Raw genomic sequence first — 72089 nt, 5'->3', positions numbered from 1 at the left:
AGCCACACCTCTTCCCATGGGCCAAGGAATTCCAAGAGTACGTGTCTCCCCTCACCACCCCACCCTCACCTCCTTCAGACTAGGTTCCAGCCACCTACAAGCCCGAAATTCTTTGACAAATAGCCAGAAGCCCACTCCCAGGCCCATGCAGTTGTAGACTGCAGGGTAAGTATGCACACACTTAGGCCTCAGGAGTGGTCAAAGGACAGCTTTTGGGGATGGTGGAACTTGATCAAGCCTGTTGGAGTGTCCACACACATATGCAAGTGCCTCTGGTAGGATGGAGAAAGATGAGAACAGGCCATGGGCTGGATACCCCTGTTTGTCCTCTTGCTCATGGCCACTCAAATATTAGGGGTAGGCCTGCCACCTATATTAAATCTAGTTTCTCCACATATTTAATATCATTTAAACCAGCACTAAGTGAACGCCGGTATTATGCCAGACACTGTGCTGGGTATTTTCAAATGCGTTACCTCATTTAAATGTTATTCTTCCATAAGAATGCTCAGAACTTACCCAATTTACCTAAGGGCAAGCAACTGAGAAGTTAAATGCATAACCCATATCCTCAGGAAGTAAGTACAGTACCAAAATACTGGTGTGTGTGTGTGTGTGTGTGTGTGTGTGTGTGTGTGTATGGTATGTGTGTGTATACATACATATATATACATACTTTTTCTTGATTAAATAATGTATCTGATAAAAACATGCAAACAATTTACAAGGATATAAGTAAATAGTAAATCTCCCATGCCAGGCCTTGAGTCAGAGACAACCGGTTAATATTTTTTTTTAATTAAAAATACCCACATATTTTAAAATTTATCATCAATAATTTTTAAACTTTTTTATTCGGGAAACTTCAGATATATGATATACATAAGCATAGGGAAAAGTATAAATAACCCCTAAGTACCCCTCACTCAACTTCACCAGTTACAGCATTCTGTCACTCTTGTTTAATATACTTCCCCAACTTTTATGATGTTTTCTCTGCTGGGGGTTTTTAAAGGAAATACCAGATATCATGTCATATTATTAAATTATATTAAAATATTAGATAATTTATAAAGGTTTTGATGTAAAGATGGAAAATATTTTGAATTTTCCATGAAGACCTCTTAATTTAAAAAATGCCACATAAGATTATATATGCCATATAACATTTTACCAATGTTATTTAAATTTATTTATTTATTTGTTTAGAGATGGAGTCTCGCACTGTTGCCCAGGCTGGAGTGCAGTGGCGCAATCTTGGCTCACTGCAACCTCTGCCAAGTTCAAGCAATTCTCTTGTCTCAGCCTCCCAAGTAGCTGGGACTACAGGCGCACACCACCACACCTGGCTACTTTTTGCGTTTTTAGTAGAGACAGGGTTTTGCCATGTTGGTCAGGCTGCTCTCGAATTCCTGATCTCAGGTGATCCACCTGCCTCAACCTCCCAAAGTGCTGCGATTACAGGCATAAGCCACCATGCCCAGCCCTAATTTTTAAATATTTAATATTTCCTCCTTTGTTCCAAAGGACTCAGGTGGGAGTTAGGCAATAAATAATAATTTTGTGACTATAAATTAAACTTAAACGTGTGCATTCCATCTCATGCCATGCAGTTTTCTTTGCAGAATTCTGTGAGACTGTGTCTCTTTTTATTTTATAGTCCGTCCACTTTTTATCTTTCCCTTCTTTTGGAAGAGCTGTTGAAAATGGTAAGCAAATAAATGCCTTTTTTTCCTCACTTCTCTGAGTGATAAAACCTGAAAATGATGAATATATAAGAGCAGACTATGATTTAATGTAGTGCCTTTTCTAATTCAAATGACAACTAACTTTTCTGAGCTAAAGTGTGCCCACATCGTGATAATAATATTTAGAGGATGAGTAGGTTATAATATATCATGGCATACAGAGAAGTCTATACATTAGTTCCAGGAATGTCGCTAGGAAATATAAAAAAAAATGTTCCTAGATGCAAGGAAATATAAACAATCCCCACCAACTAGGGCAAAGCCTAGGTATTTATTTCTTTATTGACAGCAACTATTTTTTTCTTAACTACCTATTTTCTAGATAACATTTAAATCTGCACTGCATTTTAATAAAATTTTCACTTTTTTGCACAGTGTTGACGACCTGAAAGTTCCTTCTCCTATTATTAATGGGGAGTATATGATGTCTTCAGGAAATTCTGAAGTAATAAAGCCCTTCTATTCTTCCGTGTTCCGTGCCCCTCTTTTAGACAGAATCCCATCAGGAAAATCTTTGGAACAGTACTGTCTGGAGCACCGTACTTGGGGGGGGTGCCAGGTGAATCTCTGTGTTTGAGGAGCTGAGAGGCAACACTCTGGGTGGAAAGAAGGCTCAGAGACTTGTTTGGAAGCTGCCTTTGCAGAGTAAAGCACTTTTTCATGTATGCATCTAGTGTGGCCTGGAGCAATGCTGATAGAGATTGTGAGGTAGGAAGAACCGAGGTGGGTAAAGTCCCTCCAAGCCGCCTTTGGTACTGCCATTGCTCTAGACCTGTGTTGTCCAATATGAGGACTTGAAATGTAGTTGGTCCAAATTAAGATAATGCTGTAAGTGGAAAATGCACACTGGTTTTGGAAGATTCATTATGGAAAAAAGAATGTCAAATATCTCGTTAATAATGTTTTATATTAATTGCGTGTTGAAATGATAATATATGATATATTTTTATTTTTATAGTTTTTAAGGCATAGACTTTATTTTTAGAGCAGTTTTAGGCTCACAGCAAAATCAAGCAGTTTTTTGTTAGAAAATTTACAACTTATCTTACTTTACATTTATATGTGATTACTATATTAATATTATTTCTAAAAACTAATTGTAATAGGAGTTCATTCTATTATATTCTGATTTATTCCTTCTTTATGTTAGATCTGTTTATCTCAGACATTCTAAATGGGAGCAATATTGCCCCTAAATGGACAGAACTTGGTTCTTAGATTGTTAAAAGAATCCTACTTAAAAAAAAATTTTTTTTATTTTAGATGGGGGGTTACTCTGTCACTCAGGCTGGAGTGCAGTGGCACAATTATAGCTCATTGCAGCCTTGAACTCCTGGGCTCAAGCAATTCTCCTGCCTCAGCCTCCCAAGTAGCTGGGACTACAGGTGCACACCGCTATCCCCAGCTCTTTCTCTTTCAGTGTACAAAGCACAGATATATATGTAGTACAAAACCAGAGATAGATATATAGATGATAGATAGATAGATAGACAGATAGATAGATAGATGATAGATAGATAGATAGATTAAAGTTTCCTGAGGGGCGATTAGGAAAAAACAAGTCTAAAATTGTTCCTTAGGGGGTTGGTCATGAAAGGCTAACACTGGTTTATCTACACTAGATATTCTTAGAGTGTGTGCACATAACAATGGAACTTTTTAATGAACTATCAATCTCCAAAGTTTCCTAAGAAGGGAGAAAAGTATAAAATAGATGAAAGATATAGAAAGATTTACATTTACAGATTAGTGGGAAGGAAGTATCTGAAGAGTGTTAGAAATCTCTATCACCGGCCGTGTGCAGTGGCTCACGCCTGTAATCCCAGCATTTTGGGAGGCTGAGGTGGGAGGATCACCTGAGGTCAGGAGTATGAGACTAGCCTGGCCAACATGGTGAAACCCTGTCTCTACTGATAACACAAAAATCAGCCGGGTGTGGTGGCATGCACCTGTAATCCCAGCTACTCGGGAGACTGAGGCAGGAGAATCGCTTGAACCCAGGAGGTGGAGGTTGCAGTGAGCCAAGATCGTGCCATCGCACTCCAGCCTGGGCAACAAGAGTGAAACTCTTTCTCCAAAAAAAAAAAAAAGAAAGAAAAAGAAAAAAAAAAAGAAATCTCTACCACCAACTAATCACCAGATGTTAACCTTTTTGCCAATTCATTTCTCTCTCTCTCTCTCTCTCTCTCTCTGTGTGTGTGTGTGTGTACGCATGTGTGTGTATGTGTGTGTATTATCTAGGTGAAGCAAACATAAATGTTCTTTGCATTTATCTTTTCAAATGTTTTCTAGGTGTGAAATTTTTCCAAATAATAGTTGGGGAAAGGCCAGGCACGGTGGCTCACGCCTGTAATCCCAGCATTTTGGGAGGCTGAGGTGGGATCACAAGGTCAGGAGTTTGAGACCAGCCTGGCCAACATGGTGAAACCCTGTCTCTACTAAAAATACAAAAATTAGGTGAGCGTGGTAGCGGGTGCCTGTAATCCCAGCTACTCAGGGGGCCGAGGTGAGAGAATTGCTTGAACCCGGGAGGTGGAGGTTGCGGTGAGCCAAGATCGCACCACTGCACTCCAGCCTGGGTGACAGGGCGAGACTCTGTCTCAAAAAAAAAAAAAAAAAAAAAAAAAGGGAAAATGCCATACTTCCCCACACCCTCTCTCTACCCATTCCTGTACTCCAGTTCTATCTGGGGTCCTATGGAACCACAGTTTCTTGGTAACATGTTTTCTCTCACTTCTAGATATTTGCGTATATTTCTCCCTCTGCAGGGAACATATTGTCTGGCCTCCCACTTCGTCCTTCACACACAGCCTTTGCTTAGATAACTCCCAGGGGTCTTTTAAAGTTTCACTCCCTCCAGGAAGCCTTTCATGATCACCTAACCCCACTAAAGTCTACGTTAAGACTCTCATATATATTTCCTTTATTGTAATTGTTCTTATTATTGTCCTTGTCATACAATATTATACGTGTACATTAAACTTGTCTGTTTTCACTGCACTATGAGTTCCTTAAAAGCAAGGATTATGATTTATTTTATTCATTCTTTGTCCTCTGAAACTATGACAGGGCATCTCACAATATTTATTAAAGTAATAATTGATTTTTCAATAAAATGCATAGTTGCTTTATATAACCCCATTCAAAAGGAAGAAAAAAAAAACAAGAAAAAGGGGGGAAAAAGAAAACTTTGATGTTTTATTTGGTTCGTAAAGCTTTACTGATGACAACAGCATAATTTCAGGTTAGACTTTTATAAAATATTGAAAATAGCTCCTAGATCCCACTAGCCATGTAAAACTCTGGGTGAAATATCCCTGACAGTCCTAGAAAAAATTGGTTGGTTGTTTCTCTCAGCTCCAACAGAGCTGTTTCTGCCTCTATCTTACTCTGCAGGAGGTGCGGTGGGAGGTGGGAAGTCGGGGAGAGTGGGGATGGTACAAAGATGAAAAATAAGGGAATGGTTTTTCAGGAATTTGGAGTTTAGCAAGAGAAACAGACTCATGAGTGATACTAACAGTTCTACCTTACATATGTATCATGTTTTTTGTTTGTTTTTTTGCAGTTTACAGTGCAATTTCCCATCATTTATTCCTCAAAAAGCCCTTTAAAGTAGGCATTATTAGCCCCATTTTAAGGGTGATTTTAATATAAGCCAGGATGTGCCATGAAAGTAAGATGTTCTTTTTTTGTTCGTTTTCTAGAATCCAGGCATTTCCCCTGTATCTAGTGTCCATCATCTAAAATCTACCACTCCTTACCATATTCTACACCTTTCCTTTTGTATAAAAGTGTGTAGGTATAACGCAGGCTGCAACTTCAGCCTTCAACAGCAGGAACTATTGTCTAATGAAAGATGTACTCCAGATGGAAAATTTCTCAAGTGAAATGGATGGGATTGGTAAATCCATTGTTTTCTAAATTAGCAAATATTTGGGTATGTAATAATACACATTTATTCAAGACAAAGGCTATGATCACAGCTTTTCAAAATATGTGTGCAAATGGATGAGGACTAAAGCATACACATTCTGATCATTATTAGGGAGGTGGATTTAGGAGTAATTATTTTCTCCATAAATTAAAAATCGTCAATAATTTTTAGCTTATGTACATACCCAAGTTCTTTTGCATATTAATTAAAGAAAGCTGAGAATCACCTGTTTTCAGTCCTAAAGGATTCTTGGCTTATTTAACCCACTAGGTGAGTGGCCATTTTCCCTCTGTCTTCCCAGCTCCAATCAAGACAATCTTCCCATCTTCTCTCAAGAATATGCATAGGACTTGGCCAGAATTATTGGATCAAACCACCGCACCACGACACCTTGACCTGGGAAAGAATTGTTTGTCTATTTCTCAACTTCGTCACTCTTCTGTTTTGAACCTGCAGGCATAATGAATGCTTGCTCTCCCCTTCCTGAAGCAAATTACTTGTATTTGTATTATCCCTTAAAGGGGTGGTTCTTGGGCCAGGGGTGGTGGCTCATGCCTGTAATCCCAGCACTTTGGGAGGCTGAGGCAGGCGGATCACCTGAGGTCAGGAGTTTGAGACCAGCCTGGCCAACATGGTGAAACCCCATCTCTACTAAAAATACAAAAAATTAGCCAGGCGTGGTGGCATATGCTGTAATCCCAGCTACTGGGGAGGCTGAGGCAGGAGAATCGCTTGAACCTAGGAGGCAGAGGTTGCAGTGAGCCGAGATCGCGCCATTGCACCCCAGCATGGGCAACAAGAGCGAAACTCCATCTCAAAGAAAAAAAAGGGCGGTGGGGTAGGGGGTAGTTCTTTGATCACAAATTGAAAATATGAAGGCAGGAAGACTAATCGAGAGTCTGGGGCAATTGTCCACTTGAGTGATAATGCAAATCTGGGCAGAGTCCTGCAGGCCTCTTCTTCCCATACCTGGCAGGGAGCTGGCAATGTGCACATGTGGCCACACCCATGTGGTCACCCTTTGTGCTGCAGTTTCAGCTGATCAATAGTTCAATGACATTTGTATGTAGGGAGGATTGCCTGACCCTCCTACAATGGCTGTTCGGGAGGTCTGATTATTCCTTTTCTTTATCTGAGCAGATATACATCTGAAAGGTCCTGGAAGTCCTTGGAAGAACAACCTAATAACAGCTCCTGAGCATTGGGGGTTCCAATTTCCAACAGGGCTATTTCTTCAACTGAGGGCTTGCATAGCATCATGGTTGCCTACTTTTCCTGCAAATATAATATAGACCATTACTGTGGGGAAGGGTCACTCTCTACTAGAACACTTGAACCTGATGAGTCCAGTACAGCTATACCCAGCCTAAGTGCTATAAGGGCCCAGAGGATTACCCTGCTCCTTGAAATCTGACTGTGTTTCCCCAGAAAAGCCCTCTTTTATGTTTACACTACGTAGCTCTAGAAGTAAACGTGTCTGTATCCCTTTTGCCTGACTGGCCAGCACACAGGTGTTTTCAGTCTTCAAAGACTACAAAAAGTTAAGGGTGAAGGAAAGAAAACACACACACACACACACACACACACACACACACACACACACACGCCGGTTTCTATCCTGAGAGTCCCAGGACAGAAAAGATTGTAATCTACCTCTAGCCTAAAAACATCCCTAGCAGTCAGCAATTTAGTTTAGTCAGATGGAGACAAACTGCCCCTTTATCACTCAATTCTCCTTCTTTGAAGATTGGACCCACACTGGTTTATTTTTTATCTTTTCATGATCTGTGGTCTTTTGTAACATTTAAAATAGTAACCTGTGGTTTGGGGAGGCCATTAGCCAATTCTCTTCCCTTAACAGCATCTACCTGCTGAGCCATTGTGCTCTAGTTTTTAAGTGTCTTCTGACCTGGTTTGCTATCAGTAGCTATTTGGACAAGACTTTCTGTTGTGCCCCAGCTGTTCAAGCACTAAACATCTATTCTTGGTCAAATGGAGGGAAAAGAAGCAAAGTTCATGTCTTTCCTTTTGTGGTTCCTTGATAGTCATTCGCTCTGACCACCACACATACTTAATAATAGCTAATTTTGATTAGTTCCTTCATATATGCCCATGTTATGGACGGAACTGTGCCCCCGCCCTACTCGGCCCCAGATTTATATGTTAAATTCCTGACCTCCAGGATACCTCAGAACATGACTCTATTTGAAGATACAGCCTTTAAAAAGGCAATTAGGGTCAAATGAGGTCATTTGGGTGGGCCCAAATCCAGTATGATGGGTGTCCTCATAAGGGGAACTCCATGTGCCCTCCCCTCCCAACCTCCTTTCGCCATCTCTCCATGCTGCCATAATGGAATGCATGAACGCCCTGGCTGATGCTCTCAAGAACATCAACACTGGAAAAGGAGGCAAATGCCAGGTTCTTAATAGGCTATGCTCCAAAGTCATCATCTGGTTTCTAACTGTGTTGATGAAGCATGGTTACGTTGGCAAATTTGAAATCGCTGATGATCACAGAGCTGGGAAAACTGCTGTGAACCTCACAGGCAGGTTAAACAAGTGTGGAGTGATCAGGCCCAGATTTGATGTGCAACTCAAAGATCTAGAAAAATGGCAGACAAATCTGCTCCCATCTCGCCAGTTTGGTGTCCTTGTACTGACACTCTAAGCTGGCATCATGGACCACAAAGAAGTAAGACAAAAACACACAGGAGGGAAAATCCTGGGATCCTTTTTCTAAGGATGTGATACATATTTACAAATAAAATGCCTCAGTGGAAAAAAAGAAAAAGAAAAGGGAGTGACATCAGGAGTGCACACACACAGAGAAAATGCTGTGAGCACACAGCAAGAAGGTGGCTGTCTACAAGACAGAGAGGCCTCAGGAGAAGCCAAATCTTCTGACACCTGATCCTAGAATTCCAGGCTCCAGAACTGTGAGAAATAAATGTCTATTGTTTAAGCCACCCAATCTGTGATATTTTGTGATGGTAGCCCTAGCGGACTAATACAGGCAGGCAATGTAATAACTGCTTTTTATGAATTATCTCATTTAATTGTCACAGTTACTAGATGAAGTCGGTACTATTTAGACAGGCACTCCTGATATAAATTTTGCCCACAGCAGGAACTCTGTTCAGAGTATACTCAGGCTTGACCCTGAAAGTAGGTAAGTAAAATACTCTGGCTCATAAATGGATGAGGTGGGGAGAGAAGTTTAATGGACACAAGAATTCCCTGACACTTGTGTATCTTTATCCAGATTGTATCTAACCGTTTGCTTCTTGTTCATTAAAGGAGAATGGTAATACCCTAATTTACACCAGGAAGACTTCTTACAAGGGTTTATTTATTAAACTGATAAGTCCTCTTTGATTATTCACTAATAATTTCTAATTTTTTCCTCTATTTTGTTCTTTCTTACCCATCTCCAGGGAATGGCTGGGTGAATGTATGTGCACATAACATTTTCCTTTCTGTATATGCTGGCTAAAACTGTAGGTCTCAAAGGTTATCAAAAGTTCAGAAACAGACACAAGTATATGTAAGAAAAATACATATAATAAAATATTTTAAAAAGTCAGTGAGGGTAAGGATAAATTAACAAATAGTATTATAAAATCACTTGAAAAAATAATAGCTAATTCATCTCATAGAATATACAAAAATTAATTTCAGATTGGATTAAATATTTAAATGTTAAAAATAAAACATGGAAGCATTAAAATGTAAAGATTAATTTTTTGTATAATTGAGGGCTACAGAAGGCATAAGTACTAAAGGAAGTACTTAAATATAAAGACAGAAACCAAAATAGAAATTACTGATAGATTTGACTATATAAAAGCAGTGTGGTGGGTCATGGCAAGGAGGCTAGAACCATACGTAATCTATTCTCAACATTAGTGGACTCAGGAGGATTTAATAATTAAATCTGTTATTTCCAGGTATACTTGAGGCCAACAACAAGGAACACATAATCTGGTCTCAGGAAACATTTTGCATCATCTGGTAAAGATTTCTGCCTCATCAGATTACAGACTACATGTGAAGCCTTGAAGATACCTCCAAGGAGCTGCATGAGCACAAGGCAGTGTCCTCACAGTGAGCTAGGAAGGGGCTTGCACTGTCACTGCCAGCTCCTTTGTGCATCAGAGAAGGCCTGAGCGTAATTAAGCAGTCATTGCTGTCTCCTCCAGGCAGAGGAGCCATCCTCCTCACAGATGGCTGACGATCTTATGAAGCTGAACCTCCCAACAAATCCTCATAGTTTGATACAAATAAGAATATGATTGTCAATATTCATACAATGTTTTAAACCTTACGTAGCAATTTTGCACATTCTTGTACTCTTTCAGAAATAGTGTGGGTTGTGATGATAGATTTGGGTTTGAATTCTGGTTAACCTGTTGGCTATGTGATCCTGGGTGAGTTACGTAACCTCTCAGAACATATTTTCTGCTCTATAAAATGGTGATGGTGATGGTGCTAGGGTCAAAATGATACCACCTTATGGGATAAGGATTGGATGAGAGAAATGCCTAGTTTGACCCATAGGAGGCACTCCATTTCCTTCCCTTTTATAAAGGTGGTTATTTGCATCAGTAGACCTCAGATTGCCGCAATAGTTACATGTTTATATAGGTGATGTGTTCTCTTCAAACATGTCTCATGTTACATGGTGATTTTTTTTTCAAGAGATAGGGTCTCACCCTGTCACCTAGGCTGGAGTGCAGCAGCATGATCCTAGCTCACTGCAGCCTTGAACTCCTGGGTTTAAAATATCCTGCTGCCTTAGCCTCCTGAGTAGCTGGGACTACAGGTGCTTGCCACCACACTTGGTTAATTAAAAAAAATTTTTTTTTGTAAGGACAGGGTCTTGCTATGTTGCCCAGTCTGGTCTTGAACTCCTGGCCTCAAGCGATCCTCCTGGCTTGGCATCCCAAAGCACTGGGATTACAGGCATAAGCCACCACACCTGGCCTCACAGTGATTCTTAACTCAGCAATGGGGCATGGAGGCGTTAATATCTGTATTGCTAAAAAGCACCCCTGAGCCTCCACACTGAGAATTGTCAGTTTACAGTATGATATCCCAAGTATCTCCCACGAGTTTGATATTTTTGTGATACCTTATTCTTCACTCTTAGTAGCTTTATTTCAACAAAGTAAGGCTTTGCTTATATGGGAGGGCAGTGCATTAAGCTAATGCAAATTATAGTTGATAAACTACCTTCTCATGTATAGCTGAATGCCAGGGAGCATTTTTGTTGGGGGCAGTGCTGGCGGGAGTTTTGATGGAAATAATAGTAGAGAGATGGAGAGTACAAAAGACCTAGAGGAGGGTTGATTGAACCATGAGGAAAAACAGATAAAAGGGAAGGTGAGAGGAATTGAAGACAATTATCATTTTTCTCATAGAGCCTCATTTAGCAGGCTGAGACTTGGCTGTTTCGGGAGTACTTGCTGCCTCTCACTAGAAACTGCCATCTTTATGCTATCACCCTGTCTCCCATCCAGTCTTACCTACCCGAGGTATAAGACCTGGACTCACCACTTGAGTTATACATGCCTACCTGATCCATCTCATCAAAGTCATATTAAATACTATAAGATTCTCAGATTTAATCTGTCAAAACCTGAATAGTTCTCCCTGTAATGATACATGAACGGCTACAAATAAAGTTTGGAAACTGCAAATATAGAAAACTAGAGAGAAAGGAAGTGGTCCCAGTCTACCATGAGCAGCTCATAGGCTAGATGAACTGAACATAGCTTTCAGTTTGTTCTAAGGAAAGGATATAAGACCAAAGTGTCCATAAAGTTCTTATTTAAAGTAACTTTTAGAGTTTGGGGTAAGAGATCTTTCAATTGAAACTACTAAGAATACTTCTTAGGCCAGGCAATTTGAACTGAAGAGATAAGATAAAGCTGAAGGTCAAAGTTATGACTTTGAGAAGAGTCAAGGCAATGTCATCATAAAGGGAACCAATCTTCCAGTAGACAGGGGCTCCTGGAGTGATAACTACAGACCTGCTGTTTCCAGGCTGCAAATTAATTGCATTGGCCCAGCAGACACCATCAGTAAACAAGCCTGCCAGGGAATATCTACTTGATCCTCTTTCATGGAGCAAACTTCCAAGGGCTGCCTGGGTCCCATCCTTATTTTGTTATCATCTTCAAGTGAGTCCAAGTGCACAGCAATGAAAAAAATGCATGTGTAGACTAAAGAAAAGAGTAACATAATGGTGCGTTGGACCATGAAGTGATAGATAGCTTCATGAGGAAAGAAGAATTTTGGAGGGACCTGGATGATGGGTAAAATTTAAAGAAAGATGGGAGACAGCAAATGTATCCATACTTCTGTAATGTTTTAGCTTTTGGCACTTAGGTTTGAGCATCCCCAGATGTCTGTGGTGTACCTCATAATCTGGTCCTTGCAGTTGGGCTGATGTGATAACATCTGTTATCTAAGGTATCTACTGTGTGCTCATGGACAAGGCATCTGTTTCTGTGACTCTGTTTATTTTCGTTGATGACTCCCATATTGCAACTCCTGGGAATGATTCCATGAAAGATGAAATAAGCCAAGGTTCGAAGGAGCAAACAGTTCAAACACATAGTAATATAGTGGGAATTAGAGCACCCTGATGGATGTATGGAGACTTCACCAGCTGGAAGCAGACTGGGAATTAGAAGTTTCATCAACAGAACCAAAGCACATGACATATGCCACAGGGCAGAATCCTTATTATGTAATAATGACCCCTGCACACTTCTCTCCCCCAGTTAACAATGCACAGATTGAGGTCATTGTGTATTTACAACCTGGAGATAGCTGACAGCCCACACTTCACCTTGAAGTTTGACTTGTCTGTTCCCTCAAATGTGTCAACACTTCTGAAACGTTTCTGCCTTCGGCACATCGGTTTGAACATCCCCATATGTCTATGGTGTACCTCAAAATCTGGTCCTTGCAGTCGGGCTGATATGACACATTTTTTGTCTAATGTACCTACTGTGTGCTCACGGACAAAGCCAAATAATTAATCTGGGCCGGGATTGTTTATGTTTTCACAGTTTGCTTTCTCAGTTTGGTTCGGCATTGATCTCTTCTTGCAGAAGCCCTATATTGGGACCAAACTGGGAATGCAACAGGGCAAAGTTGGTCTAAAAATCCTCTGGGAACTTGCCATTTGGCAATTAAATTTTCTGTAGATTACATCTCTCTACCAATTACCAGTGTGGCTTTTAGAATGTTATAAAATCTGAGCATAGCCAGTTACATTTCTTTTACCCTGAGTCTCTGGGTCTTTATCTGAAAAATTAAAGGACTAGAAAAGATGACTGAGTTTTTTACAGCTCTAATATTTGAGAATTTAATAATTGCTCAGTAGTGAAAGTCAGATTTCTTGACACTAGAGCAATTAGTTTGTCCACCTATATGTATTCTCCTACATGTATCTGCCTGAAGCCCATTGCTACTAGCATCTCCCGAGATGGAAATGTGCCAGGCTGGTATAAGCCCAGTGGAATTTCACTAAGAAACTAGACCCAGCCACCCAGCCCATACTCACAGTCTTATCTTTCCTCCCATTCATTTACCCATTCACTCAACAAACATTTATTGAAGGCCTGTTAAGTGTTCGGTACTAATCTTTAGAACCTGCTCTATGGCTTTTTAGTCCATCTTCCCTTCACTCACTTTTTTTGACGAACCAGGCAGACAATGGTGTAGGAAATGTATATTTAATCATTCTCTTGAACAATCAGAACTCTAAAATCAGTTCTCTATAACAACATGTAATACAGTCACCGTGGCTCCAAGGTCCAGGAAGGCAGTGGTTAACACATGAAAAGTGTGGGAAGGGGGCTGGAAACAAAGTATTCTTTCCCATCAAAGCTTCATTCCTCAAGGCCTCAATTCAAGCAGTCATTGTCCTTGCTTTCAAAAGTCTGTGTGTGCTTCATGGAAGGTATATGTTTGTTGCCTTAATTTGAATCGTGGCCAGGCAGGGTCTGGATATCTAAATTCAGAGTAAGAAAACCTGAGCTATAACTCAGGCATTTCTCTTACAGAACTTGGCTTGCAGGGTAGAATGAAGGGAAAGAAACTCAGACGCTCAACAAGCTGAAGATAATCCCATCAGGCATTTCCCACAGGCCTTGTCAACTCTGTTCGCTTAGAGATGTTATCCTGGTGCCCGATAGAGTTCTGGCTCTCTGTGCTGAGGCAGCAGCCAAAGAGACAGAATGCTTATTTGCCAATGACTAATGTGAGGAAGCAGACAGATTTGTTGGCTCCCCTCTTTCCAGGCCCTTTTCTACTCGAAACCAGTGTTTCTTAGCCCTGACACAGTTGACCCTTCGGATTGGGTAATTGTAATGGGGAGACGTCCTGTACATGGTAGGAGGTTGAGCAAGCATCCCTGGCCTCTATCCACTAGTTGGTAGTAGCACTGTATCCTCCTCCACTCCCTCATTGTGGTAACCAAAATTGTCTTCAGACATTCCTCCAGGGATGGGGGGCTAAATCACCCCAGCTGAGTCCCACTGCTCTGGATGCTATTGAAAACTGAGGTCATAGCTGTCCACGCAGGATGGAAAGGAGAAGCCTCAGAGCTTGTGATGACATAATGCCATATAGTCAAGGTGAAAGGTCCTTCCCTGGACCATTCACGGATGAATATCACCTGAGAAATAAACCCGCATGTTTGTTTAAAAAGAAGGTGCTCAGTTCATTTATAAAATCGGTGTCGCCGACTGCTCTGTTTATGCTAAAATTATGATCATTTTTCTCAACTTTGGCATTTGTCAGTTGGGAAGAGAAGTCGAGGCACCTTTGGAAGCATCATAAAAAGTGAATCATTTGACCCATTACTAAAATGCAGCCGCCTCTGAGTTGCGAAGTGGCAGTCAATTAGCAGCATCTTAGGGTACATACTACAGCTTAATTTGTGGAATATAAGATGTGGATATATTGGGATAGACTTTCCAGGGGCTTCCTCAGAGCAACATTACAGCACATATAACTAAACATTCAGAGACAAAGAACGTGCACTATCCTATCCTCTCACTCCCCGGGTGACAGGCAGGGGGAGGTCCCTGAGATCTGGGGATGCACTTGTCTCCATGTGCATTTTACTTATCACTCTTAACACACTTGTCTAGTTCACATGAATTATTTTCCCAACTTCTAATATGTCTTTGAAGATAGATTTATCGTGTTCATATTGGAGCCTTCTGCTTTTGGCTTCTTTTTGTTTCTTGCTCTTGTTTGTTCACTCCAGACTTCTAGATATGAATTCATTTCCTCCCAGAAATATAAAACTAGGTCATATCTGGTGGTGAAATAGTTCTGTAGATCCCTGGGACTGTGGAAATAACAGCAATAAGATACCATTATAGCCATTCACAAAACAATTATCGAGAACTGAGAGCTTCCCTGCCACTGCGTGGTGTATCTCTTGTTTAGAAAGGGGCTTATTTTTCGGTATTTTGATGTTGTTCTATTGAGCCCACATGGTCCCATGCGTTGCTGGGGAAAAAGAGATGGCTTGAATCTCTCTTTAAGGGGGTATCATCCCAGTGGCAGTCTCAAGGAAGAGAAGAGATGGGTCCTCATAGTAAATGAGAACTGAGAGGAGTCTGGGCAGGCTCCTGAATAGAGTTGGAAAGGTGGTTTCTGCCTCAATTCCTAACCAGGGAGTGTGTGTGGCCTAAAATGCCATGACCTATTATAATGTGTATCTCAAATAATGTTCTATTCATTTACTTTTATTACTATTTTTTTGAGACGGGGTCTCACTCTGTTGCCCAGGCTGGAGTGCAGTGGTGCAAACATGGCTCACTGCAGCCTAAACCTCCTGGGCTCATGAAATCCTTCCACCTCAGCCTCCTGAGTAGCTGGGACCACAGGTGGACCTCCACGCCGGGCTAATTTTTAAATTTTTTTGTAGAGATGGGGGGTCTCACCATATTGCCCAGGTTGGTCTTAAACTCCTGGGCTCAAGCAGTCCTCCCATCTTGGCCTCTCAAAGTGCTGGGGTTACAGGTGTGAGCCACCGTGCCCAGCCTTATTCATTTACTTTAAAAAAACTACTTGATTTATGGTTATTCCTCTATGGTGCCAGGGAGAAAGAGGTGGACTGCAGCTAACTGGGTAATTGTATATAAGCCTACGTGTGCTGCATGTGAACATTATCCATTAGATGTATGTCATGGATTTTTTTTTAAGCTGTAAATTATTACTCTAAGGGAATACAAGGTAAAGATGAGTCAGCTATGTTATATAGGACATATTATTTAGTTGTACGTTATTAAACACTCATTTGCAGTGTTGTGGGGAATCAAGGAAAGAAAAAAGTGCTTTTCCCTCTACTGGTGAGATTCCCAAGGGACAGTTTCCTTAGGGAAATCTCTGCTGACAACTGTGGAGGATTGGAAATGATGAAAACTGGTGGGTTTCCTTACAAAGGATCTCCTTTGTTCACTGCACTATAGTGAAATCTTGGAGAACAAGAGAAAGAATGAAAAGAAGCAGATCAACAGATCTTTACCTGACTCTGAGGACTTAGCAATGTAGGCAAGGAATACATGTGCCCTGGAGAGTGTAAGATGTAAATCATACATGCATGCCAAGAGGATGTAAAGTACAACCACCCTTGGGAAGGTGGGAGATAAGCTAGGAAGCATTTTCCTAAAATGGATAAAGGAAGTAGTGGGTATAAATTGCCATAGAGTAGAGAAGATTTCCAGGAAAAGACAGTGAGGGAGGGAGCAAGACCAGAAAGTAATGGTAGGTAGCAGCTAGTGGTAGGCAGCAGTAGTGGTAGGTAGTAATGGTGGGTAGGTATGCGTCTGTGACTTTGACTTTGATATAGTTATGTCCAGAGAGTCACTTTAGGGTCTGGAGCAAAGGAAGGCTATGATGAAATCGTGTTTCAGAATACTTTGATTCTGGCACCGTGTTTCCTATCAGCTAAAACAGGGAAAGGAAGGAGCAGGTACAGTGTTTCAAAACCAGTCTGGGTGTGAGATGATGAAGGCTGGACTGGGGTCAATCTGAGAGGCAACACAGGGGAAAATGTGATAGGTAGGGGTTGATAAGAAATTGACATGAGGGACAGAGGGGAGACAAAAATAGCTCTGAGGCTGTAAACCTGGAAGCTTGGTGGGGATGCCACTGAGTAATATGGGAGTATCGACTGGAACTTCATGATCTCAGCTTTATAAACATTTCATGTGCAGAAGAATATTCAAAAGGAAATATCCCAACAATAATTGGAGCCAGAGGACTGAAGTGAGAAGGAAATCTCAGCAGGAGGGCTAGTTGGTGAGTCATCTGCCAACTGTCCACAGGGGCCGGCTGGAGGGGCAGGGAGGGGTTTTATGTGAATGATGATATGCTTTATAAATAACAGTGAAATCCAGGGTAATTAGTCAGGGCTAAATATCTCTTTCTCTTCAATAAGTTATTTTGCCTTCATTGATGACTGAGTAACTTAAAAGGTATTTGAATTTACATAAATGAATTGTATGTTATTTTTCCTATGGGTCTGTCAATGAAGTCTACGTTGTTTGCTGACCTAACAAATGATTACCTTTCCCAGTACTAGTGGAAATAATGTCACAGCCCTGGTGTCATTAAATGTTTCTTTCTGTGGCTGATGCTGAAGGCTATCTGACTCTCATTAGGAGCACAAGCACCCACAGAACCAATCTCCCACACTATTTGTGATTAATCTTACCTGTTGTAACAATGACTTTGCATGCTTTTTTGTGGCCGAGGCACATTATTTTAGCATCAGGTAAGGGGTGAGAGGCAGAAGTGCCCAGCTGATGGCAAAGAAAGAAGAGACACACAGAGAAGCCTTTGAGTTTAGCAGCTGTAGGTGACTCCGCCTTTTGATCTCAGATTCTGTGAAGTAAGAGAAAAAGTTTAGGGTCATATAGGAGAAGCTGGATGTCTTCTTCACATGACTGGTTAGCAAAGAAAAGTACCTGAAAAACAGAACAAGTTGTTCCTAATTCAGCCAATTTTTTACCCCTTTGCCCACCACTCCGTAACTGGCTTAAAAATAGAGCTTTCTCTTTCTTCAAAGAAAATTCCATTCTGTGGTCCATTCCAGTGAACACTCAGCCGAATGAAAAACTGTACCAATAGAGAGATTGTTATTGGTTACCAAATAAAGAATAGGCTAAACAAACAGCCATGGCCAGTTCTTGGCTTGAGACACATTTTCCCTCCAGGCAGTGATCTTTACAGGATCCATGTCATTACATTAGCTTTCATCATACCACTATAAAGTGTCTAGGAAGTATTGTTCTCATTCTGAAGTAGAGAATGGTAGACGTAAAGAAATGAAATAATACTTCTTTTGCTCTATTTCCTCCCTAAACAATCCTATCTCTTTTATTTCATTTCAGCTCTGTCACTTACCAGCTGTGTGACTTTAGGCAAGTTACTCAATGTATGTGCCCCAGTTTCTTCATCTATAAATAGGGCTAAAATACTAATAACCTACTTCATAGGGTTCTTATGAGGATTAATGAGTTAATGCATGCAAAGCACTTAGAATAGTGTCTGGCCCATAATAAGCACTCCATAAGTATTGGCTGTAAAAACGACAATAAAGCCAACATCACTCAAGCCTAATAAATATCACTTTCATGCTGGTCATTTCCAAGTCTACCTCCTTAGTTTGAACTCTGTCCTGAGTTCCACATCTAGATTTCCAGTTGCTGCTAGATATGTCATTTAAAAACATAATTATTCAGTAAATATTTCTGAGTACCTACTATTGGGGTTCAAAGGAGTCCAATAAATAACAGCCTCTTCCCCAGCTTAGCTCTGAACCAATTAAAGAGAAGGACAAAAAAAATAAGGCAACTGGAAGATCAAAATATCACCTTTAGTGCCGAAAATCTGTTAACAGAGAATGAGGCTTTGTAGCTAGGCAAGTGGGCTACAGCCTAGACTCCCCACTGTCAGACAGAACCAGACTGGTGCAAGTCTCCTGCAGGAGCAGATTCTACCCCTGAACAACTGACAGCCTGCAGGAGCACAGCAGAATGTACACGGGTTTCCTGAGAGTTAGCAAAAACAAAGAGAAAAAGAAGGAGCTGAGCTACTTATGTCCAGCTGCTCCTAATATACTCATCAATCAGATAAATTAATTCCTTGTTCTCTGGGGAAGACTGAAAGAGGGAGGAAGAGAGAGGCTAAAAAGATTACACTGGTGGGGATCCCTTCTCATAAAAGGAAATATATTGGGTAAGGGTGAAGTGTTCTCCCCAAAACCTATCACATGCTAGGTATTGTGCTAAGCACTGGGCATCTCTACCTGGGTACACTATGGACATTTAAAACTCAACATCTCTAAAACCCTTATCTACTCCCCACACATATTGCTGTTATGTTTTGGGGTGGGTTTTTTTTTTTGGTAGCATCACCAACCTTCTAAGTATCCTGGGTAGAAATATCAAACCCATCTTGACTTGTGATTTCTCTTGACTTTCACATTTGCATCACCAAGGACTGTACATTATTTTGTTTATGCAACTTTTGATTCTTCCCCTTTTCTTTCCCATTGCCCCTGCCCCAGTTAATACTCTCATAATTTCTTCCCCAGACCATTACTGTAAGCTCCTGACTTCATGTCTTCCCATTTTATCCAAACCATTTTTTTTCTTCTTCAAAACCCAGCCTGAACCCTGCCTTATCTATGGATCCACTTCAGTCATAATTAACAACTCTTTCCCACAGGTACCAAATCTACACTGTGATTAACTTCTCTTTCGATACTTACGCTATTCATTTCAGTATCTCAGGGGGCTTAAAAAAGTACTCTGAACATACTTGGCACACAATAGATATTTGTTAAATGAATGACCTAAATTAGCAGTATAGGCAGACAACACAGGATGTAAATCCCATGGCCCTACTTGTTGAAAAACATGTATGGAGCACCTACTTTGTGTATAACAATAAAAAATTCTGCTATTTTCTTAATTTTGAGCTACCAAAAGTTGTATTTCATCCTAGCCTGACACTTCGAACACTTGTTTTGATGCATCCAACAAACATGTAAAGAAGACAGATCTATTAATTGAATAAAAGGTGTGCTCAATGTCTATGTCTTGTTCAGTTATGGCCCTTGCTACTATAAGACATTATTTACACAGCTTGGAGCTTTTTACTGGGAACTGGACTGAGATACTGTTGTCAGCACCCATTGTTTTAAATGACCAATACTTCAGTCCCTCCTCTTCTGGTAAGGCCTTTCATCAGATACTGCTTCATTGGCCTAGGTATGGGCAGCTGACCCAAGTTGAGTCAAAGTCCTTCTTGGGAATGTAGAATGAGACTGATGAATTGAGGTTCAGTCTCACTACTCTCTTGGGTAAGAGATTTTTAAATATAGGGATGCTTGGCAATCATGTCTTGCCATATGGACTAAAACAAGAGAGTAAAGAGAGAATTAAGTAGAAATGAGAGACAAAGAATCTCAGTGGGATTTAAGTTCCTGGTTCCAGTTGATCCTGAAGTCAACTGAACTTCCTGTCTTTGGTTCCACAACATTCTAATACACTTTCTACATTTCCCTTTCAGCCTAGATTTATTTATATTGGTTTTCTGTTACAGGCAACTAATAATTCTAACCAGGATAGTTGCCAATTTGTTCCTCAAGATGGTGCAAGAGCTCTCGCTCTCATATATAATTTTTAAATTACTTTTAAAAAATTGCTATAAAAACACAACAAAATTTACCATCTTAACCATTTTTAAGTGTGCAGTTCAGTCGTGTTAAGTATATCCACATTGCTATAAGACAAATCATTAGAACTTTTTCATTTTGCAAATCTGAAACTCTATACTCATTAAACAAAAGCCTCTTTCTCCTTCAACTCCTCCACCCTGCCCTCTGCTAACCATCATTCTACTTTCTGTGAATTTGACTGCTTTAGATGCTTTGTTTAAATCATACAGTATTTGTCTTTTTGTGACTGGCTTATTTCACATAGATAATGTCCTGAAAGTTCATTCATGTCATAGCATATAATAGGATTTCCTTCACTTTTGAGCCTGAATGGTATTCTATTGTATGTGTATACCATATTTTGTTTATCTAGTCATCTACTGATGGACATTTTGGGTTGATTTTATCTCTTGACTTTTGTGAATAGTGGTACTGTAACCACGGGTGTGCAAATATCTCATTCAGACTCTGAATCCTTTTGGAGGCATACCCAGAAGCAGGACTGTTAGATCATATGATAGTGTGTCCGGAATTGGTTCCTTCTGGTGGGTTCTTGGTCTCCCTGACTTCAAGAAGGAAGCCGCAGACCCTCATGGTGAATGTTACATTTTTGTTTTTTTTTTTTTTGAGACGGAGTCTTGGTCTGTTGCCCAGGCTGGAGTGCAGTGGCGCAATCTTGGCTCACTGCAAGCTCCGCCTCCCGGATTCACGCCATTCTCCTGCCTCAGCCTCCCGAGTAGCTGGGACTACAGGTACCCTCCCTTACACCCGGCTAATTTTTTGTATTTTTTTTTTTTTAAGTTGAGAGGGGGTTTCACCATGTTAGCCAGGATGGTCTCAACCTCCTGACCTCATGAACCGCCTGCCTCAGCCTCCCAAAGTGCTGGGATTACAACTGTGAGCCACCGCGCCTGGCCTGAGTGTTACAGTTCTTAAAGATGGTGTGTCCAGAGTTGGTTCCTTCAGATGTTGAGATATGGCGCGTCTGGAGTTGTTTGTTCCTCCCGGTGGGTTCGCGGTCTCGCTGACTTCAGGAATGAAGCCGCAGACCTTCGCAGTGGGTGTTACAGCTCTTAAAGCTAGTGCAGACCCAAAGAGTGTGCAGCAGCAAGATTTATTGTGAACAGCAAAAGAACAAAGCTTCCATACCCTGAAAGGCAACCCAGGTTGCTGCTGCTGGCTCAGTGGCCAGCTTTTATTCCCTTATTTGGTCCCGCCCACGTCCTGCTGATTGGTCCATTTTACAGAGTGCCGATTGGTCCATTTTACAGAGTGCTGATTGGTTCATTTTTACAGAGTGCTGATTGGTGCATTTACAATCCTTTAGCTAGACACAGAGTGCTGATTGGTGCATTTGCAATCCTCTAGCTAGACAGAAAAGTTCTCCAAGTCCCCACTCGACCCACAAAGTCCAGCGGGCTGCATCTCTCAGTAGTTCTTATTTTTAATTGTTTTGATGACACTTTATACTATTTTCGATAGAAGTTGCACCATTTTACAGTCCCACCAACAGTGCACGGGGGTTCCAATTTTTCCGCATCCTCACCAACATGTTATTTCCTGTTTTTGCCTTATTTTGTTTTGATTTTAGAGTAGCTACCCTAACGGGCATTAGGTGATATCTCATTGTGGTTTTGACTTGCATTTCTCCACTGATTAGTGATGTTGAGCATCTTTTCATTTGCTTTCTAGCTATTTTTATATCATCTTGGGACGAATGTCTCTTCAAGTACTTTGCCCATTTTAAAATGAGGTTATTTGATTTTTGTTGTTGTTGAGTTGTAGGAGTTCTTAATATATTCTGGATTGAAACCCCTTATTTAGATAAACAATTTAGAAATATTTTCTCTCATTCCGTAGGTTACTTTTGTGTGTGTGTGTGTAATTTATTTTTTAAATTGATATATCAGAGTTGTAGATAATTTTGGGTTCATATGTATAATTTCAAATTAAAAAATCAGAATATGATTTATTCAGTTAGATTCAGCAAACATTTATAGGGTACTTATAATGTGTAAGGTATTTTGTGCCTAGTGCTAGGCTTGATTTAAACAGCAGCCTCCTGACATACTCCTTTCATTACAGTTTGAATCCAATTTAGCCCCAGGAAGGATGGTCTTAAAAGTCAGAATTCAGTCTATGCATTTTCTTGATACTAGCTCAACCTAAGGTTTTGTATGCACTAAAGCACTGCAGGGAGACTAGGGTGCTGGGTCTTCTCAGCCAGTTCTCAGCTAGGGTGCTGGGAGACCGGTTCCATCTAGGGGTTTCGGATTAATCCTGAGCCAATATTAGTGGGATCATGAGTCAGTCCCATGAGGGATGAATAAAACTAAGTCAGACTCTAGACTTTTAGTCTTCAGATTCACAGCCTTCTCAAAGGCAGGGTGGAACCAAACCTTGGTTTCTAGCCTAAGTTTTGGAGGGCTTGAAGTCCAGCTGAACATATCAAAGATGTCAAGTAATTAATTATCATTTCCCCACTGCTGTAGCAAGGTAGTCCTACTGAGTTATACAAAGCCTCAGAATCCTAAACACTGTTCTCCAGACAATCAGTCAATGAGAAAGCATACAAGATGAAACCTAATTGCCATCTTTGACCTATATGCCATACATATTGTTTTGTGTTGGGCTTTCTCTTATGTAATACAATCTCAACTGGAATTGAGTGATCAAATTCTTAGTGAAGAGGACTCTAAAGATTTTTGTGCCTTGGTATATATCTATTAATGAAATTAAATTTTAATTTAGATTTTACTGTTTCCCCAGTAAATCCATACAAAAGCATGGAGGAACCCACCTGTCACTTTGATATCCCCTGTTGCTTTGGCAATGTCGTTTTCAATCATACAGGAGTATGTGTTGTTGATCGTAACATTGTAGAGCACAGACACAACCTTCATGGTCACATTCTCAGAGTTCAGCTCAAAACTGGTATTGGAGACTTCTGAGAAGTTGGCTCCCTGGTCAACTTGGGATGCCCAGACCACTGTGGGCTGGGGGAACCATCGGGGAGCCTCACACCGCAAGGTCTCTGAGCTGGCATTATAGTCCACATTCACTTCCGGCATGCTGAAGGCTGCAGGGCCAAAAGTCAAAAAGGGCAGATGCCAAAGTCAGACACATAAGACAATATAGCCTTTGAAGTGCTAGGTCTTAAAAATGCAGTCTTTTTTTTTTTTTTTTTTTTATCATTGAAGCTACTCAGTACTTCCTCAGAGGTCCATCTGTGTATGGCCTATTGTATTATAGGTGCAAATAATTATTTGCTCATAGTATTGCTATACATCACAACCCTTTGGCCAATCACAAACCCCAAGGACCTAAATTCTAGGTATATTATTGTTACAATAGATAATTTTCTCCAAGTAAGAGAAACTTCAGTGGTCATAAAAAAGCTTATCCCTTAGGGAAATTAGGCATTTTCCTAGGGATCGGTGAAGCTTCTGGATTTTATGTATTTTTCTCCCTGGAGGATAAAGTTAGGGTGAGTAGGGACAAGGAGAAAGAAGAAACAAACAGCATTCATCTATCACCCACAGAAATTCCATCCACAAGCTTTGTCATCACAGGGATTTGGAGTTTGCTTGGGTAGAGATTGTCCAGCTCTGGTATCCAGGGATAGAAACAGACATTTGTTTTCCTCCGGGTAATTCTCCTCACAGGAGCGTTAACTGCATTTTGAAATTAAGATTTAGCTTCCCCCTGTATCCAGGCAGAGAGACAGTTGTGGAAAAATGTTTAAGCCTGGACTTTTTATTGGGGTAAAATATAATTTATTAATTTATTTGGCGGCTTCCTTTACCCGGGACTGAGCTGGTGCTGAGTAAGTCGTAAAAGGAAAGCCCTTGCCTAACCCTTAAGGAGTCTGTTCTCTAGCAGGGGAGACAAGACTCATGCTTGGAGCAGGCAGGGAAGACGCTCTTGGGCGATGATGTGGGAAACTAAGTTTACATGACAATGAATCACCATTCATTGAGGGTATATTCTGTGCCAGTACTGTATTCCAGACCTTATTTCATTTGATCCTCACAACACTCCTGTGAATACTATCATCCCCATTAAAAAAAAATTAACTTTTAATTTTGAAATAATTTCACATGTACAGAAAAGTTGCATAGAAGGTATAGAGTTCTGGCATAGGCCTCATCCAGTTTCCTCTAATGTCAACATCTTAACCAATATGCATTCGTCAAAACTGAGAAACTGGAGGCCAGGCTCGGTGGCTCATGCCTGTAATCCCAGCACTTTGGGAGGCTGAGGTGGGCAGATCACCTGAGGTCAGGAGTTTGAGACCAGCCTGATCAACATGAAGAAACCCAGTCTCTACTAAAAATACAAAATTAGCCAGCTGTGGAGGTGCATGCCTGTAATCCCAGCTACTTGGGAGGCTGCTGAGGCAGGAGAATCACTTGAACCCGGGAGGCGCAGGTTGCTGTGAGCCGAGATCGTGCCGTTGTACTCCAGCCTGGGCAACAAGAGTGAAACTCCATCTCAAAAAAAAAAAGAAAAAAAAGAAAAAACAGAGAAACCGGCAATGGTACATTACTATCAACTAAATTCCAGATTTGATTTGTATTTCAACAGTTTTTCCACTAATGTTCTTTTTCTGTTCCAGGATTCCATCCAGAATACCACCATGCTTTTAGTCATCATGTTGCCTGAGTTTCTTCCAGTCTGTCATGTTTTCCCAATTTTCTGTATATTCCATGACCTTGACAGTTTTGAGGAGTACTGGTTAGGTATTTTGTAGGTTGCCTCTCTGTTGGAATTCATCTGATGTTTTCTCCTGATTAAACTGAGGTTACAGGTTTTAGAGAGGAAGAGCACAGGAGGTAAAGTGCCCTTCTCATCACATTATATCAGAAGGTACATGCTGTTGACATGACTTATTAATGATGTTAACCTGGATCACCTGGCTAAAGCAGTGTTTGCCGGATTTCTTTGGAAGCTGGACTTCACTAAGTCCAATATACCCTGAGTGGGGCAGGGAAGGTTTCAAGCTCCACTTTTTGGAGGGAAGAGATCTAAATAAATTATTTGGAATTCATCTGTAAGGGGAATTTGTTTCATATCCCTCATTTATTTAAATAAGTATGAAGTCATATGTATTTATTCTGTACCTTTGAGTTATAATTCAATACTATGTTATTTATTTTGTTGCTTAAATTGTTCCAGCTTTGCCATTGGAAGCTCTTTCAGTTGGCTCCAGTATCCCTTTGACATGACCCCATTTTAAGATGAAGAAACTGAGGCTCAGAGAGATTGCTTTGCCCAGGCCACTGTACTTACACAGGTCTGATTCTAGATCTGAGCTTCGAATCATTGCATATACATGTTATGAGGTGTGCAAGAAAGGCCTGTGCATACTAGTTTAGGCTGGAAAGGCCCGGTTTCTGCCTGTCCTTCAAGGCTCGCCTCAAATGCCAGCTTCTCCAGGGGGCTTTCCCATCCCTTCCCTCCTATGCATTTGAACGGGATCTCTCTCTTCCTCTCAATCACTCTATTTATATTTCTCTTAAAGCATTTGATACACTTTACTAATTATTATTATTTACAGACTTTTATTATCTCTGTCCTGACCCCTAACTCTGTGAGATCTATACTATGAGCTCTGCAAGGGTAGGGGAAATCTGTTTAATCATCTTTGTACTCCTCACAGTACCTGAGTCCTTTGTATATAAATTCCGAAAACATATGTTAAATTGGGTTGGCAACAAAGGGTGGGTTTCATTGTTGCAGGGGAAGGGGAATTAATGAGTTTGTAGGACAATGTTGTTTTCGTTTTGGTTAGTTCCCTTTGAACTTCTAAAATGCACCCACTGTCATGAGTCTCTGAAGATACTGATTTCAGGATTGGGCTTGGGTCTACTTAGCATGGAAATATCCCAGGCTAGGCTGCACTTATTAGCTGTACCAGGGGCTACCACAAAAGAGACTACATTTATTTTGTTGACTAGAGAACACACCTGGAAATTCTGAAGCAGCGAGAACCCAGAACAAAAGATTTTTAAGGCCTCTCTTATGGTTGGCTACTTTTGGGGTTGGTGTGGGTCTTGGCCATAAAATGGTAAAAACAGCTGTTAGCAGAATTGGGAGTGTCATTCTCTGATATTGGTCACAACATGATATTTCATAAGCAACTCATAATCTTTAGCCTTAAATACTTTTGGTGCTTTAAAAAATCTCTCTCCAAAAGTAACTCACCTCCAGTTTTATACTCAAGGTTAGCATTCCCCTTGCCTTTAGAAGTGATGATATAACATTTGTAGGTGCCAGCATCTGTGAGTTGCACGTTTTTCAGCCGCAAAGAGGCATTGCCAACTATCACTTGATCAGCAAACACTGCTGTCCGGCCTCTGAACATTTCATCCTGCTCTGACAGCTCATCTTTGCCTTCTTTGAACTCATGGACCAAGCCTAAAACACCTTCCTTCAGCCATTGTATCACAATATCAGAAAGTTTGATGTCAGGTTCAAAGGTGCAGCTCAGGATTCCATCCTCCCCAATGTTCCCAGCTGAGGCGACAGTAGTGACTGTGATGGAGTGTCTCCCTGCAGTTCAGGAAGCAAAGATCAATGCCAAGGGAAGCCTTGGAACTTCTACAACCAAACCCTTCATTATTGAAAGCCAGACAGAGACTTCTGTGATAAATTAAAAATATAGAAGAACATGAGAGGCAGTAAGAAGACAAGAAGAGAAAGAGCAGGAAGACAATCATTTATATATATATATATATATAGCAGATCTGTCATATATAATGGCTTATGTAAGACCAAGTAACCCAAACCTTGAGAACACATTGGACTTGGGGTTTGAAGATAAAAATTCAAGTCTTGGCTTTGTCACTTAATAGCCATGTAACCTTCAATAAGTCACGTAACCTCCTTGGATCTTAGAAAATTGGAGGTAACAGTGTCTGTCTTACCTACTATATTAGTCCATTTTCATGCTGCTGATAAAGACACACCTGAGACTGGGAAGAAAAAGAGGTTTAATTGGACTTACAGTTCTACACGGCTGGGGAGGCCTCAGAATCATGGAGGGAGGCAAAAGGCACTTCTTACATGGGGGCGGCAAGAGAAAAATGAGAAAGATGCAAAATTGGAAACCCCTGATAAACCCATCAGATCTCATCAGACTTACTCACTACCACAAGAACAGTATAGGGAAACTGCCCCCGTGATTCAAATTATCTCCCACTGGGTCCCTCCCACAACACATGGGAAATATGAGAGTATAATTCAAGATGAGATTTGGGTAGGGACACAGCCAAACCATATCATTCCATCCCTGGCCCCTCCAAATCTCATGTTCTCACATTTCAAAACCAATCATGCCTTCCCAACAGTCCCCCAAAGTCTTAACTCATTTCAGCATTAACTCAAAAGTCCACAGTCCAAAGTCACATCTGAGGCAAGGCAAGTCCCTTTCACCTATAATCCTGTAAAATCGAAATCAAGCTAGTTATTTCCTAGATACAATGGGGGTACAGGTATTGGGTAAATACAGTCATTCCAAATGGGAGAAATTGGCCAAAACAAAGTAGTTACAGGGCCTATGCCAGTCCAAAATTTTAAAGTTCCAAAATGATCTCCTTTGACTCCAGGTCTCACATCCAGGTCATGCTGATGCAAGAGGTGCGTTCCCATGGTCTTGGGCAGCTCCACCCCTGTGGCTTTGCAGGGTGCAGCCTCCCTCCCAGCTGCTTTCATAGGCTGGCATTGAGTGTCTGTTGCTTTTCCAGAAGAACAGTGCAAGCTGTCAGTGGATCTACCATTCTGTGGTCTGGAGGACAGTGGCTGTCTTCTCACAGCTCCATTAAGTGGTGCCCCAGGGGGGACTTTGTGTTGGGGCTCCGACCCCATATTTTCCTTCTGCACTGCCCTAGCAGAAGTTCTCCATGAGAGCCCCACTCCTGCAGCAATCTTCTGCCTGGGCATCCAGGCATTTCCAGACATCTTCTGAAATCTAGGTGGAGGTTCGCAAACCCCAATTATTGACTTCTGTGCACTCACAGGCTCAACACCACATAGAAGCTGCCAAGACTTGGGGTTTGCACCCTCTGAAGCCATGGCCCAAGACCCTTTTGGGCACAGCTGGAGCAGCTGGGATACAGGGAACCAAGTCCCTAGGCTGCACACAGCATGGGGACCCTGGGCTCCGCCCACAAACTATTTTCTCCTAGGCCCCCAGGCCTGTGATGGGAGGGGCAGCCATGAAGACCTCTGACATACCCTGGAGACATTTTCCCCATTGTCTTGAGGATTAACATTCAGCTCCTCATTACTTACGCAAATTTCTGCAGCTAGCTTGAATTTCTCCTCAGAAAATGGGTTTTTCTTTTCTTTCACATTGTCAGGCTGCAAATTTTCTGAACTTTTATGCTCTGCTTCCCTTATAAAACTGAATACCTTTAACAGCACCCAAGTTACCTCTTGAATGCTTTGCTGCTTAGAAATTTCTTCCACCAGATACCCCAAATCATCTCTTTCAAGTTCAAAGTTCCACAAATCTCGAGGGCAGGGGCAAAACATCACCAGTCTCTTTGTTAAAACATAACAAGAGTCACCTTTGCTCCAGTTCTCAACAGGTTCCTCATCTCCATCTGAGACCACTTCAGTCTGGACCTTATTGTCCATATCACTATCAGGCTTTTGGTCAAAGCCATTCAACAAGTCTCTAGGAAGTTCCAAAATTTCCCACATTTTCCTGTCTTCTTCTGAGCTCTCTAAACTGTTCCAACCTCTGCCTGTTACCCAGTTCCAAAGTTGCTTCCACATTTTTGGGTATCTTTTCAGCAGTGCCCCACTCTACTGGTACCAATTTACTGCATTAGTCCATTTTCACACTGCTGATAAAGAAGTACCCGAGACTTGGAAGAAAAAGAGGTTTAATTGAACTTAACAGTTTCACATGGCTGGGGAGGCCTCAGAGTCATAGTGGGAGGTGAAAGGCACTTCTTACATGGCAGTGGCAAGAGAAAATGAGAAAGATGCAAAAGCAGAAACCCCTGATAAAACCATAAGATCTTGTGAGATGTATTTACTACCATGAGAGTATGGGGGGAACCACCCCCATGATTCAAATTATCTCCCACCAGGTCCCTCCCACAACACATGGGAATTATAGGAGTATAATTTGAGATGAGATTTGGGTGGGGACACAGAGCCAAACTATATCACCTACTTTAAAGGTTTCTTGTGAGGATCAAATCAAATGGATATTAACCTGATTTGCAAACTGTAATTACACATATAAGGTATTGCTATTCTCAGTTAACCAGAAGTGGCACAGAAGTGAAATCTCATGTTAGCTAAATGTGGCTAGTCATTCTGAAGAATGCTGAATTCTAAAGTGCTGTAACTTTTATTTCTGTTTGAATGATGAAGAAACTAAGGCATTGCAAAAGTGATTTGATCAAGTTTACAGTGCTAGCTATAGCATAATGAAGAACTGTATTTAATTCAGCTGATTTCTGGTTTAAAATGAAAGCCACCCTCTCCTCTCCAGACATACCACCAGTAGAAATATTAATTATGTGCCAGCTGTATCCAACTGCTTCTTCCTCACTTGGCCAGCCTACAGCCTACCCAGTCAAGGAAGGATCAATCAGCTGTTCATTGTACACTGGGGGCTGCTGACTGAGGACACCTATTGGGGTGATTTAATTAACTGAATCTTCTTGAGAGGCTCTTTCTGTGGCTTGGATATGAAACTAAGGGCAGATGGCCTTGGAGCCCAAGAGGAGAGTGGAGGAGACACAAAGAAGTATGGGGGAGAGACCATGGGAGAGAAAAATGGAAAGAGTCTTCCATCCCCAGAGCTGTCTTGGATCCTGGGGTGTTCAGGTCTAGTTCCTGTCCTAATCTCTGCACATCCTTTAAACAACGCCTGATATTAAAGTGGCCTGCACAAGTCTCTCTTACAGCCAAAAAAGCCCAACATAACGTGTCCCGAGCACTTCTTAACTGGACTTTTCAGCTTCTTTATTGGTATTTCTGCCTTTCATCTTCGCCTCCATCCAATCCATTTTACATGCATTAATCCTACAGGTAGAGCTTCTTGCAGTATAATTTGAACATGTCTGTTTTCTAATCACTCATCTGGAATGGTTCCTAAGAGCTGTGGAATGGATTTCAGATTTTCCAGCCTGGACTTCAAAGCCAAGCACTGCCTGGTACATAGTAAATGCTCTATACATATTAGCCCTTATTGCTGTCTTTGCAGCCTTATCTCCAACTACATCCTTTCGTAGTCCATTCTGTCTATCTGTATCAAATTATTTGTTGATTTTCTGCCTTAAATAAAAAACATACAAACAAAGCAGACGTGTTTGTTGTTGTTGTAGTTGTTGTTGTTGTTGTTTTAATGTGAGAGGTAAGCATTATCAACATAGGGATATCTTTGGCTCTTCTCCTCTTCCAGCCTATTAGGGGTTGGAATTATCTCATTGACTCCTAGATCTCTACAAAGTAAATGAGGGTAATGAATGAGAAAGAGAACGAGAGAAGCTAATCTAGATGGATTTGCAGCAGAAAGAACAGAAGGCTACTGATGGAAGAAAAATTACAGCTAGAAAAGGAGGAAGAGGAGACAAAAACAAGTACATAGCCTGGTTTGGAAGGATGTTTTAGAGGCTTGAGAGTGTGAGAAGAGAGACTTTGGAAGCAGCTGACATGCATGGCCATTCCTGTGGGAGATCTGGGAGAGGAATTACGAAAGAGGACAAAATGAAGTTTTTGCTATGTAATAAGAACACAACACACCTCCATTCCCTGCATTGGTATTTTCTTGAACATTGATTTAAAGATTCAGTTTGCTTTTGAAGTGTTGTTACTTAAAGAATGACATCCAAGGCATCCCAGGCTAGCATGGGTTATACAATTACACTGTGCACCTTCACACCCCTGTTCATCTTGTACCTATTAATTCATAGCTCACACTTCTTTATCACCAGTTATGCAAATTCTACTTATATTCAAAGTCTGTTCAGATGGCAGCCCTCCCATGAAACCTTCTTTTAATTCACCAAAGGAAAAATTAGTAGATTCTCTCTTTACTTTCCTGTAACTTTTTTTTTTTTTTTTTGGCCTTTATTATAGCAGCTGTCTCCCTCTACCTGGTCTCTAGGCTATCTCTGGAACTAGTTTGTGAGCTTTTCAAGAGCAGAAACTGTCTTAATCCTATCTGTAAGTCCTGTAGTGCCTAGAGCTATGTTTCTGCAGAGAAAAATAATGTTTGCTGAGTTTATGAATAAATGAATAAATAAATGGAAATCAGTAGAAATCAAAGCATTGTTTGAGATAGGCTAAAATTATTATAGGAGTAAGGGACGTTTGGCAGGATTACCACATCTAAATTTTGGGGAAATGTGATCCAATGAAAAGGAAGGCAATAAAAATACTGAGAGGTTCACAATAAAATCATGAATCAAATACAACTATGTTAGAGCAAGGGTAAATTTGATGGTTGTTGATAAAGTGCCATTAAAGTTGAATTGAAAAATTACTTCTCAGAAAAAATACATGATTAGCACAGTTTATGGAGAGAATGAAATAGTAATGACATACCTTAGTTCAGTAATTGTATTACCGAATTAATTTTAATATGTTGGCCTTGAGCTCACAGTTAGGGAATCCATTGAAATATCTCCCAGAGAAGTTAATGATTAAAAGTAGGCCGCTGTGGAATGCCCCAGGGACCTGCTGCAGGTTCTAGTCATTTAAGGTTGCATTAATGATGTGGCAGATGGAATGAGTGTAATGTTGATTAAATCCCCTCCACCCCAATGTCAAATAAACAAGAGAAATAAGAGCCAGTGAGAACTTAAAAAAACCACAGGGACCTAGCCATTGCTTTGCACCCAGAAAGCAGTCAATAAAATACTTGTTTGTTAAGTGAATAAATGATTGTTAAAAGTGATAAAATTTAATTTGCAAGCAACCACATGTAAATGTTACTTCTCACAAGAAAAGAAACTATTCAGACTTGCAAACAGACATAGGCTCAAGGAGGATTATGCCACCTGGCCTCGTATGACTCTCCAGGCCTATTGACCACCAGAGATTTTTTTTTTTATTTTTTGGAGACAGAGACTCACTCCACCAGAGATTCTTGTGTGACTTGTTGAGTCAAAGGACAAAAGGGCCCCATGGAGACGGGCTAGAGGCAGGTACCTATTGATAGAGAATTCTATTAAATGGGCACAGATTTTAAGCATTTCATTTACCTCTAAGATTTCATTAAACCCCTTTAAAATTGGAAGACTGCGCCACTTACTGAAAATTATCCAGCTTGTGAGGGCTAATTACTACCACAGCTCCTGTCTGCACGAGGAAAGTGGGGCTGTTAAAGTAGGGGCAAGACGAAACCTGAGCAGCTCTGGGTTCACACGGTGGGAGTACTATTCAATCAGCGCTCCATTGTAGGAGCAGGAATATCTTGAAGTGGGGGTACAGGTAACACAAGGCAAAGATTCTTTACAGAAACTATGATGCTGGGGCAGCCTACAGCACTGGATAAAACCTGGAAAATGAGCTGTCCTTTGAAATGACTCAGAAAGACAAGTTCGTACATTCCAGTAGCACAGAGAGCATGCTAGATGTCTTCAGCAGATGGTCATCAGCATCTGCTAAAACTCAGCTGTCCAGATGGGCACCACAGTACATGGCTTACAAGGTCGAAATGCAAAGCCTAACCTTGGGGTCAAACCTGTGAATGTCACCCTTGCCAAAGAAGACGGTGGGGTTGGGAGAACAGTTGCTTCTGTGAGAAGAAATTTAAAAGGACACTGGGGGCTGGGCGCGGTGGCTCACGCTTGTAATCCCAGCACTTTGGGAGGCCGAGGAGGGCGGATCACGAGGTCAAGAGATCGAGACCACGGTGAAACCCCGTCTCTACTAAAAAAAATACAAAAAATTAGCCGGGCGCGGTGGTGGGCGCCTGTAGTCCCAGCTACTCGGAGAGGCTGAGGCAGGAGAATGGCGTGAACCCGGGAGGCGGAGCTTGCAGTGAGCCGAGATTGCGCCACTGCACTCCAGCCTGGGCGACAGAGCGAGACTCCGTCTCAAAAAAAAAAAAAAAAAAAAAAAAAGGACACTGGGCCAGGCCAGATATGGGAACAACGTAGGAAAGCAGCAGAACATGGTGTTTGAGAACATGGCACAGGTACAGGCTGCCTGGGTTGAAGTCTCATTGGTATGGGGTGATGACATACCAATGAGTGTAGGTTCGGGAAGCAAATTCCTAAGGCTTGAAATACAGCCATGCTCACTTGCTGACTGTTATGTGTCCTTCCACATCTTTCTCATCTCATCATAGTAATAACATCTACCTCCTATTTGTTGTGTGTAGTAAGGCAAATCATGCATGCAAAGTTATTTAGTACAGTGAAGTGCATGAAGGAAGGATTCAAAAGATATTATCATCATGATAAAGTTTAGATATTTGTATTCACCCAAATCTCATGTTGAAATATAATCCCCAATGTTGGAGGAGGGGCCAGGTGGCAGGTGTGTGGGTCATGGGGGCAGATCCCTTATAAATGGCTTGGGCCATCCCCTTGGTGATAAGTGAGCTCTCAGGCCCTGAGTTCACATGAGATCTGGTCGTTTAAACTTATGTGGCACCTCCCCACCACTCTCTCTCCCTCTTGCTCCTGCTTTCGACATATGACATGCCTGTTTCCCCTCGCCGTCCATCATGACTGAAAGCTCCCTAAGGCTTCACCAGAAGCCAGGCAGATGCCAGCACCATACTTCCCGTAAAGCCTGCAGAATCAGGAGCCAATTAAACTTCTTTTCTTTATAAATTACCCAGTCTCAGGAATTTCTTTGTAGCAGTGCAAGAACGGCCTAATACATATCATTATCTGCTTAATGCTATTTGCTTAATTTCAATGTCTTATATATTAAACCAGCTAACATTTTACTGAATTCATTTAAAGTGTGATAATATGTCTGATAAAGGTTATAGTCCTTTTAATAGAGGCAATTGAAAAAATCCAACGAAACAGTGTTAAACTAACAAACTGCCCATTTTATCCAAATAACCAGCTGTCACCCTGTGAAATGGGAAGGAGGCAGAACACCTTTTTTTTGGCAGTAGTAGAGTTTTAAATTTTTGATGGTACATTACTGGGTTGAGTAGACTATTACTTCCATCTATCCACACCTCCATGCATCCATCCAACCGTCCATTCAAAAAGCACTTACGGAGCACCCTGTGCATTCAAGGAACTGAGTTCAGTTCTTGAGGTGGCTGTCGCTATGCAACAGGAAAAGATATAAGTAGCAAACCTGTTGACTAACACAGGGAAGTTATGATATTGTGAAAATTCTTGCTAGGGTAGTCAACACCACTAACGACCAAAAGATAAACAACTCTCTAAGAGTTCTGATGCAAAGCCAGTGAGCCTTAGGTCCGAGAAAGTTTAGTCATCAAGATTTAGAGAGTGACAAATAAACACTAGGGTTTTAATTGAAGGTGATGTATAAGATCAGGAATAGGGTAAGTTATAATTAACAGTTAAGCCTTAGTGGCCTGGCGCGGTGGCTCACACCTGTAATCCCAGCACTTTGGAAGGCCGAGGCAGGCGGATCACAAGGTCAGGAGATCTAGACCATCCTGGCTAAATGTGGTGAAACCCTGTCTCTACCAAAAATACAAAACAGGGGGGGGGGGGGGCGCCTCAATCACCCCAGCCTCTCTGTCAAAAAAAAAAAAAAAAGAAAAAAGAAAAAGAAAAAAAGAGTTAAGCCTTAGTGAGGAAGGTACCAAAATGTACTTTAGCATTACTATCTTTAAAAGTTATTCCAAAATATTTGGTTTATCAGTCTATACTTTATTTCCTTATAAAGAATATATATGTAAATCAGATAGCAGTGGCTCACACCTGTAATCCCACCACTGTGGGAGGCCGAGGTGGGGGGATCACTTGAGGTCAGGAGTTCGAGACCAGCCTGGCTAACACGGCAAAATCCCATCTCTACTAAAAGTACAAAAAATTAGCCAGGTGTGGTGGTGCGCGTCTGTAATCCCAGCTACTCAGGAGACTGAGGCAGAAGAATCACCTGAAGCTGGGAGGCAGAGGCTGCAGTGAGCCGAGATTATGCCACTGTACTCCAGCCTGAGCGACAGAGCAAGACTCTGTCTCAAAAAAAAAAAAAAGAATATATATGTATATAAACATAAAATGTATATATACATACATGACATTATATACATTTTATGTTTATATATATACATTTACAAATGTTTTTGTATGTCTGTACTGAAGTATACAAACATAAAAATCCACACATCATAACCGTACAGCTTGAAGAATGATTATAACTTTATTCCATGTAACCATCATCACACCAAGAAATAGAACCTTACTGCCCTCCCAGCAGTGCCCTCACGCCCCTCCTCACTGCTACCTGCTTACTTGTCCCCAAAGGTAATAAGAGCCATTATTCTACCTTTGACCAGCAGAGATCCATTTGCCTGTTTTTGAACTTCATATGCATAGAATCATACAGAACTTACTCTTGTGTGATCTTCTGTAGTTCCACATCATGTTTTGCACATGAAAATGTACTCAGTCTCTGTCACCAGGAAACAGAAATTAAAACCACAAAATTCTACAACACCCAGTATTGGTGAGGGTGTGGAGAGCTCGATCTCTCATGCATTGCTGCTGAAGAGTAGATTGGCTCATCACTTTGGAAAACTGAATGGCAGTATCTATTAAAAGCTATGTATTGGCCTTTTGGACATACTCCTTGTAAGCTGCTTTATTTTGAGACATTAGAAAAAGAATTGAAAGATGGCCAAATAAAGCAGGAAGAGGAATATTAATAAAGATAAAAGCCAAAATTAGTAAAATAGGAATACAGATCAGAGAAAATATAAATAAGCTAAAAGCTGGTTCTTTCAAAACTACTATAAAGCTAACAACACTTTATAAATCTATTTTAGTATATGAGAGACAGAGAAAGAGCAGAAGAAAGAAGAAGAGAAAGAAGAATAGACAGAAAGAGAGAGAAAAAAACCCCGAGACTATGAACAGGAAAAGAAATAAATTAACATAGGAAATCAATATTAGAATGAAACAGTCTAGTGAATTCAGAAACAGATCAGAAACAGAAACATAGGAAACCAATATTAGAATGAAACAGGCTAGTGAATTCAGAAACTTGGTTGAGAGAAAACAACCAAGATTATGAACAGGAAAAGAAATAAATTAACATAGAAATCAATATTAGAATGAAACAGGCTAGTGAATTCAGAAACAGATCCCCACACATTTGGATATGTGATTTACGACCATGATGGTACTGAAGGGAAGTGGGGGAAGGACAGTGTGTTCAGTAATGGTGCTGGGTTTATTGGATACCACAAGGAAAAAATGAATCTTGACCCCTCTCTTGTACTACATATAAAATTAACTTGAGATGGTTTGCAGATATAAATGTGAAAGACAAAACAATAAAGCTTCTACAAGATAATCTAGAAGAACATCTTCACGACCTTGGAATAGGCAAAGATTTCTTAAACAGGTTACAAAAAGCTCCAAGTATAAAGAAAAGGATCAATAAAAATTAAAGTTAAGAACTTCTGCTCATTGAAAAACATCATTAAGAGAGTAAAAAAGCAAAGTGTAGAGTAGAAGAGATTTGGTGATACCTGTAACTAGTTTGCATCCATAATATACAAGGAATTACCTACAAATCAAAAAGAGAAAGACAAATACCCCAATAGAAAAAAATGAATGAAAGATAAAATATACATGTTATTTATTTTTTTATTTTTAATGTAGAGACAGGGTCTCTTTTTGTTGCCCAGGCTGGTCTTGAACTCTGGCCTTAAGCAGTACTCCCACCTCAGTCTCCCATAGTGCTGGGATTATAGGCATGAACCACCACAACTGGCCTAAAATATACGATTGATGACAAAGAAAGTGGGGAAGGGATGAATGTCTTTTCTAGCAAACACAACTCTAGCAAGTTTTCTTAGCTTTGATTTTGTGACAGTATTGAGTGGCAGCATGTCTACACTGGAGAAGCGTGGCAGAAAGGCCACTGGAATATAGAAAATAAAGTTACGGAGCTTTGGTCACAGACTGAGTTAAAATGAATGTGTTGGACTGAGTCAGGTGGTTTACGAAAAAAAGAGCAGACAATTTGCTTCAGAGAAGAAAGCTGCCAGCCTTAACTCATTCAGTGTCAAAATTAAAGCAGCATCCATAAAAGATGCTTCAGAGGAGTGGCCTATGCAGAAGAGGAAAGTGAAGACTCTTCTGCAACTGACATTGGCTAGCTACGTTCAGAAACTAACCATCTGTGCTACAGTGGTATCTGTTTCTTACATGGTATAGTAGTCATGACCAGTTGTCTCTTTACCTAAGACCCCTGTGTACAAAGACTTGATATTCTTTAACACTTCAGCTGAAGCTTCGTTGCAAAGAAATCATCTACCCAGGCCAACCACTGACAGAATGGCTCAGAGGCAGCACTTTACCTATGATCCCAGAATGACATCTTCAGCACTGACTGATAGACTACTGATAAACATCTCATTTGATTATCTCAACTTAACTGGTGACGTTGACAGTCTCTCCCCACTCAAAAATGAGGAAACTAGCCTGGGCATGGTGGCTCAGGCCTGCAATCCCAGCACTTTGGGAGGCCGAGGCAGGTGGATTGCTTGAGCTCAGGATTTCGAGACCAGCCTGAGCAACATGGCGAAACCCCATCTCTACTAAAAATGAAAAAATTAGCCTGGCATGGTGGTGCACATGCCTGTAGTCCTAGCTACTTGGGAGGCTGAGGTGAGAGGATGGCTTGAACCCAGGAGGTGGAGGTTGCAGTAAGCTGAGATCATGCCACTGCACTCCCACCTGGGCAACAGAGCCAGACCCTGTCTCAAAATAAATAAATAAATAAATAATAAAAAATGAGGACACTGAAGTCGAGGACTTAAATGACTAGTTGTGGAGAAAGCACAAGAAGTAGAAGAATGAATGCTATACTCTGAGGTTTTCTGGGTCCAAGCTCTGGGCTCTTTCCATGCTAACACACTGAGTGATTAGGAGTTTAATGGTGAGGGGTGAATAGATTGTAGTAATGCAAGAAATCACATACCTGAAATACCAAAGCCAATGATGAGTGCAATTGCTCCAGCCAGAATAATGATGATGCTAATTATGCTATGGGAAGAGAGAGAGAAACAGAAAATTACTTCTCCATCCTCTTGATGTGCTGCTTTGCAACTGGGGTACAAATCTGTTGTGGATAAGATGAGTCACATAAAGCATCTCAACTTTTTATTCCACATAAGCTTCTTCCTAGAAATGGGTACCTTAGAAAGGAATTTCAGCAATTCCATCCCCATCCCCCTGGGGCTCTGGGATCAATGAAAAGAGTGACCCTTGCCTCTGACTGTGCCATTTACTGTCCTATTTCCAGATCAGGGAAGACCATATATGGAGACTGTTGGGGCAAGAATGATGAAAACACTTCTTTAATGCCAGGTGCCACTTGAGAAGGACTGGTCCTGTTCCCAGCCTACCCTGAGCATCACTGTCCACTCTTGTGTCATTTGTCTCCCTGTCTTGTCTCCTTCCATAGACTTTAAACTCCATTAAGAACAATGGTCGCATCTTCTTCACTTTGTACCCACTCACACCTCATCTACTGCACTCCATAAGTCCTCGGTGGGAGTCTGTTTTCTCTTATTAAAAAAACAAAAACAAAAACAGATTTACTACAGAAAGTTTAGAAAATATAAACAAGCAAAAATGAGACAAATAAATCGCCTGTAATCCCATCATCTAAACACAACCACTGTGTTTTGATATGATCCTCACCAATTATTTTTTATTTTATTTTAAGTTCTGGGATACATGTGCAGAACGTGCAGGTTCGTTACATAGGTACACATGTGTCATGGTGGTTTGCTGCACCTATCAACCTGTCATCTAGGTTTTAAGACCTGCATGCATTATTTGTCCTAATGCTCTCCCTCCCCTTGCCCCCAACCCCCCTGACAGGCCTCAGTGTGTGATGTTCTCTTCCCTGTATCCATGTGTTCTCATTGTTCAACTCCCATTTATGAGTGAGAACATGTGGTGTTTGGTTTTCTGTTCCTGTGTTAGTTTGCTGAGAATGATGGTTTCCAGCTTTATCCATGTCCCTGCAAAGGACATGAACTCATCCTTTTTTATGGCTCCATAGTATTCTATGGTTTATATGTGCCACATTTCCTTTATCCAGCCTATCACTGATGGACATTTGGGTTGGTTCCAAGTCTTTGCTATTGTAAATAGTGCTGCAATAAACATACATGTGTACATGTATCTCTATAGTAGAATGATTTATAATCCTTTGGGTATACACCCAGTAATGGGACTGCTGGGTCAAATGCTACTTCTGGTTCTAGATCCTTGAGGAATCATCACACTGTCTTCCACAATGGTTGAACTAATTTACACTCCCACCAATAGTGTAAAAGCGTTCCTATTTCTCCACAGCCTCGCCTGCATCTGTTGTTTCCTGACTTTTTAATTATCACCATTCTAACTGGTGGATCCTCACCAATTTTTAATGAACAGATTAACAAACGACACCTGGGAAACTAAATAAACAAATAAGGAAGTATTGCTTACACGTACTAAGTGTTAGAATTATATGGCAGACATGTTGTTCCAACCAAGCAGCATGTATAACTTATATCAATTATCCATTTAGTAACCTTAGGAGGAGAACAAATTTTATTGTCTCCATTTTATAGATGAGGAAATGACACAGGGAGATTAAGCATCTTCCCTAAAGTCACATAGTTGGCAAGTGGCAGAGCAGAGATTAGAATTTGTCTCTTAAATCTGTACTCAACTCCCTCCAAGTGTACCAAGGGTAGGAGTTCAACGATGGGGCATGACCCTTTTCTTTGCCAAGTGGAACAAGCACTCCATGAGGGGTCACCTGCTTTAGCTCGTGAGAGTGACTCAGGCAGAGCAAAAGGCACAGGTCAAAGTGGTTCCTGGGAAGCTCGCCCGTTGCTGCCTGTCCTGGCGCATACATCATCGGCCAGACGTCCTCAGCCGCCCTCTCACACGGCTGCCAATTCACACGCTCCCAACACCCACGCTGATGTTACTCAATAGGCAGGACAAAAGAAAGGCACAGGGAGGCAAAGAACGATGCTATAGAGAGAAAAATGAAACGCGGGGCTTTGCACTTTCTGCCCTGAATAGGCTCATTGTACCCAGCCTCCTATGGCTCATGAATGGGCCCACCAGACAGAAACAACAGTTCCTCTGCAGGCCAAGCCCTCATAAGGTGCAGCCACAAGGCAGCAAGCGAAGCTTTAAATAATAGGGCATCTGCTAAATTGATTCCAAGGGGAGACCACATTTGGCCACTGCTCCTCTTTTTCCACACCTCAGTGTAGCCTCAGTTCTTACTGGTCCAAGAGAGTGAGAACAGCTAGATAAAGTCATAGCGAGAGGCACCATCTGCTGTCTTTGACTACTGAGACAGGCAGCCGACTTGTGTGTGGCCTAGGGTTTTCATTTACTTTGGGTAAAATACTTCATCTCTCTGAGGCTCATTTTCTTTTTTTGTAAAATGGGAAATAGAGTAATCCCTGCTTTACCTATTATAAAGGTTGCATGTGTCCCCCCCACATTCACATGTTGAAGTCCTAACCCCAAGTACCTCAGAGTGTGCCTTTACTTACTAATAGGGTCATTGTGAGAGGTGAAGCCAGCTGGACTTCCTGGGTGGAGTGGAGACTTGAAGAACTTTTCTGTCTAAAGGATTGTAAATGCACCAATCAGCACTCTGTAAAAATGCACCAATCAGCGCTCTGTATTTAGCTAAAGGATTGTAAACACACGGATCAGTGCTCTGTAAAATGGACCAATCAGCAGGACGTGGGTGGGGCCAAACAAGGGAATAAAAGCTGGGCACCCCAGCCAGCAGCGGCAAACTCCTCAGGTCCCCTTCCATGCTGTAGAAGCTTTGTTCTTTCGCTCTTCACAGTAAATCTTGCTGCTGCTCCCTCTTTGGGTCTGCACTACCTTTATGAGCTGTAACACTTGCTGTGAAAGTCCGTGGCTTTACTCCTGAAGTCAGAGAGACCACGAACCCACCAGGAGGAACAAACTCCGGAACAAACAACTCCGGATGCGCCGCCTTTAAGAGCTTTAACACTCACCGCGAGGTCAGCGGCTTCATTCTTGAAGTCAGCAAGACCGTGAACCCACCAGAAGGAATAAATTCTGGACACAATTGCAGATGTAATTAGTTACGGTCATACTAGAGTAGGGTAGTGGTTAATTCCTAATCCAATATGGCTGGTGTCCTTATAAAAAGGGGAAATTTGGACACAGATGAACACACACACACATACACACACACCACCACGTAAAGATGAAAGTAGAAATCTACAACTCAAGGAAAACCAAAGGTTGCCAGCAAAACTTCAGCAGCTAAGAGAGAGATGCAATGGATTCTCTTTCACTGCCCCCACAGGTAACAAATCCTGCAGGCAAGTCCATCCTGGCCTCCAGCCTCTAGAGCTGTGAGATAATACATTTCCATTTCTAAGCCACCTGGTTTTCAGTACTTTGTTACAACAGCACTAGCAAACTAATACAAAAACGTTGTTTCAGGATCAAATTAGTGAATGTGGCGTTATTCAGAAAGGGCTATTCATACACTACTTTTTAAATAAATTTTTTGTATAAGCTATTACTGTAAGTTTATTATTAAAAGCTGTGACTTTTATGGGAGGGGACCTGAACAGCGACACTGAACAGATACCTGGGCCCTTGCCAAGAAGAGGGGGACAATAGAAGTTGTGCATTTCAGCCAAAGCTCCTGAGCCCCTCCATCACACCAGGCCCACGTTTCCCTCGCTGTGAAAACAGAACCCTGCCATCTGTCACCAAATTCCCTATCGGAGCAGGAATCACCTTGAGGTTTGTTCCGAACTAGTATTCACTTGGAAACAATTCAACTTCCATTGCCTTGGAAAGAGAAGCAAGATCTACCAGAGCAGCCAAATTAATTCTTGTCTATTGCTTATTAATTTTTTAGAAAGATGAAAAAAAATTTCACTTCAGGGGTTCTTACATTGCTGTCTGATCTTTGCTTTCCCCTCAATGGTTTCCAATAACTATGCTGCAGGAAATTTTTAATGCAAAACTATGTCTTCTAACCATTGCATTGGGATTCATAGTGTACTTTTGGTACCCACTCATTACAAAAGGGCCCAAATAAAAATCAATGCTTTTGGAGGACTTGCTTATTCAGTAAACATTTATTAAGTACTTGCTATGTGAAAGACATAGTGCTAGTCAATATGAAAGAAATGGAGAGATGATATAAACAAGGTCCCTGTCCTCAAGAAGCTTATGGTTAAACTGAGGTGACATACACACAAACCTTTGTAATAATCTGAGGCAGAATGTGATCAGGGCTTTAGTAAAGAAACGAACAGGCCAGGCGCGGTGACTCACGGCTGTAATTCCAGCACTTTGGGAGGCCGAGGTGGGCGGATTACCTGAGGTCAGGAGTTCAAGACCAGCCTGGCCAACATGGTGAAACCCTGTCTCTACTAAAAATACAAAAATTAGCTGGGCGTGGTGGCACGTGCCTGTAATCCCAGCTACTAGGGAGGCTGGGGCAGGAGAATTGCTTGAGTCCGGGAGCTGGAGATTGCAATGAGCCGAGATCTAGGGAGGTAGGAAGAATTTAAACCCAGGGGAAACAGAGATAATCAAAGTGCATTTCCGTGAACAAATTTCAAAGAAAGTGAAGAGAAAGGCTTTATTCAGAAATATATTGAGCTGATCCATGCTGTTACACACTGTCTGTCCAAGGCAGAAACACACAGAAAAGGTATTATTTCTGCTGCACTGGGGGTGCGGGGGGTCAGGATCTAAGCATTGCACTTTAGTGCTCTGGGCTGTGGGCTGGGAAGGTGCTTTCAGAGGCTGCAGAACCCAGAGCCTTCCAGGTGAAGGAGCAGCTTTGCAGCCTGGAATTCTGTCCCCATTCCTGAGGAGGGCCTAGTTCGATTCCCTCGCATGCCTGCTTCAGCTGCTGCTGCCTTCTGCGGCACGTGAAAGAAATTGGGCCTTTGTTAAAACATATGCACATTCCTGAAAAGCCTCACATTCTGCGAAATTACACAATAAAGGTAACAGGCCTTATGGGGGAAAATAGGCTTAAAGGCAGAGGGCTCGAAACCTATGCGACTTTGTAATTAGTCTACTAACGGAAACAATAACTAGTACCTCGGGAGATAACTTAGACAAGGCAGGCAGCTTAGTAGGGCCAGAAACTACTTCAGGGGATATAAAAAATGCACAGATATAATAAAATAAACACTCCCGCTGCTGGGTGCTGTGAGCTGGCGTGGTCACTGTGAAGGTGGGTGCCGTGGATGTGCATCCTAGGACACGCAAGGGTAGGATGTACTTCTCTGGAGAGGGAGCCCCATGTGCAGATGTTCATTCAAAAAAATTCTTTTTAATAAAATAAAAATAGAACTGAAAGCCATGCTAAGCTTTTCCCACTGAGGTACTCATTCTATTCTGCTATTTCAACTCTCCTTGCTTTGAAAGAAAAGGCATGTGAACCAACACAACTTCCATGTTCTCCTGCCATCATTCCCTTTTTTCAACCACATATGAGCTCATTGATGCTATAGAAACATATACTGCAGCAGACAGGCTGTATTACTGTATCACACACCAAAAAATAAACCAGAATAGAGATACCTATCTCTCTCTCTCTCTCTTTTTTTTTTTTTTTTTTTTTGAGACAGAGTTTCACTCTGTTGCCCAGGCTGGAGTGTGCTGACATGATCTCAGTTCACTGCAACCTCCGCCTCCCAGGTTCAAGCAATTCTCCTGCCTCAGCTTCCCGAGTAGCTGGGATTACAGGTAAGTGCCACCATGCCCGGCTAATTTTTTATTTTTAGTAGAGACAGGGTTTCACCATGTTGGCCAGGCTGGTCTTGAACTCCTGACCTCAGGTGATCCACCTGCCTCGGCCTCCCAAAGTGCTGGGATTACAGGTGTGAGCCACCACGCCTGGCCAGAGACACTTATCTCTTAAACAGCCTTTCATTTATCAGAGGTCCATGGCATGGCATAACAAGAGCCGATGCTTATCAGGCGTAATGCTTCATTATATGGTATCTCGTTCAACCCTACAGCAACCCCATGAGGTAAGTACTACTCTCATTACCTTTTTACATGTGGGGAAACTGAGGCTTAGCTTAAGTAACAGATGAAGCTGTCACAACTGGAAGGTGGGAACGTCAGGTTTCAATTTGAGGGAGTATGACTTACAGACTTGAGGTCTTAACTACATGCTATACTTCTAGAAAAAGCGGCAGGAGGCCTCATGTTTGGAAAGCTCCTGTCACCTCCTCGAGCACCTTTTCTAAAAACAAGAGCTTTCTGGATCTGCTACACAGTGTGGAAAGCTCAAAATGTTCAGTCTGGAAAACATAAAATGCTTTTTGTTTTATTCAAACATGAATGGTTTCTATGTTCTCGAGTTTCTGCCTCCTTCTCAAATACTAACAGAACTGGGAGATACCACATTCCTTATAGATCATTAGTTTAGCTCCACTCATGTGATTAATAAATGTTTAAAACTCTGAAAACTAGATTAGTTTTGCAAATGTGTGATTTATTTGAATATACCAAGCAGGATATTTGAGTAAATCAAGTTGCAGCAAACATATTACATTGTTCACAAACCAATGAGGTGACTAGGTTTATAAAGAATGCTGAAATTAAAGACATTTACTTCAGCCTATCCAAAGAGGAGATTAAGGCTGGATGTGGTGGCTCATGCTTGTAATCCCAGCAATTTGGGAGGCCGAGGAGGGCAGAGCACTTGAGATCAGGAATTTGAGACCAGCCTGGTCAACATGGTGAAAGCCTGTCTCTACTAAAAATGCAAAAATTAGCCGAGCGTGGTGGTGTGCATGCGTAGTCCCAGCTACTCGGGAGGCTGAGGCAGGAGAATCGTTTGAACCCAGGAGGCAAAGGCTGCAGTGAGCCGAGATTGTGCCATTGCACTCCAGCCTGGGCAACAGAGCAAGACTCCATTTCAAAAAAACAAAAAAAGCAAAAAGGAGATTAAAAGCGGGAAAGGAAATTTCTTTATGGGGGAAAAAGTATTTCCTATAAAGGGGAAAAGGAATTATTTTAAATGCTATGTGGAATAAAACATTGGGCTTCAAGGTAAAACTAACCATTTCCTAGATATTGATTAGCAGAGGTTTCAGGTTTCTGAGAATCTTAGATTGTTGTCTACTCCAGTTTTTGTTTTGCTGAAGAATTCAAGGTGTAGAGTATGTTTCCTGGCCTCTACCCCTCTCCCTGTATCTCTTTATACTGGTAAAGTCAAGGCTGGCTTTGGTCCAGGAAACCGAGAGCAGAAGCATCAGGAATGGTGAGTGCAGGCTTGAGGAGAACTTGGCAATGAGGAAGAATCATTATGTGGGGCTTGAGGGCTGTGTGTGGAAGAGACAGGACATCCTTTCTGGGCAGCCCCTGCTCCATCAACATGGCAGCAGATGGCCAGGCTTTGTATTTGGGAAAGGAATTTTGGGGAATTGCATATAAGAGACTTGGCTGCTGTTGAGTATCAGGCTGAAGCATCCTCTTTTCTTTGTAGCTACCCCCAAGAATCACAGCACAGTTTAGTGGATTCTTCCAAAGCACAGGCCCCAGAATTAAATCATGACCTGGGGCCCAACACTGTAAAACTAGGGTAACATGGCTGGCAGAAAGATTTCATCTTGTATGCCAACAATCATTTGAATGACTGGTAGTGGTGGCTTAGAATATTGTGTTGAAAAAGACTGCAAGATTGTCTCTGTGCTCACAGGGAAGAGTGCCACCACTAATGAGTATTTTCTTTTCTTTTTTTTTTTTTTTGGCGGGGTGGGTGGGGGTGGCGACAGCCTCATTTTGTTGCCCATGCTGGAGTGCAGTGGTGCGATGATGGGTCACTGCAGACTTGGAGGCCTGCACACTCAAGCAATCCTTCCACCACACCTCCCCCAAGTAGCTGGGACTACAGATGTACACCACCACAGGTGCACACCACCCAGCTAATTAAAAAAAAATTGTAGAGACAAGTTCTCACTATGTTGCCCAGGCTGGTCTCAAACTCCCAGCCTCAAGTGATCCTCCCATTTTGGTCTCCCAAAGTGTGGGGATTACAGGCACACCTGGCTGCGTGTTTTTGTTCTTTCTTTCTTTCTTTCTTTCTTTCTTTCTTTTTTTTTTTTTTTTGAAATGGAGTCTCTCTCTGTGACCCAGGCTGGAGTGCAGTGTCGTGATCTCGGCTCACTGCAACCTCCACCTCCTGGGTTCAAGCAATTCTCCTGCCTTAGCCTCCTGAGTAGCTGGGATTACAGGCGTGTGCCACCATGACTGGCTAATTTTTTGTATTTTTAGTAGAGATGGGATTTCACTATGTTGGCCAGTCTGGTCTCAAACTCCTGACCCCAAGAGATCCGCCCACCTCGGCCTCCCAAAGTGCTGAGATTGCAGGCATGAGCCACCGTACCTGGCCTTCAGTGTTTTCTTTCTTTCGTTTTATTTTTTATTTATTATTTTTTTTTTAGAGACAGGGCCCAGTTCCCAGTTCTGTTTCCCTGGCTGCAGTGCAGTTGCACAATCATATCTCACTGTAGCCTTGAACTCCTGGGCTCAAGCAATCCTCTCGCTTTAGCCTCTTGAGTAGCTAGGACTACAGACATGTGCCACGACGCTCAGCTAATTTTATTTCATGTAGAGACAGGGTCTTACCATGTGGCCCAAGCTGGTCTCAAACTCCTGGCATCCAGCAATCCTCCCACCTTGGCCTCTAAAGTATTAGGATTATAGGTGTGAGACACCACACTCAGCCTTATGAATGTTTTCTAAGTGAGCATGTGGGCCCCATGTATTCCATCCCTGGGTTAGCAGAAACACATGAAAGGAGGCTTTAATTCACTGCTAGCTACAAAACCAGGGGAATCTCAGGCTAATTTAATAGCAATGTAATGGCAGTACAATAGCAGTGTTAGCTGACACTCCTCCATGCACATTTTTAGCCCACACTTTAAGAAGAACGCTGATTAACATGCATACTTAGAACAGGGTTTCTCAAACTCCATACTATGAACTATTTGTGCTAGATAATTCTTTGTTATTGGGGGTCATCCTGTGCACTGTAGCATGTTTAGCAGCATTCCTGGCCTGTAACTTCCAGATACCAGTACCAACACTACCCTTGTTGTGTCAATCAAAAATGTTTCCAGACGTGTCACCCCAGCTGAGGACCACTGATTTAGAAGAAGTGAAATCAGGGCGGTGGTATGACTAGAAATCATGTTTTTTGAAAAATAGTTGAAGGAACTATGGTGGTTTAATGTAAAGAAGACTAAATATAGTGCTATCGTTTCAGTATTTGAAAGGTGGTGTTTGGCTTGTTCTCCATCACTCTGGAGGAAGAAACAGAGGCACTGAGTGAAAGTTCTAGGAGATTAGATTTAGACTCAAAATACGGAGAAACTTTCCAACAGAGCTCGCTGACACTGGCCTGCAAATGCACGTGCAAGCAGGGCCTGGGTAAACACACAGGGGGTGGGAAAAGTTTCTAGTACCAGATAAAGCTTCAAACAATTTTGAAAGGCCCTTTCAAATAATTAGTTACATGATTCTGTAATTTGATATTCCCTGGGATTTGCTCTGGCCTTGGCTTTGTCTGTACATGCCTCCTAAAACTTTTGTTAATCATATAAGAATGATAGCTAATATTTATTTGAGTACATTGCCTCATCCATCTAATCTAATCCCTATGACGACCTACGGAGATAGACACTATTATCTTTGTTTTATAGATGAGGAAGCTGAGGCCTAATGTTAAGTAATTCCCCTGAGGACTGAGTCCTGGGAAATTAAAGAGAGCAGGATTAGACTCAGGTCTCAGATGCCATCATCATTGGTCTTAACCATTATCCCATATTTTATATTAATCAAAAAATTTGTAAACCTTGGGATTCGAATCAGTGACTAGGCTTGTGTTTGTACAGTTGTAACTGATGGAAGGACAGCACATACAACCTTACATAGATTGGAAAAAATTTCTCTCCCCGCCAGGAAGTGTCTTTCATTTGGGACTCTGGAAGGAAAACTGGAAGGGGCATGAGTATCAGGTGGAAAATTTCACATTGTTAACAAATAGACACCTTTCCTTAAACCGTATTTGAGTTTGCAGCAAAGCCATTCTATTTTATTCTTAAGCTTGTCCTATTTATAACATCACCCTGATTGCCATAAGCATGCATTAGCATTTCATCATCATCCTTGTGCACACTATTTGTCACTGGCACAAGCAGAGCGAGACAAAAGGCAATGTAAGGTTGATTACTAGTCCTTTTCGTAATCATACCTGTATTTCCTGCTCCTCCTTATTCTCACTGCAGAGAAAAAAACATTTCCACAAGATTCCCTCAGCAGCATAACTGATCCCATTGTATTGAATAGCAAACACACTCCAAACCTTTCATGACCCTTCCACAAAGGGCCTGTACTGTTAGAAAAAATGAGTATCCCATAAGCAGTCTCTGTCATGTGAACAAAAACAGCCTAATTGTGTGTCTTCCAAAGTGGAGGTTAAGAGAGATTGCAGGGGTGCTCATAGCACCTGGGTGAGGTCTGGCTGCTAATGAACACTTCTTTTCATGGTTGGCTGTTGTCCTGGCTGCTGTCCATTCACCAAATCCTCCCCACCATAATCTTGGCATCCCCTTGCTCTCCCCACCTCTCTCCACTTCTGCTCACCTCTCCTCCTCCAGCCCAGCTGTAGATAAGGGCAGGAGCAATGCTCAGAGACAGCCTGATCATTTCTGGAATGGAGGCAATGAAAAGAAGCTGCTGCTGCTATTCCTTCCCTTATCCACTCTACAAAGAACCCAGCATTTCCTAACGGGGGCTCCACAGGAGCAGGAGACATGAACAGTTGGGCAACACTGCAATTCATCCTATACCTGCCTCCAGATTCAACACGATTTTTTCCACAGGGCTATTGTGAGGATCCAAAGAGACAAACGATTCCTTACAAAATGTAAATATTAGCTGTTATTTTAAAACTATAAATGTTAATTCTTGGCTAGGCGTGGTGGTTCATGCCTGTAGTCCTAACACTTTGGGAGGCCAAGGTGGGAGAATTGCTTGAGGCCAGGAGTTGGAAACCAGCCTGGGCAACATAGTGAGACCTTGTCTTAACAACAACAACAACAAAAAAAGTAAATTCTTATTTTTACTTTTCACTATTCCCAAATTTAAGTTACTCCTGATTGCTTATGAAAGTTCAAACTGTTCTTGACTGATGGTAATGGAAAAGAAAAAGGAAAGTTGAAACTGATCCTAGAATTTAAGGCCACCCTTAAATGCCCCAAGCTATTTTTCTAACCCTTCTCCCTTTAGGAATCCCTGTATTCTCCTCAGACTGTTCACTGCCCGGTTGCTCTCTGCTTAGAACACCCTTCCACCTCTTCCCAGGTAATCAGAAGCAGGCCCATCCAGAGCCCAGCTCAGCTCTGACCTGCCTCAGGCTCATTCCTGAGGGCCAGCCTAGAACGTGCCCTCCCTTCTCTTTTCTAAATGGATTTAAGGGAGTGGGAAGGCAGGTGAACCTCAGGAGGCCGAACCTGTGTGACGAGAAGAGGAGGAAGGGCTTGAGTGGCACTAGGGTTTGAGACAGGAGCTGGGAGGGGGAACTAGGCCCCGAAAGAGCTGAGAGGAAGGACAGGGCAGGCTCCCTGTGAGGGACGTGAATTTCAGGGAGGTCATCAGTCAGTGTGGTTATCAGTCAGTGTGGTCATCAGTCACCCTGGTCATCAGTCACCCTGGTCATCAGTCACCTGGTCATCAGTCACCCTGGTCATCAGTCACCCTGGTCATCAGTCACCATGATCTGGGCCTCAGGCAGATGGATGGCCTGACAGGGAGAGTGAGCTGTAATCTAGATTACCTTTGCAACACCCTAAAGCCACCGTGACTGTTTTGAATTTCATTCCTTTTCTTGGCTTCAGGAAGCCTGTGCCTGTCACTGAAGAGATTCAGAGAAGCACTTGGGCTGGCTGCTTCTCAGAAAGCCTAGCCCTGGGATCAGTTCACTGTTTATTCATTAATAAAGCTGGAAACAAGTACATCTATTACCCTCAGAGCTTTTCTCTACGAAAGCCCATACACCTGTCTTAGGCAGTCTGATTTCTCTATGTACAATGTCATATTCGTACACTCCAAGTCTTCTGTCATCCACTGTCATTATTTTATAACGCCAGAAAGTCTTCCCAGTGAAAAGCAGACCACTGTATCCTAGAAGTAAGTAGGGGATGTATTGTTCAGTCTTCCGAAATATCTACCAGCAGTTCCAATGCAAATCCTTGCCTGCTGGGACCCACATTCTGCAGGTGTAGCCATGTAGAGCTTGTGTGTGTGAAATTTAGGTGTGAAAATCAGGCTGCCAGACCCACCCCTTGAGGGCCTGGCTTGCCTGAGAAATTCCCTGGCTACAGCCCCTGCGGCTGCTCTGGTACCATAACAACCCTTGCCTGCCTACATCAAGGGGCATTCTGAAACCCAAGGCAGGGAGATGCTGTCCTAGGGTGGAGGCAACTGTCCTAGGGTGGAGGGACAGCAGGGAGACGCTGTCCTAGGGTGGAGGCAACCTTACGTAGAACCCTTCTGTGGTCCTGACCATCTGTAGCAGACACAAAGGAATCTTCCTGGGCCTTCCAGCCTGGAATCTGTGGTTTTCTTACTCCCTGGAGCTGCCTTCAACCCAGGGCCTGCCTCGTGATTTCAGATTCTGTTACTTGGTCTTTTCTCTCTGGTCCAGCCTGACTTCCAGGGCACCAATCTTAGTTTTCTTCTATAGATTTCAGCATTCCCCTGGTAGAGACTCCCAACCTGATGCTACGTGCTGTGTCCTGTACCTACCCCACCTTTGGTTGCCATTCTTTCCCACTGAAGCCCAGGGCCTGACACTGACCTGGAGATGGGCTACAGGGCTCTTATGAATCACAAGATGTCTGTTTTATTTTCTAAGCCTTCTATACATTCTGATACCATTTTTTAAAGAAAAAGAATAAGATTAAAATATAAAGTATTGATTTAAGCATAGAAAGCGAAGAAAGCATACTAAACTTGAAAGTTTGAATAAAAATATAAGCTCAAGAAGAGTTTATATAAACCTGTGACTACTTTCTCCCATCTCCCATCACCTCCACACTCCATCCATTCTAAACCACTCTGGGTCCCTGACTACGCCAGGCTGCTTCTTGCCTCCATGCCTTTGTTCCTATTATTTTTCAAGTTCTTGAAACATGCAAGGAACTTACCAAATGCTTGTTGAATAAATGCCCCACCTTCCAGACTGCTTCCCTTGGAGCGTCTAGCACATAGTCTTTAAAATATGTTGAATTAATGAATAAATAAATATCCATGCTGTGCTACTGAGAGAAACGAACACATTCTTAACTTTTGAGAAACCATTTATGGGAGAAATTATCATTTATCTTTCTCTTTAAACAGTCTTTTAAAAAATTGTGTTATCGGAAATCTTGCTGATGCTATAAATTGTAACAAAATGCCTTGGAGGGTTGTACATGGAAGACCTGGTTGGCTGTGGTTAAGAAGGGAACCTAGAGATTCATAATAGCTGTGCTTGCATACTTGTTAAACTTGAGTCCTCTTGGCCATTTCTCTCCACAAACAAGGTACAAAATAGAAGTGTTTCTCTAAAAGAGAAAGGACATTGTAGGGAATGAAGAGTTAAATTTCCAGAATAGTGCATACTAAATAGCCTTTAAAAAAATCCTTGATAAAAATACTTAAAATGCTGAATAAAAAGAAAAAAAAGACAAAACCACACACACATTTTTGAGTACTTCATTGTTGCCAGCAAGAAAAATGAGGGAGATTTGCAGAGGCTAAAAATGAAACCAGCACATGAGTCCAGATCAGTAAGAGAGTGCTGGGCACACTGGCTATGCATTCCGGGGACCAAAAGCTTCTGTCTTCAGAGCCATGCCAAATACCAGAGACAAAGCTAAGGGGCCATTCAAGCTGGGGACTCACTGCCAAGTAGGAGCCCTTTAAAATGAAATCTAGGTTTCAGGGGTTTTGGGAAATGGAGATGTTACGAATTCAGGCCTCAAATCTGCATGATGACTGGCTTATATATACACAATTTCAGGGAATATATATTTTTTTATTTACCCAGCACCAAGACCAAGTGAGGTTGTTGCCTTCTGGTACTCCCCCTGCCCCAGCTTTGCTGTCCAGCAGTCCAAGCCATCAAGAACCTTAAGATATGGAAGGCATTTATTAGGCCAGTCCAGAGTCACCTGAACTCTGGGCAGCACTGGGCTATCTGCGAGGCTGACTGAGCTTGTCCTTCCAGCATTAGCCAAGCAGGAGTGGCAACCTGTCTCTCCCGTCCCTGACCAACACACCGACAAAAAGGGACCAGAGAGAAAATTAAGGTTCAATGAACTTATCTAGAAATTTATAATCAGGAAAACTAGAAAGAAGTGACTTTAAGCAATTTTTTTTACCTTGTGTGTATTTTTTTTTTGTTTTTTTTTTTTTTTTTGAGACGGAGTCTCACTCTGTCGCCCAGGCTGGAGTTCAGTGGCACGATCTCGGCTCACTGCAGGCTCCGTCCCCCAGGGTTCACGCCATTCTCCTGCCTCAGCCTCCCACGTAGCTGGGACTACAGGCACCTGCCACCTTGCCCGGCTAATTTTTTGTATTTTTAGTAGAGACGGGGTTTCACCATGTTAGCCAGGATGGTCTCGATCTCCTGACCTCGTGATCCGCCTGCCTCGGCCTCCCAAAGTGCTGGGATTACAGGCTTGAGCCACCGAGCCTGGCCTCCTTGTGTATATTTTTATAGTTCAGTGTTCTTTATACTTTGAATTCTATGCTGGCTGGTGGGGGTGTCAGTGGGCAGTACTACCATCTTTTTAATACTTACAGCATATTTCTGAGCTTGAGGGAAGAATATTTAAAGTCCAGGGAGAAAGCTCCTTTCTTCACTTGGTGCCCTTCTTCATGATGTGTGTGTGTAGCGTTGGGAGGATAGTGCCTGGCATGGAGCAAAGGCACTAACAATGTTGGCTCCCTTTCCTGCTACTCAGAGGCTAAGGACCACAGCAAGAGCCAGGGTGACTGTGGATACCGAGCGTGTTGTGTTTCAAGGCCAAAGGGGTGAAGGATAGAGTTAGGAGAAGAAGGTTTCATCCATTTCATCCAGAGACACTTAGAGGCAGATTCTGTTAGGGACTGAGAATCCTACTAGGCCTGGAAGCAGTGCCTAGCCAGTTTTCCCTTGGTCTAGAAACTAATTAGCTTTGCTTCTTGCTAACCCAGAGATAAGAAAAGAAACCAAGGCTGGTACCTCTAATGCTGCCACAGCTAAGTCAGATCTTGACTTAGACTTAAGAAGTTAGGATAAATAACTAGCTCTGTTAGTTTTATATTTATAATGTTTCTTAGTTTCTTCCATCTTTTAGGCATATCTTACCCAAACCAAGGGCAGAGACATTTTTTCATATTTCAGTCAAATACAACAGTTCCAAGTGGTCACTTCAAGTCTCAGGTTTCTTCCTGAGAAACCCAGGAAAGACCAAGTTGTGGCAGCAGAAACCAGGGCCACATGGGAAAAGAGGCAGGAATGACTAGGGTCTTGGTCCTTTGCCATCCAGGCAATTTTTCTACTACTTCATGGAAACCAACCACATTCCACCAGAAAAAGTTTCCATGGGCTGCCATCAGAATCAAAATATAGCTAGGCTGGGGATGTCCTGATCAGTGCCAAAGTGGCATTTGTAAGCCAAAAATAAAATTCTGAGGCCCCCCAACCACCCGAATGGACCCCTCCTCTTGGCCAAGGGCATTCCAAAGTTAATCTGCAAAACTAGTTCAGGCCATGATAGGAAACAGAGGGGGTCAGACATGCCCCATTATACCCTCCTCTCTTTTAGAATTCAAGAAAAGCCCACCAGCATTACAATCAATACAGGCTTTATCCGATAAGAAACACAATGTATTCTCTCTGAAGCCTACTTGGAGGCTTCATCTGCTTGATAAAATCTTGGTCTCCACAAGCTCTTATCATAACCTAGAAATTCCTTTCTATTGATAATAACTCTTTCAACCATTTGCGAGTCAGAAAATTTTTAAATCTACCTGTGACCTTGAAGCCCCCCAACCCCCACTTCAAGTTGTCCCACCTTTCTAGGTTGAACCAATGTAAAGCTTACATGTATTGATTGATGTCTTATGTTTCCTAAAATGTATCAAAGCAAGCTATACCCTAACCACTTTGGGCACATATCATCAAGACCTCTGGAGACTGTGTCATGGACACATCCTTAACTTTGGCAAAATAAACTTTTTTAACTGATTAAGACCTGTCTCAGATACTTTTGGGTTCACACATTCCTTGCATGAAATTCTGCTTCACTGTTCTGAAATGTGGTCCCTAGTTATAGGAGCTATCTTTTCCAGAAACTGGAAACGTAGTTCAACAATGGTCATGAGTGCTACTTCCAGGCATGAGAGATCTGAAAGGCATAGTTTGGCTTCATAGCTATTTGAATTTCTGGAAAATGTCAATGGTTGGAGAGACAATAGGTAATATAGCTGAAATTAGAACAATCATGTTAAATCTGAGTCATGTAGCTATGGTGTGGTTGGACCCCCAAGGAGGCATTTTCTCTCAGTGTGTAAAGTGGATTGTACCTGCTTAGACAGCCAAATGAAGCATCTTCAAGATGCTGGGGCTCAGAAGCATAAACCAGGCAAGGCCCTTAACTGGTTACAGCTTCCTCCATCCCTGCCTCAGCAGTATTAGAGGAGCAAGTTCATTCTTAGGCTTTTTAAGTATTTTGTGATTTTATAATGTCATGTTTTATGTTGGAACTGGGGCTTGGAAAGTGAAATGAACTAGTTATTGTGAAGGAAAAGAAATAATTGGATAAGAGATAGAATGCAGGGAATGAGAGGGTAGGTATAATAGATGGGGCTCCTTATTTTCCCTCTCCACATCAAGTCCAGATATTCTCTGTACATTCATTGATGTCCATGAAACCATGGGCACTGTAGGAAGACACATCTGAATTATCCAGGCCATTGGTTGCTCACATCTGGAATCCCAGCACCTTGAGAGGCTGGGGCGGGAGGATTGCTTGAGGCCAGGAGTTCAAGACCAGCCTGGGCAACATACCTGGTCTCCATAAAACAAATTAAACAGTGTTATTCAGGCCCTAGAACTGACCCTGTTCTTGAATTCCTTAGGGCAGATTCAGAGGGGATTACTATTTTTACAGGTGGCTGCTAAGATTTCTGGACCCTTTTACAAACCTTTAAAAAAGGAGCTTTTTGGCCGGGAGCAGTGGCTCATGCCTGTAATCCCAGCACTTTAGGAGGCCAAGGCAGGTGGATTGCTTGAACCCAGGAGTTCAAGACCAGCCTGGACAACAAGGTGAAACCCTGCCTCAGCAACAAGGTGAAACCCTGCCTCTACAAAAAATATAAAAATTAGTTAGGTGTGGTGGTGCGCACCTGTAGTCCCAGCTACTCAGGAGGCTGAGGTGTGAGGATTGCTTGAGCCCAGGAGGCAGAGGTTGCAGTGAGCTGAGATCATGCCACTGCACTCCAGCCTGGGTAACAGAGCAAGACCTTGTCTCAAAAAAACAAACAAACAAACAAACAAACAAACACAAAAAAGGGAGCTTTTTCCTACCCACTTTACCAATTTAACAGTATTACCAAGAACCTATAATTTCATTATTGTTCCTTCAGGCACTTGAGGAACTAGGGGACAAAGCAATAGCATGAAGTCCCCAATGACATACAGGATCCTGTCAGCGCATTTGTGAGATACAGGGACTCCTCCTTCTTTAGTGTATAGCTTCCCTCTAGATAATTTTTCAGGGAAACTAGTAGCCATATGCATCAGAAACTGTCTCTGTGTCCTCATTATACCAGATACATTCCTCTAACACAAATATGTTACATTGTATTGAAATTATTTGGTCACACATTTGTGTCTCCTTTAGTCTCCTCTAAGTTTCTCAAGAACAGTGACCGTATCTTTTCATTTTTGTGTACCAGGATATTACATTTAAAGTTTCAACTGAGGTTCCAAGATAAAATAGATGCTGCATACCAAAGTGAGGTACCACATCACTATGCAGAGTTTAAAAAGGGAATCTTTAAAGAACAAAACAAAACATAAAAAATAAAAGAAATTATAAAATGAAAATAAGAAAAGAAAAAAAACCTAAATAAAAAAGGGGTCTTTGACAATCATTTCCATAATTCTAACCCACTTCACTTACTTTGACAATTATTTCCATAATGCTTAGCTGCCTCACTCAGATGAAGGATATTAAAAGGGCCCAGGGTAGGAAAAGATATGGGAAGATATTTCTTTGGGGATTTTTTTTTTCTGTGCTATGTGAACATCCTCCTCCCCCACTCTAACACACAAATACCAAGCTTAACTTGAAGAGCTTGTAATGTGTTCTTGATGGGGTAAGGTGGGGGACACCATGGATTAGAATTTAAATCATACTTGAGAAATTCAATATGATCTAGAACAGATCAGAGAGAGAAGGAGAGAGACAGACAGACAGACACAGAGAGAGGGAACACAGAGAGCTGCAAGAGTCACCACTCTTTTATGAAGCAAGGAATGTGTATCCTTCCAGCAGGGCAGATGTCCTAGAACCATGTGGAGTCCTCACCAATAGGAATAACCGGGAGAGGGAACTGAGCAGTGAGAGTCATGTGTGAAGTAGACTTTTGGGGAATAAGGGAACTGGGGCAATATCAGGCAGTTGAAGGTGAAACCAGGTTTTCATCAGAGGCTTCAGAAATTTCATCATGTATTTCTATATATGCACTTCAGAAGGTCAGATATAAAAAGAAACTATTTCTTTGATTATAACTACTGGTCATGCTGAATCAATTCACCAATCACATTTATTTCTGTAAGTGTCAGACATCATGCCTGACTCATCCTAGGCATTTGATAAATGCTAAACTGAGCTCATCTGATTTGGGGACATATTCTACCACTATACCAAAATATGTCCATGACACAGCCCAACTGAATGGCAGCCCATTTTTTTTTTTCCCCAAGATCCTTCAGGCCATTGAAAGCAGTTCATATTTTTATTTCAGGGTAATGACTCCTTAAATTATCCTTTTGGGTAGGTTTTATGTGAACAATTTTAGGTAGTTTTATGTCAACAACTACAATTAACTAAATATAAATACACATTTAGAAATCTGCTCTTAATTATTATATATAAGTAAAAAATAGTTTTCTAACTCCAGAGGTACAATGTTATGATAATCCACATAAAGTCCAGATGTCTGTGGTCTAGGTTCTGTCAGTGTCCCGGTAAACAAAATATCAGCCTGGCAGAAAAGTTTAGGTGAAACCAATGAATATCTACAAAAATATCAAAGGCATTACATGGTTAACGCACAGCAAAACTTCCTCTTAAAAAGATCCTCTTTACCAACTTCTACCCTTCTTATTAGTTCCCCTAAACTTTTCCCTTCCTAGAATTTCCTCAGAAATCTCTCTGAAGTTCAGTTCCTAGTCTCTTCTCCCTCTGCACCTACACTGCTGCCTATTTTCTTGTCTCACACCTGCAGGTCCACTATCCTCTGTCCTTTCTCTCATTTCCGTTTCAGTTTTCTCTGTATGATTTACTCCACTGAACTCAAAATTGTGAGTTGGAGAATGTGGAGATTTAGCAAAAAGCACCAAGGTTTTCATGAGAAGTTGGGTAGAGAAAGAAAAGTCTGTGAGTATTTAATTGTTTTTCCCTGTCGTTCCATGAAAGGGAGACTTGGCAAAAGTCAGCATCAGGAACAAGAGGAACAGACGACCTGCTTTACTCGTTCTGAAGCCCTGCAGAGGTGGACTTTCTTCACCCCAAAATAACCCTCATCTTTAGCTTGATAATAAACTGAAACTTTAGAACAAGGAAGTCATTTCTTTGTTTTTGTTCCTGATTAAAATATTTAGTATAATATTTCACTCATTAGTTATTGATAGCTAGGTAAATGAGTGTATTAGTTACCTTACTGGGAGTAGAGTTGGATGGAAAATTAAGAGTAAGGCAGCTAAGAAGAGGGACATCAGTAAAATGGGGGGATAGGAGATCCCCCACTCATATTCCCCCATAGCAATGTTAATTTGGCAACAACTGGTGGATACAAGTGCCTTTGTGGGAGCTTTGGAATCCAAGTAGGAGATTGCAAAATGCCAGTGAAGCCCAAGACAAAGGAGGTAGGCTCATGCCTTGGTGGCAGACTCACCCACCACAAGCTACAGATCCAGAAACAGCTTCATCCTCTGTGGATTCAGCTACAACCCCATTTGGTCTTGGTCCTGCCAACAGAACCATCGGCTAAGGAGCCCAGGAAGAGTCACGCACCACACACAAGTGCCTCAGGTAACAGGCCCATTGATCTTGTTCCCATCTTTGGACTGCAGATCAGCCTATGACCCAGTGCTAGTCCCTCTCCGCTGTGCTTATGGAACAGTCCTGTTCACTCAGGACTTGATGGGAGACATAGCTGTCTGTGCCCACGGAGACAGACCTGCGAATCTCAGTCCAACTGAGGATTCTGAAGCAGCCCCATGACCTACCTTCAGCATTTCTCAGGCTGTGGTCTCGGCAGTCCTAACCACCCAAGAACCTGGCAGGAGCCATGCCCATCCATGTCTGCAGAGGTAGGCCTGAAAACCTTGGTATCAATTGTGGATCCTGAAGAAACTCTGTGACTTGGTTTCAGCCCTGTTTAGCCACAGACCAGAGCCAATGCTGCCTGCTTACTAACTCGGCAGGTATTCTCCCAGAGACTTGGCAGGAGCCATAGCCATACACACACCTGATAACAAGCCCACTGTCTGCAGACCCAACTGCAGACCCTGAGGCAGACCTTTGTTTCAGTATCAGCCCTACTGACAAAAATCTAGGACTCCTCCAGACAGGATCCATATCTGCCCAAGCCACTGGTAATGGGCCCACCAACAGTGGACCCTGCTGCAGACCCAGGAGCAGTTATGTAACCCCACTCCAACCTTGCTTAACTACAATCCTGGAGGCAATACCATCACTCCAGGGAACTGACAGGCAAATGTCCTTACCTACCAAAACCAATCTATAAAGTCTAAAACAGATGTTTGGTCCTTACAATATGTAAACAGTAATGCAAGTCTACGCACATTAAGAAGGATTAGGCAAACGTGACACCACCAAAGGAACTAGTAAAATTTCAGCAACCAACCCAAAATATGAAAGTCTATTAACTGCCTGACAAAAATTTAAAATAATCACCTTAAAGAAGCTCAATGAGATGCACAAAAGAACACACACAGACAATTAAACAAAAATCAGAAAAACAATACATAAAAAAGAAGAGTTTAATAAAGAAAGAAAAACCACAAAGAAGAACTAAACAGAAATTTTGGAGCTGAAGAATGCAATGACAGAATAGAAACATTTGATAGAGAGCTTCAACAGCAGACTTGATCATGCAAGAAAAAAAATCAAGGAACTTAAAGACAGGTCATTCGCAATCAGTCATTTAGAGGAACAAAAAGAAAAACAATGAAAAATAGTAAAGAAAGCACATAAGACCTTTGGGCCACCATCGAGTGATCAAATATATCCATTATGGGGATCTTAGAAGGAGAAGCAAGAGAGAAAGGGGAAAACATACTATTTAAAGATGTAATAGGCCAGGCGTGGTGGCTTATGCTTATAATCTCAGCGCTTTGGGAGGCCAAGGTGGGAGGATTGCCTGCAGCCAGGAGTTTGAGACCAGCCTGGGCAACATAGCCAGATAGCCAGACACCATTTCTATAAAAAATAGAAAACAGACTGGGTGCTGTAATCCCAGCACTTTGGGAGGCCAGGGCAGGCAGATCACCTGAGGTCGGGAGTCTGAGACCAGCCTGATCAACATGGAGAAACCCCGTCTCTACTAAAATTACAAAATTAGCTGGGCATAGTGGCACATGTCTGTTATCCCAGCTACTCGGGAGGCTGAGGCAGGAGAATCGCTTGAACCCAGGTGGCAGAAGGTGCGGTGAGCCAAGATTGTGCCATTGCACTTTAGCTTGGGCAACAAGAGCAAAACTCCATCGTAATAAATAAATAAATAAAATAAAAAATAAGCTGGGCATGGTGACAAACACCTGTAGTCCTAGCTACTTGAGAGGCTATGGTAGAAGGATCTCTTGAGCCCAGAGTTTGAGGCTGTAGTGAGCTATGATCATGCCATTGCACACCTGTACTCCAGCTTGGGCAACCAAGCAAGACCCTGTGGGGCGGAGGGAAAATGTAGTAGTCGAAAACTTCCCAAATCTTAGGATAGATAGATATATATATATAGACATCCAAATTTACAGAGCTCAAAAGATTTTAAGCAGGGTCCCCAAAGAGTATTACTACAAGACACATTATAATCAAATAAAATCCAAAGTCAAAGACAAAGACAGAATTTTGAAAGCAGCAAGAAAAAAGAGTCTTGTCGCATATAAAGGAAACTTTGTGAAGCTACTGGTGGATTTTTCAGCAGAAGCCTTACAGGCCAGGAAGAAATGGGTTGATATATTCAAAGTGCTGGAAGAAAACAACTGTCAACCCAAAATACTAAACCTAACAAAACTGTCCTTCAGAAATGAAGGACAGATGAAAATATTCACAGACAAACAAAAGCTGAGAGATTTATTACTACTAGACCTGCCTTATGAGAAATGCTAAAGAAGGTTTCTGAAGTTGAAATTAAAGGATGCTAAGTAAAAATATGAAAGCATATAAAAGTATAAAATTCACTGGAAAAAGTAAATATACAGTCAAATTGAGAATACTCTAGTTCTGTAACTGTGGTACAGGAATCACATTAAACTACAGTATAAAAGTTAAAAGACAACAGTACTAAATATAACTATAGCTATAATTTCTTAACGGGTATACACTATTAAAAATGTAAAGTGTGACATTAATATCATAAGATGTGTGTGTTGCGGGTAAGATTGTAGAGTTTCATGTGCAATTGAAGTTAAGTTGTTAGCTTAAAATAGACTGTTATAAGGTATTTTACGTAAGCCTCAGGATAACTCAAAAAAAATTCTAGTAGACAAAAGATAAAGAGAAATGAATCAAAGAATAACACTACAAATAAGTAATCAAATCACAAAGGAAGACAGAAAGACAGAAGGAAAGAAACTTCAGACCACTTAGAAAACAATTAACAAAATGAAATAGTAAGTACAGTTAGCCATTAGTATTCATGGGTCCTACATCTGTGGATTCAACCAACTATGTATCAAATATTAATATATTAGGAAGAAAAAATAACAACAGAGCAATAACAATGGAAATAAGAATAACAATACAGCACAACAACTATTTACATAGCATTTACATTTTATTAGGTATTTTAAGTAATCTAGAGATGATTTAAAGTATATGGGGGATGTGCATAAATTATATTCAAATACTACACCATTTTATACAAGGAACTTGAGCATCTGTGGATTTCTTATCAGGCATTTTGGGGTGGGGGGTGGTTCCTGAAACCAATTCCCCACAGATACTTAGGGATAACTGTACTTATCTATCAGTAATTACTTTAAATGTAAATGGATTACATTTTTCAATCAAAAGACAGAATGATTGAACAGATTTTTTACAAAGATCCTACAATATGCTGTCTACAAGAAACTCATTTTACTCTTAGGACACAGAATGAAAGTGAAGAAATGGAAAGATATTCCATGCAAATGGTAGCCAAAAGAGAAGAGCAACGGCTATGCTTATATCAGACAAAGCAGACTTTCAGTCAAAATTTGTTGAGAAGACAAAGATAGTAACAAAGATAATGACAAAGGGGTCAATTCATCAAGAGGATATAACAATTGTAAATATATCTATGCATCCAACTTTGGAGCATCTAAATATATAAAGCAAATATTAACAGAACTGAAGGGAGAAAAGACAGCAAAACCAAAATAGTAGGGGACTTTAATATCCTACTTTCAATAATGGACAGATCGTTTAGACAGAAAATCCATAAGGAAATGGTAGGCCTGAATAATTCTACAGACAAAATGGACCTAATAGACATAGAACATTCCATCCAACAGCAGCAGCAATAAATGGTATTGGGAAAACCAGAGATCCACATGCAAAAGAAAGAAATTGGATCTTTATCTTATACCACACACAAACATTAACTCAAAATGTATTGAAAACTAAATATAAGACTCAAAACTCAAACTACCAGAAGAAAATATAGGAAAAAAGCTCCCTTTGATGTTGGTTTTGGCAATGACTTTTTGGACATGACACCAAAAACACAAGCAAATAAGCAAAAATAAAGAAGTGGAATACTTCAAACTAGAAATCTTCTGCACAGCAAAGAAAACAATCAACAAAATGAACAGGCAACCTAAAGAATAGAAGAAAATATTTGCAAACCATGTATCTGGTAAGGAGTTAATGTCAAAATATATAAGGAACTCATATAACTCAATAGCAAGAAACCAAATAACCCAAGTTTTAAAAATGGGCAAAGACTTGAATATACATTTTTTTCAAAGAAGATACATAAATGGCCAACGGGCAAATGAAAAGGTGGTCAACATCCCTAATTGTTAGGGAACTATAAATCAAAACCACAGGGAGATATCACCTCACACCTTTTAGGATAGCCCTTACAAAAAGACAAGTGATAAAAATGTTGGTGTGGATGCAGAGAAAAGGGAACATTTGTATACTATTGGTGGGAATGTAAATTGGTATAGTTATTGTGGAAAACAGTATGAAGGTTCTTCAAAAAATTAAAAATGGAACTACCATATGATCTATCAATCTCACTGCTGGGTATATATCCAAAGGAAATGTAAACAATGTCTAGAAGGCATATCTGCACCCCCACGTTCATTGCAGCATTATTCACAAGAGCCATCATATGGAAACAAACTGTGTCCATCGATACATGAGTTGACAAAGAAATTGTGTCTCATATTTACAATGAAATATTATTCAGCCTATGAGAGGCAGGAAATCCTGTCATTTGTGGTAACATAGATGAACCTGGAGGTCATTATGCTAAGCGAAATAAATCAGACACAAAAAGACAAATACTATATCACCTCATTTACATATGGAATCTTAAAAAGTTATACTCATTGAAGCAGAGAGATGAATGATGGTTGCCAGGGGATGGGGGTTAGGGAAAATGGAGAGGTGTTAGTCAAAGGGTACAAATTTTCAGGTATAAGAGTAATAAGTTCTGGGGATCTAATATACAGCATGGGGGCCTGTAGTTAATAATATTGTCTTGTAGGCCGAGCACGGTGGCTCATGCCTGTAATCCCAGCACTTTGGGAGGCCGAGGTGGGTGGATCACCTGAGGTCAGGAGTTCGAGACCAGCCTGACTAATATAGTGAAACCCTATCTCTAGTAAAAATACAAAAATTATCCAGGCATGGTGGAGGGTGCCTGTAGTACCAGCTACTAGGGAGGCTGAGGCAGGAGAATTGTTTGAACCTGGGAGGCAGAGGTTGCAGTGAGCAGAGATCACGCCACTGCACTCCAGACTGGGAGAGAGAGCAAGACTCTGTCTCAAAATAATAATAATAATAATAATAATAATATTGTATTGTACACTTGAAATTTGCTAACAGAGCAGATCTTAAGTGTTTTCACTGCAAACACACACAAATAACTGAGGTGGTATATGTGTTAACTGACTTGATTGTGGTAATCGTTTCACAATGTATATGTACATCAAATCATCATATTGTATGCCTTAAATATATAGAATTTTTGTCAATTATACCTCAATTAAGCTGTGGGGAAAAAAGAGAAAGGAGGTTAAGAAATGGGAAAGAAAACCTCAAATATTGAAGAAGATGGGAATGTTAAATCAAAATTTTGTCATTTTCTTTTTCAATATGTTGGCAGGGTTAGTGCTGGTTCTGGAAAAAGGCTTTAGTGAAAATTATTACTTTAAGGCGTATAAATGGTTGGTAGGAGCGTAAGTTGGTACCAACTTTAGTGTGGGGAGAGGGGAAAAATTTGGCCACATATATCAGAAGGCTTATGATGTGCACAGCCAACTTTGATCCAGTAATTCTACTTCTAGGAATTCATTCTATAGAATCAACAGGATACATTTCCAAGGTTATCTATAGTGTTGATTAAAATTAATGTAATAGGATTGGGTGCGGTGGCTCACACCTGTAATCCTAGCACTTTGGGAGGATGAGTAGGGAGGATTGCCTGAGCCCAGGGGTTTGAGACCAACTTGGGCAACATAGGAAGGCCTTGCCTCTACAAACATTTAAAAAATTTAGTCAGGCATGTTGGCATGCACCTATAGTCCCAGCTACTTGGAAGGGTGAAGTGGGAGGATCACTTGATCCTGGGAAGTTGAGGCTGCAGTGAGCCATGATAGTACCACTGCACTCTAGGTGAGGCAACAAAGTGAGACTGTGTCTTAATGATAATAATAAAATAAAATAAATATAATAATTTTGGCAAATAATTGAAGGCAATTAAATGTCCAACAATAGGGAACTTAGTGAGTGAATTAAGGTTCATCATTAGTGGCAATACTATGTATTTGTTAAAAAAATCATATTATAGAAGAAGATTTATTTGAGAAATACTTATAAGACCAATAAGTAGAAAGTAGTTTCCAAAATAATATGTACAGAATTTTACTATGTATTAAATACATATATATATATACACACACATACACACATATATATAGAAAGAGAGAGGGAAAAAAAAGACTGGAAGGACATACAAATAGTGGTTATCTCTAGGTTAGGACCGATAGAGATTTTTTTCCTTTGTGCTTTTTTGTATTTTCCAAATTTTCCACACTAATCCAATATTATTCTTATAGAACAAACAAGGAAAACATATTTTAAAAAAGAAAACCCTGCCTTTTTTTTTTAAGAGTACAATCTAACTCTTTTAGATGTTGGGCAAACAGGCATCTCTCCATTTAATGCTCCCATAAACGCTGGTAGCGTAAATACTTTCCTGGGTTAGTGGTTTGCATTTTCGGAAGAGCTCTCATAGAAAGAGCTAGTACCCAAGTGAATATATGCTATAAATTATAGATAACTTGTTTTTCTTTATTTAAGTAGCAAGCGTGTTCTTCATAAGTCGATACATGGCTCACAAGCTACCCCAGGCAATGATTAGAGAGCAGCCTCAGTTCCAGAGAGCTCAAGCGAGCAGCACCTGGGGCCCCTAGAATTTTCGGGTAAACAGAATACTTCCCTCACAGTTTGACACCTTTGGGGAATGCTAATGAAAGCCACCATCTTGCAGCTCACTTCTTTACAACTTTATTTGCCTTAAGGGTAGAAAATTGTGAAGCTAGCAGGAGCCTCTACCCATATTAAAAAGATTCTCTTGCAGCTCACATACTTTCTGCCTCAGAAAATCATCATTTACTTTTAGACAACATGTTTATTAAGATAAGTACAATATGTTGGGGTCAGTATTAGTGAAACTATAAGTACTTATTTGCTAAGCCCATAGAAGTCAAGCATTTCATTGACCTAGTAATTTGTCTACTAGAAAATATCAATGTAGAAATATGAGAAAACAGATTTATCATGCACCTAAAAAGAAGTAGCAATGTTCACACCCCTCCCTCTTCTCATTGCTCTCAGAGAACTCAGGATATATTATTAGGATTTTTTTGACTTTTACAGAGGACAAATTTGAGGCAGGAGAATAGGGTCTGGAGACAGGGAGCATAGGGCCCATTCATGCTGACTTCCTAGAACTAAGTCAAATGGAAACACTTCAGCTATAATAGTAAATATCCTCTCCATTTACTTAGGGAGTATACTGAGTAAATGACTTCGAACCTTTACTTCATCCTCTTCATTTACATAGGGCATACACCAAGTAACCAATGGAAACCTCTAGAGGGTATTTAAGCCCCTGAAAACTCTGTAACAGGGCTCTTGCGCCCCTATGCTTGGCCTGCTCCCACCCTGTGGAGCATACTTTCATTCTCAATACATCTCTGCTTTTGTTGCTTCATTCTTTCTTTGCTTTGTTTGTGCGTTTTGTTCAATTCTTTGTTCAAGACGCCGAGAACCTGGCCACCCTCCACCAGTAACAAAATGAGAGGTAAGGATCTGAAAGATGGCATGGCTTGTTCAAGGTTTGCCAGTGTTTGCTTTTTCAGTGAGTCTAAGTCAAGGGCTGTACTCCCATTTACATCATGAGAAAGCAAAAGGCTTGTTCTTATGCCTGCTGGTAACTGGGTGTTTGTAGCAATGCCCCTGACAGTCCAAGAATTTCTCCTGTAGGTACACTCACTCTGGGCACTGCCTTCTACTGCAGGGGCACAAAACTGTTGGGACCCCATTTAATGTCACTTCAACCTTACCCAGCTACAGTTAACCACTTTAATTAAATTAACGTGTGCTATCATAGGGAAGCCCCACCCTACCTTTCCACTCTCATCTTCCACTTCCCTGAAGTATCATGATTATTTCTACTCACATCTAACAACTGCTAGATAACCAGATCAGATCTGCAGTGATGTCAAAATGCCTACTCACTCTCTAGAGAATTGGTCATACTAAATGTGAATGACAGACAGCCCTATTAAAGGCTTGTGTGTTATATGTGAATGACAGACAAGCCTGTTAAAGGATCTCTCATGGGAAGGATTCCAGATAGTGGGACAGTGGAGTAAAACAAGAAAAAAAAGCAGAAGCACTGGGGATTTAGTCCTGGCCAGCCATTGTTTCACTGTACTCTCATTCTACCCCCATCCAACATTTCCATTCCCTGTCTTAGACATTTGGCTCCAGTGGGTGCAGAAAAATTAATTCAAATTCTGGCTACGTGTGCCTTCAGCATCCATGTTCTCTGTAGAGGCATAAGCAACCCAGGGCTGCATCACCTCCTGCATCCACATCAGCGTCACCCACCTGGTAGTTATCAGCAAATGAAATGAACACCTATAAACTAAGATGAGAATAATACCCTGAAAGATAATTAAAATTATAACAATGAGATGGCAGTCAAAACAATACCCACATTTATTTAGTACCTGTCATTTGAGAAATACGGGGTGACCCATTCATATCGCCTCATGAATCCTCCCTATACTTTTATGAGAGAGGAAAGAGCATAGGTCAGTTACGAAAAAAGCCAATGTGGGGCAAGGTGAATCAAGAAAGCACTGCTGTAGAAGGGAAAGGCCTGAAAAATACGATGACTTTGGATATCAAATATGGGAGGGCATTCCTGGGAAGTAAAAATACTAGCCTGCCCTTTGGTTCCTGGGCATCTGCTCAGCCAGCATCTGCATCCAGTTTGGGAGGTGGGAGAAGGCCCCAGATTCTGCTCCTAGGCTCCCACATTCACTTACTTTTGTCTCCTCATGGCTTCTATTCTTTTGTAATTACCCCAGTGCCTAGTTTCTTGAAGGTGTCCTAATGTATATTAGCAAGTATTATTTTTAAAGGGATTACATTTTCATAATTTTGGATGAATCACAATTAAACAGATTTCTTTAAGCCTATAGGATTTTTTAAAGCCTTTAATATTGCTACTATGCATAATGAATGTCCTAGAAGAATATATATTAGGTCAAATCCTTTGAAATTACCATTTTTCTTTTTCTTTTTTTTTGAGACTGAGTCTCACTCTGTCTCCCAGGCTGGAGTGCAATGGCATGATCTCTGTTCACTGCAGACTCTGCCTCCCAGGCTCAAGCAATTCTCCTGCCTCAGCCTCCTGAGTAGCTAGGATTACAGGCACCCACCACCATGCCCAGCTAATTTGTATATTTTTAGTAGAGACAGGGTTTCGCCACGTTGGCCAGGCTGGACTCAAACTCCTGACCTCAAGCGATCCACCCACCTCGGCCTCCAACAATGCTGGGATTACAGGCATGGGCTACTGCACCCAGCTGCAAGGATTCTTTTTTTTTTTTTTTTTTTGAGATGGAGTCTTGCTCTGTTGCCCAGGCTGAAGTACAGTGGTGCGATCTCAGCTCACTGCAACCTCTGCTTTCCGGGTTCAAGCAATTCTCCTGCCTCAGCCTCCCCAGTAGCTGGGACTACAGGCGTGTGCCACCACGCCTGGCTAATTTTTGTATTTTTAGTAGAGACGGGGTTTCACCATGTTGGCCAAGATGGTCTCCATCTCTTGACTTTGTGATCCGCCCACCTCGGCCTCCCAAAGTCCTGGGATTACAGGCATGAGCCAGTGCGCCCGGCCCGCAGGGATTCTCTTAACTGTAAAATTGCTTTACAATTTTGCTTTAATGCAAAAAGTTTTCATGGAAAAAGCAGAGCATAAAAGCACACAGATTGTATTAATAACTATGTAAAAACTATCCACAGTTGGGCTTTAAAAGGGCAAAAACAAAAAAGAAGAGTCATTTATAAGCATAGAACTATGGGCCAGTCACAGTGGCTCATGCCTGTAATTCCAGTACTTTGGGAGGCTGAAGTGGGAGGACTGCTTGAGCCTAGGAGTTTTTGAGACCAACCTGGACAACATAGGGAGACTCTGTCTGTATAATAAATAAAGTAGCTGGGCATGATGGTGAGTACCTGTAATACCAGCTAGCTGGGAGGCTGAGTTGGGAGGTTGCTGGAGCCTGGGAGGTCGAGGCTACAATGAGCTATGAGCTCACTGCTGCCTTCCAGCCTGGGAAAAAGAGTTCTGAGAAAAATCCCAGTGCACCCCTTCCCCATTCTTTCCAAGGTTGGAGAGTAGTGTCAAGGAGACTATGACCTCCAGCCAGGACTTCTGTATTAAGTTCCTCTGGCCTCCTCATTGAGCTAGGTGGACTCCAAGACCTAAGGGACAGGTAAAGCATTACCCTTTGAACAGCTTCTCTGCCTTCTTACCCAGATGAAGCCTGCCTACATAGATCCCCAAATCTTCAGGTATTCCCATCACTCAGTGGCTCCTTTCTAAAGTTTGTGTTTAGGTTGGTTATTTGAAGTTCTGCACAGGAGCCTACAGCAACACTATTTACAAATGATGGTTAGCTTTTCCAGCAAGGCCCCAGATATCTGTTGGATTCCAGTGTTTTAGACGTTCTGCATATCTATTTATTTTGAGGCAGGATCTCACTTTGTCACCCAGGCTGGAGTGCAGTGGTATGATCTCAGCTCACTGCAACCTCCATCCTCCCATGTCAGCCTCCTGAGTAGCTGGGACTATAGGCGTAATCCCAGCTACTACGCCAGGCTAATTTTTTTGGTTTGTTTTTTGTTTGGTGGGGTGCGGGAGGTAGAGACAAGGTTTCTGCATGTTGCCTAGTCTGGTCTCGAATTCCTGAACTGAAGTGATCTGCCCCCCTTGGCCTCCCAAAGTGTTTGGATTATAAATATAAACCACCCTGCCCAGACAATTCTATACATTTATAATGGGAAAGAAAAATAGTAGAAAAATAATCCTATCATAAATGCACAACTACAGTATAGAATGCACTCTTGAGGGTTAACTTAGGGAATAAGCTCCAACTTATAAAGCTGTGTCCACGGGAAAATGTCTTCCTGGGCTTGCTTAGGTCACTGTCCCAAAAGCCCCTCAGCAGCCTCTTGGTGGAGAGTGAGACTGTCATTGCCCAAGAGAATTCCTCTGTCCAGGCCTTTAGACAAAGCCTGGCCGGTGGGAGGGAGTCCCAGTGCAGCAGCATCACAGAGCTGCTGCCCAGAAAGGCACAGTAACTCGGGATTATGGCTTTCTCCCCAGGGCTCTGTGGGGGAATCCCTCTGTGTAGGAGAAATTCTGGAATCCTGATCTCCCCCTTTCCCTGCATGTATCCCACTCCCAAATGCAGCCTTGTTCCTAGGTTCTGAGCCAGCAGCAATTTGCAAGCCTGCCCCTAATATTCCTTGCATACTGTCCTTCTGAAGGACCTGGCATGAGTAAGTACCCAAGAGATACAGCCCCTTTATGGGGAAGCACCCACAGAGCTGGCCCCAAGGTGAAGGTGACCACTGTGGGGTGGGGTGGGGGGGAGCTTAAAAACTTGGCTTGTTTTGCTAAGTTGCCATGACCCTACATTAAGGTCGTTAGACAAAGATCCCCTGGCCTAAGGCCAATAAAAATGACACCATGACTTTCCCATCAAATCTGGCTGCTTCTCTCTTGGCTGCAGAGAATCATTAATATTTGGTCTCTCTTCACCAGATGGAAGAAAGAAGGAAGAGGCTAGAAGGCAGTTTCCTTGGATGAGCAGAAGTGAAATCAAATCTCAGCTTCTTGCCTCCCTCGTCTAACTCTCTCCTGCCTCAGGGCTTTCCACCAGGACCTGTCTGGAAACCTTATCTCAAGCTTTAATGGCTTATGCCTGGGGCTCCTCTGGATGTGAAAAGAAATTCCTTCCCACACAGTACCTGCTATTACATGACTTACCCTATCATGCCTCGTAAGACTTTAAGAAGCTTCTGCCAGCCACTTTAAAGGATAATTGTTCCCATACTGTTATATTCTGTTCCTGAACACTTAGGTATTTTGGCAAAAGGTAGGGTCAATCATCAAATATAGGAAATGGATGAAAGGGTATATGTCCTTGTACCTGACTGCAGAGCTTGGTGGCTTCAAGTTGTGGGGGCAGCAGAGGAGAAAAGCTGCCACCAGCAACCGGGTATAGAGAAACGGAGGCTGAGAGACCAGCCGATGTCAGGAGTGAGGGGGAGAGCAGCAAATCAGGGGAGTGTAGTGTCATGGAAACCAAGAGAAGAAAGAGCTCAGGGAGGTGGTGGGGACATCTGTGTTGAACGCTGAAGTGAAGACAAGATAAGAACAGAGGTGTAAACATTAGACTCAGCAATGTGGAGGTGAATAGACGCATTGACAGGAACGCTGTCTTGGTATAGTGGGGACAAAATCCATCTAGAGTAAGTTGAAAAGGAAATAAGAATATGTTGTTAGTGCTTTATGCCTTAGCTCATGTAACTCTTATAACAATCTCATTGTGTAGATTCTAATATTATCCCCATTTTACAGATGAGGAATCCAGGCACAGAGAGGATAACTAAATGGCCCAAGGTCGCACAGTTAGAAAGTGAAAGAGTTGGATGGACCCAGACAACCTGGCTCCAGCCTGTGCTTGAAACCTCTACCTCACTCTCCTTTCACAATGCCCTGAAACCAGGATGAACACTCACTCCAGACAACATTAGCAACAAGTGCTGAAAAGGAAAAAAAGAGAGACGGGGTGGGTAGCTGGAGAGGTTGTGGGGCTGAGAGAGGGTTTTCTTTCAAGACAGAAAATCCTGATACACGGGTTGCATGCTGATGGGGATAATAGAGGTGCAGCGGAGAGACTGATGATGTCTGCGCACAGAGGGGCTGACCTTTGATAGGAGCTGAGCAAATCCTCTGGTACCAGGAGGGGAGGCAGAGAAAAAGGGCACCTGGTGAGTGTAGCAGGTAGTTTTGGATGTGAAAAGATAAAGGAGTACCTGTCTGCTGGTTTCTCTTTTCTCAGTG

At 41.7% G+C, this 72089-nt stretch overlaps 1 protein-coding gene across 1 annotated transcript; it reads right to left on the bottom strand.

The window, feature by feature from the left end:
• Positions 1-13561: 13561 nt before the first annotated feature.
• VTCN1 (V-set domain containing T cell activation inhibitor 1) lies at positions 13562-26812 on the bottom strand. The gene is made up of 4 exons (XM_058439819.1): positions 26653-26812; positions 23246-23524; positions 17434-17603; positions 13562-13710 (listed from the first exon to the last, which is right to left on the bottom strand). The coding sequence occupies exons 1-3, from the start codon at positions 26810-26812 to the stop codon at positions 17479-17481; spliced, it is 564 nt and encodes a 187-aa protein (XP_058295802.1). The 3' UTR covers positions 13562-13710; positions 17434-17478.
• Positions 26813-72089: the final 45277 nt, after the last annotated feature.

The sequence above is a fragment of the Hylobates moloch genome, unplaced genomic scaffold (genome assembly GCF_009828535.3).
Source record: "Hylobates moloch isolate HMO894 unplaced genomic scaffold, HMol_V3 SCAFFOLD_5, whole genome shotgun sequence".
Lineage (NCBI taxonomy): Eukaryota > Metazoa > Chordata > Mammalia > Primates > Hylobatidae > Hylobates > Hylobates moloch.
This window is presented reverse-complemented; position numbering and strand designations above follow the sequence as displayed.

Excerpts from the sequence above, each read along its gene's own strand:
- VTCN1 (XM_058439819.1), bottom strand. The coding sequence starts at position 26,812 with ATGTTCAGAGGCCGGACAGCAGTGTTTGCTGATCAAGTGATAGTTGGC. Across the intron at positions 23,525-26,652 it reads CCTTGAGTATAAAACTGGAG|CCTTCAGCATGCCGGAAGTG; the intron begins GTGAGTTACTTT and ends TTGGCCCTGCAG. Across the intron at positions 17,604-23,245 it reads AGGGGATATCAAAGTGACAG|AATCTGAGATCAAAAGGCGG; the intron begins GTGGGTTCCTCC and ends CTTACTTCACAG.